This window comes from Phaethon aethereus (genome assembly GCF_964289735.1).
Source record: "Phaethon aethereus genome assembly, chromosome: 1".
NCBI classification, from domain to species: domain Eukaryota; kingdom Metazoa; phylum Chordata; class Aves; order Phaethontiformes; family Phaethontidae; genus Phaethon; species Phaethon aethereus.
Genome location: NC_138575.1, coordinates 136,028,068 through 136,100,156, shown reverse-complemented (window position 1 = coordinate 136,100,156; position 72,089 = coordinate 136,028,068). Strand labels below are relative to the sequence as shown.

Here is a 72,089-nt window from a genome sequence, read left to right as displayed (position 1 = left end):
CTACGGAGCAGCCCCTGATGTCCACAGAAAAACTTCCACTGAAATAACTGGCCTTCAGTCAGAACTTTAAACAAAGTACGACTATGTCCTGAGACTCCCCAGTAGGTGTTTTAGGTAGTCAGGGCTTGTTCTGTACCCAAAATGTAAGTCATGAATTAAGCACTGAGCAAGGATGGAGCTACCTTATGAACGAATAATCGTTGCACACATGAAACAGCACCGCGGGGTCGCAATAGGTTTCATCATGAGGGATGGGTTCAACAACGCCAACTATTTCTCTCCTGGGGATGAAGGAAAAACACAAGATTTCTGTTAATAGATAATAATAAAAAAAAAGTAATCTGACCCTGCTCTTCCTCTGTACTGTGTGATATATATGGGCACCTCTCACTTCCAGCCACAAGAAGTACATACAGCTCCCAGTAACCCCAAATGAATACTGCTCCACAGATGGAGACTACAGAGAAGCAGCTGCTTTGAAACTGATGGTGCAGGGAGGGATTTGTATGATAGCAGGGTGTGCAGGGAGTAATTAGTGGTGTGAAAAAATCTACATGACATGAGCTTCACACACATCTCTTGCCCTGGCCCATCCCTGGGTAAGGGCGTGCAGAGATTGGGTGACCCAAAGGGTGTATGGCCTGCTGTGCCACTGGGCTGGAGATGAGCTTTCTCTTTATTTTCCTCTCCTGAGAGCATGTTTCCTGAGCAGCAATATGGAAACAAACCCATGCCTAATTTCTGAAAAAGGTAATAAGCTTACATGGAAAAATTTTCAGTAAACCTGTATTTCAAGGTCTTGTTCCAACCGAGAGCTTTGTAGTGCCGCTACAACAGAAGTGATAAGCTTCCCTGAACAATTTGTCATTCTCCATTTCTCTGACATCTCTGCTACTTTTGAATAAATCGAAGCTGACTGATTTTTACTGTGGGTCAGGAGGTTTGCTTATATCAAGTTTTATTACAGATTTTGTTTGCTGATGGAGGCTAACTTTGTGTTTGTGTTAGAGTGCAGACTCCATTTTCAGTGTGGGGCTTGTTTGGTTTCTTTGTATTTTTCTGCCCCCATGTTAACCACCCCAGGAAATGACAGACTCCAGTCTGAATCAAACCACTTTCAACTGTGAGCTCCAGGGAGCTGAAAACAGATTGGCTGGTGGGGATAATCTAAAAAGGCACATCTGTATGTTACTTGCCAAGGGAACTGTATTTTCTTGACCAAGAAAGGTCAATGCCTGAGAGAGGAAATAATACTTAATTATTCCTCTCCTTCCTCTCCTACCTAATACCTTCCTTCTTCTCCTAATACCTAAGAGAGGAAAGACTCAGTCTGGAGTCTTGAAGAAAATTCGCCTCCAAAATCATTCTAGAATGAGGAGGAAACACAAAGCAGAGAAGTGTGCACAGATATTTGGCAGATCGAGATCTGTATGCTTCTCAGGCTGGCAAGTATGATGAACTTTACTTTCCACCTGTCCTTAAGGAGGTGAGGAGCAAACCAGAGCATATGCCCGATGAGACTTAGAGAAGGTCTGTACTTAAGCTACGAAGATGTCTTGGGGCATGCGTTGTGGGGATGGCAATGTTGATCCTGGGATATGGAACATCTCGTGCAAAAGGCCATGGGCTGTCTTTATCCGAGAAGCTGGCATTAGAAATGAGAAGAAAGTCTGCTGAGAGGTAGGGTAAACTACGCAGGGCTGAACAGAGGTCTAATGGGGATACATGGCTTGTAAGCCCTTGTCTGCACCACACTGGGTGTTTCTACCTGGCACTCTACTGGGCTTTGTAGAGAGACAGATTTTGCACTATGGGGGGCACAGGCACCTCAGTTTGTTAAGTAGGAAGGGATGGTTTTGCAGGATCATTTGCAAAAAATCCTCCTTGTTTCTGAAACTTACTTCATCTCCCACCACCGCTTTGTCCATTCCCGCTTTGTAATCTCACCCCCAAACACCATCCACCTCCACTTCTCCAGCATGTAAGTGAAAGGCATTGTTCCAACAATCGTTAGTGCTTGTTTGAGCAGAAAGTTGATTTCGGTTTCTGAAGAGAGAAGTAGTTAAGGTAATGGTAATGGTAGCAATTAGTATCTGATTAGGCAGCTAAAGTTGCTTCCTTTTGCAGCTAATGCTTACATCTGCCTTGAATTACAGATTTTCACTGAGGAAAAAGCAGAAGAATACTACTGAAAAAAACATGAGAAAAGATCACTTAAGTATTGTATATATTTTGTCTCTCTTTTCCCTTGACTGCTTAAATAACGTAATCCTTTGGCATTTACATGTCATTATCCTCCACTGAAAAGCTTTCCAGGCTCTGGAGAAATTTGAGCTGAGGACTTTGGTACATCTCCATCCTTGTAAAGTAATATTCAGAGAAGCCAGACAAACTGCGTTATAATGAGGGCCTACCTACGCTGTCCACTCAATAATCACTTAAGTAGGAGATGTAAATCTCAAGGCTTCAGTTTCATTTGAACTGCTAAATACATACCTTGGTAGAGATATGTACATATTCATGCAACAGAAATTGAAAAGACTATTAGAGGCTCATCTAAATGAACTATGAAGATTTTGGGATGAGTTGTTCAGTACAGACAGTAATGAAGTGCTAGCTATTTGTTTCTAAATTATGTGGCAGCATTATAAATTAGTGCTCCTTGCTTCATGATGTGATTTGAGGAAAAAATAGTATTTCTGTTAAGTCGGTGGGGTAGGACTTTCAGAAGCCTCTCAGTTGCTCACTCAGCTTGGAGACACTCTCTTCTGCTGCAAAGTAAGGCCTGCAAGTGTTTTCACATAAATATATAATATTTATGCATTTGTTTACCTTCATCCTCTTGGAAAGTTGGCTCTAGGAGGTCAAGAGATTTCAAGTGCTGAGGAGTGGCTGCAGAAAGTGACATAATTTCACCTACTGCTTCGTGGAAGCCCTCGTTAGCGCCGTCTCTTAGCAGGTAGGGCTGCACAGAGTACGCCATGTCGTACTCAATGTGGCCCATCTCGTGGTGCGCAGTCAGGAAGTCATCCATGGTCACTTTGGTGCACATCCTGATCCTGCACACCAGAGCACAGTGTTTGTGGTTAGAGAGACCGTGGCCCAGCCAGCTGCTGCCCAGCCCTGGCCACCACAACTGCGGGCCGAAGCGGCCTCCAGAGCCTGCAAACGCCCCTCGGCCCTCGCCGAACCCGAGCAGCTGCATCCTAGCACGGGGTGCAGTTCCCTCTCGCACGAGCGAGGCGAACTTGGCAAAGGACTTTCAGCCACCTTGAAATTCTACTGGGAATAAGAGAAAGCTGCTGTTTTGCGAGAAAACTTGGCAATAAACTCACTCTGTGTGTGTTGGAGTGAGTACCCACCCTCAAACTTAAGCAGACTGTAGTATAAAAAACCCCTGTGTGTCAGTGACTCCTGCTACTTCATCTTCGTGTAGGTACTGTTAAAGGCCTTTCTCCCACGCAGGGTTTCCTTTCACCTTCCCCAGACCGCTGAGGGGCGAGGTGTGGGGCTGGCAGCTTTCACGAAGGCTCTGCTGGGGACCAGCCTCTTTCCCCAGGTAACTGCAGGGACTGCAAGAGGGGACAGAGTTTGCCCCAGGAGACTTCATTGCACGGGAACCTGACGTCCAGCTCCTCTCCCAAACAGGGAAGAGATCGATGGATTTTTGTGAAGCTCTGGAAGTCTGCCTACCACTTCCGACAGGTCTGCTCAAGGAGCCGGTGAGGTTTTCACCTGCTACTCCGGGACCCTGTGCCATTGCTGCAGAATATCCCTCTGATACCCACAAGCACCCACATTTGTCATAGTCATGAAATGTCATAGTCAGAAATAATAGTCATTATTTCCCTAATTCGTAAATAATAGTCACTTTCTGGCTTAAATTTGAGAGTTGTCCTTAGGTTTTCACAGAAGAAGTTACACAGAAAGGTTTACAGCCCCACAGGATCCCTGCTCTCTTGTCTTCCTTTTCCCCTTTATCAACCAGAAAAAAAATAATAAATAACAGAAATTTTTAACTTAAAAAAACATGATGCACCTTTAGTGAAAATAGGAATGTTCTAAGAGGTGGTATAAAAAGAGGTCATAGTAATTGCAGTACCTGTAGTCATTTTTCCCCAGATCCCACGCTGTAGGATGGCAGACAACCTTCCTGTTGTCGGTTGGCTCTGTGAGCATGGAGTTATTCCAGAAGCCCTCAGTCATTTTGTCGAGACCGATGGAGGTGAAGAAGGCCTCAGCGGTTTTGAATATTTTCACTGCATCCCATTTCTGAAAGAGAAAATGCCACCGTTAACCGCTGCTTCTACATGGAGCCTTATCCCAACGGCCAGCTTAATGCAGGGCACCTGACTTTGTATTTATGTCCCAGCAACTTCAGATCAGCACTGACTTACTGAGAGCAAGATGGTAGTGTCTGCCTTCAGCACATCTGTAATTTCTGCTGGGAACTGGAATTAAGTGTTTTCCCCACAAAGAAAATATGTTTCTGCACTCAGAGGTTCAGCAGATAGCACCTGACCCAGACCAGAGAAGCCCTCAGTAAAAGATAAGGTGGACAAGATAAAAAAGGTATTCCTGTCAGTAGCATGTCTGATCTGGGATAACCGACCCTTCAGTCACTTCGGTTGGGGACAACTTGTTTGAGGGAGTGGAGCTGCACTCCGAGCAGATGAGCATGAGAGGAGATCTTTGCCAGAACCATAAAACCTGGCAAATGTATCTAGAGGAGCTGCTTACCAAATTGTAACTGCACGTTACTGTCCAGAATATTTTCAAATGTCATTCAGCATTTTTATGATTCTATATAGCAGGAACTCTGAATTTACTCGACTGAATTTTCAAAGAGGTTTAGCTGGAAGATATCGCAGTTGGATGGGAATCCTAAATTGAGCGCATCTACCAACAAGGCTGAGTCCAGCCTCTTCCTCAAGGCTCTGTAAGTAATGCTTCCTTCCTCGCGGTGGTACTTCAGCATATACTAATTTAAGACTACAAGGGGATCGGTACTGTAAAATAGGAGTGAGGTTAATACAGACTTGTGGAAACTGCTTATGAATTAAATTTAGCTATTCCTTCTTTTGCCAGCACACATCCGCATGGAGCACTCCCTGTGAGAGGAGGGTAAATTTCAGGGAATAATCACATTTCAAAAACAAAATTCCACTGATCACTTTTTATTTTATAAAAGGAGTGAAGTTTAGGCAAGCATACAGAGGGTTATCTTCACCCATGTTCTCAGTCTCTGTCACAGCTCTTAGCACTACAGATCTCAAACACAGACCTTATGGTGCTATGCAGTTATCAAAAGATAACAGGCAGCATTGCAGTTTCCTAGCTGTTGCCAAATAAACGAGTCTGGCAAAAAACCCCTGCGATATACAAACTATTTGATTATGGTAATGGCTGGCAAAGGTCGTATTTGATACCAGCCAACTCCACGACTCCTGAAACATTTGTATATACAAAACATATCTCTGAATGGATAGATGTCTCTGAGGAAAATAGACTTGAACCAAGATTAAGCCAGTCAAAGAGGGTGGAGAAGAAAGAGAGGAAAACAGGTAAGGGAAAAGGTTCAATGAAAAATCCATGAACACATTAAGGTGAAGAGCAAAAAAGGATGCGGAAAGCAATGCTTTGCTGCTGGTGTCTGCCTTAGGGCAGCTACGGTTTTCTATGGAGTGGCTGACATTTGGTGTGTAATTTTTGTACCATCTAGATTAGTTACCTAACGCATATTGGATAAAGGCATGTCTTACCTTTTCAACCATTGCAGAAGTTACATCAATGTTTGGTTTGGATGGATAGGGAATGGTCAAAGCATACAGATTTGTCCAAAATCTGCCCCACATATCACCTTCAAAAATGAGAAACATAGAAATACTTTATATTAACTATGTATTGTTCAAAATTGCCAGACAATTCTATAAATTGTTCAGTTTCATAAACAGGGACTCCTATACGGCCAGACAGATCTGGTCCAGATGTCGAGGTGAGCAGTTCTGGGAAGTCACGCATAGGTTAAACTCAGATCAAAGATCGTCTTATTCCCTAAGATCAGCTATTCTTTACAATACAGTTTCGGGACTGGTCACATTCCTAAAGGTCTATTTAAAACTGAACGCTCATACTGTTAGTCATGTGATTGCCGCTGCTGTGTTCATGTACATTACAGTTACGGCAGCTTGATGTTGCATGCTTTGAAAGTAAAGTCATGAAATGTGGGAGCTTAGGACAAGATTTAAAAGGAAAAAAAAAAAAGTCTCTCTGGAACTCTTATTTCTAAGGAATAGAAATATGCCCTGTGCAGCAGGGAGGGGAATGTTCCAGCCCAGTGCTGGAGTTCTGAGCTGGGTGCCACCAGCTCCGGCGAGGACAGGGACACCTGCCTTCTCTACCTACCTCTGCTGCTAAGCACCTGGGTCATCTCTGCCAGGGACGACTTCTGCATTTCTCCTCTCCTTTTCTCTTATCTATATAACCTGTTTGTTAATATCCTGATTAAACAGGGAGATTACTCTGTTCCCATGTGCCTTGAAGGCAACTGTCCTGTGTACAAAGTCAAGCTTGTGCGACGCGGCCGTGTTGACATACCCAGCAAATGAGCAGGGAGGCATCCCGTGGAGCTGATGAGCTCAGAGCCGTAGACCTGCTCCAGCCGGTGCCTCACGTAGGCATGCAGCTGCTGGTACAGAGGTTTTATCTGGAAGCAGAGGAGGAGAAGGAAACAAATTATTCTCTTTGCTCTATGCCACTCACCCCTCCTAAACAGAGAGCCTGGAAGGTCTGTCTGACAAAATTCTCCCGGTGGGTAAGTACACCCCAAACCTGCAGCTGAGCTTTGACTCCTGCCTCAGAGCTCAAGAGCCAAGTCCAGATCTTAGCCCCAGAAGTCCTGCTCAGGTACGAGGGAGGGAGCATTGTTAACTTCAGACACGGAATATCAAGGATGCCACCTACCCCACGGGAAACACAGCTCCTCCAGTGGGCCCTACCTGGAGGAGAGACATGGACCTATAGACCTCCCTCTTTCCCAGCCTTTAACACAGTGCAGCCTAAGGGGACCAAGTTGGTCCTTGGATGGCTGCAGAGGTAAAAATGTCACATATGTCCCCTAATGTCTTGTTAACCACATGTAGACTGAGATTAGCCAGTTTAGAACAAGTCTCATCTTCCTTCACAACATTGACACATGAGCATCACAAAATACATCCCTGTGGCCCAAGTAAGAGCTGTCTCCTGCCTCTACCTGCTCAAATGTCTTCTCCACATCTTTGACCAGCTGGTCACGGCTGTATTTGTATTCTTCTGGATAGTCTGCTTCGTAATTTGCTCTCCAGTAATCTCCGTAGTCAGAATAACCTGCAAGCACGGACACATCACATCAGGACGTAGCACATGGCACTGCTCTATTCTACAGGAGCAGTGCAGCTCCCTGTTGACCCCGTTCAGACCCACAGCCTTCCACTCAGTGCAAAAGTGTGACATGCTCTGGGTCTGGGGAGGAGGAGAGTGCTCCCCCGAGGCTCTGTCCCATGGACGTGCAGGTACGGGAGATTTCCAAGAAATGTGGAAATTGCTGTCACGTTTATCTGCTAATTAGGGTCATTACAGCCAGAGATGGAGGTCAAAGCTCCTGACTGGAGTTCCTGCAGTCGTAAGGAAGGGCAACCTCCACTCAGGCTGGATGCTAAGGGGTTCTCACAGAAGGTATGTGCTGGTGGACAATGTATATGGGGCCCTCCTCCAGTAACAAAAACACCAGGGCAGGTGTAGACACCAGGACTGAAATTCAGCTCCCAGTTCTACTAAGTCTTCCAGTCCACTGAGCTGCATCAAGCCTGGAGTAGAAATGGCTCATAGCTGAGGTCTCTTCCTTACTGGTATGGAGGAAGGTCATAATGACCATTTCTTAATGTGGCGGTTTTTTTGTGTCTAATGATTTTTACTATAGCTTGACAACTAGCTCCAGCTTGACAATTTTCACAAAACAAGGAGGATAGGAAAGTAGGTGATAGAGCTGCAGTCTGGTCAAGAGACAGATGATGTAGCTACTGCAGAGCTATGTTAGAAGACCCCTGAAGAAAATTAGCAGCTACCTGCCTTTTTCCCTTGAAAAGACAATTCCCTATGATTTCTGCGGAGATGTCTGACTGGAAGCACACTTCCCTCAGTGCAAAATCCTTTTTAAGCACCTGGCTGTATCTGCTGTCCCAGGCTTACCAAATCTGATCATTCCAGTTAGGGCATAATGCTTATACATGTACCACAGCTTGTGGCTGCTGCAAGAAGGTCAAGGCCAACAGAAAAGAGGAGACATTGCCAAGACTCGGCAGCATTCAGAAGCTGTTGAAATTGAGTGTGTTTGCCCGTAAGTTGCAAGCAGTGCAGTTCTGGGTAAGACAGTCTGTAATGAAGGGCACTGATGTATTATGACATTTGGGAAAGGTGCTAACGAAGACATCCCCCTTTTGTTCCAGGCTGGTGACATACCTCTGATCTGGTTATCGGCACCTGCAAATGATGTGCAAAGCACTGCTCATCAATGTGTGAAAAAGTATGGGTTGGAATTCCTGTGCAAATTGTGCAGGACTGTGATGTGTTTGTTAATTTCTGGAATCCAGGAAAAAAAAAAAAAATTGTAACTTACTATTAAGCTTTGCAACCTCATTTTTAAGTTCAACATACTCTTCGTATAATGGTCGCATCATCCTGCCAACATCAGCTCTCCAGCCTTCCCAGGCCCACAGTCTCTCATGATAATCAGTGCTGTTAGCCATAATAGCATCCAGACCTGTCAGAACAAAAAGTAAGTGCTAGGCCTTGAAAAAGCAGAATCCATTTTTCTTTCACAGCAGACAAGTGAGACAAAGTGAAAGAAATTTCATAAACTAAGAAGAAAACACTTTGTGTTTGATATACTGAAATATCCCATTGTTTTATTGCATCCTTTTCTGATTTAATGTTTTCCTCTTCTTTTCTTTTAAGACACATGGAGCAGATCATAAGCCCCTTAATGGATCTCTTTGCATTAGCTTCCCTTAAATTGGTAGCGTTCTTGGGACTGGCCTCAATGCAACATTGAGTCTAACAAGGCTTTGATGACAGCGGAAAAAAATAGAATTTCTGTGACATAGGCAAACCCCAGGTGACGGGCAGGCTGTCATACAGGCTGAGCAGCCCTCTCCAAATTTTGTCTACTACAAATAGGAGATTATGTCTTACGGGCAGCAGGCCCGCTGGAGGTCCCTGAACTGCAAGGTGCAATTAAGCTATGACTGAGCTTTAGGTAGCAGGATACACCTACTGAAACTACAGCCTGCTCCCTTGCAGTCAGGAGCCACCCTTGGGCTTTTCCTTTTTGAACCCCCAGTGCAAGGGACACGGTAGGGGCAGTGGTTAGTACCGTACCTGGCTCCAGCACCAAACACTCAGACGGTTCGGTGATTTTACAGACGGTCCCGGTGCCGTAGATGGTACTCATCGTATTCAGCACAGTGCTCAGCTGCAAGATAGATGCCAGAGAACCTGTTAGAAACCCACTCTGTGCCAAATAACAGCCAGTTATGCTAATTCCTTAGGAGCTCGATTCAACGCTTCACCCATCAGCTTAACATTTAAGCATATGTTTAAGCTCAGTAGAGATTAATGAAAGAATTTGCCTGAATGCATTACTGAACCGGGACCTAGCTGGAAAAGATAGATAATCTCCCAAGTATATGACGTAATCTACAGGTCCTTAATATCCAGTCAGACAGAGCTCTGTATTTAATGATCACAGACTGTCACGAGAGAGCTATCGATATACAGCAGCAATAAAACGATCAAGTTTAGCAACAGGCTTTCATAAGCGTGGACCCACCTAAACTTTCCAGGTAGGTCATGGTTTTGAATGGCAGCAGAAAGGGCCCCTTCTGCAGCCAGGCTGACTGTTCCTTGTGGTTTTTAACATCACATCACACTGATTGCATAGATCTGCTTAATACTCCATTACACAGAAGTTACGACTCATGTCTTGGGTCAGCTGAAGGCCAAAAGCATCTGAAATCATTCAGCTCTATCTGAGAAGCTATGCTACATAGCTCTGTTTTTATTTTTTAAAATGTTTTCAGGTTTTCATTTTCTTTTCTCAAGAAAAACATGCATCACTTTTAGCTTTTCCTTTAGGACTATGTCATTTCTCATTTAAAGCTTTAAATCAGAACTATGTAGAGCTGTCAGTGGGAGGGGCAGTTAATGACTAGCTCTAACTTTATCTCTGTCAGCATTAAAATAAGTGAGCACCTAGGGAAATTTTAGTATCAGTGAAGAATATTTAAATATTCCTATAGAATCCCATCAGACTGTACAAAAAGTCAATTTTCAAGCAAGCATCAACAATTTCGGCTGCAAAGGCCATTTATCTAGGAAACTGCAAGTGTCTAAACGGGAAGGATAGTGGAGCAAATACCTCCTCAACAGAGACAGAATTACCATCAGTGCACTGCTGTGCTCCAAAATAAATATATGTTGGTATGAACTGTCAGCATTCCCACCAAGGTAATCTGTCTTTCCAGAAACACATCTCATTTGGACCAGACAGGAGGTCCAGCCAGTCCACTACTTTTCTTGCACAGTGGTTAACACCGCTGATCTTAGCAGAAAAATCTCAGGATCCTTCTATAATCAGGACGGTAGAATCCCCTAACTCAGTGCTATGTTTCAATTTGATCTCCAGCAACAAGAAACTAATTTAACCCTCAAGTGTTTGGTTATAAACCTCTTTTGAGTCTGCATAGCTGCTTGCTCCAATTCCACATATACTCATTACCCATATACGTGCCTTTTACATGGACTGGTCGGTAGAAATGTCAAATCTCGTTATGAATACTGCTAAATCTTTCTGGCCTTCAGCAGCTTTCTGTGGAAGGAGGTCACCAGCTCTCCCCGATTTCAGGCATCCTAGGGCACCTGCTGCATAGAAACACCCCCTCTTTTTCATAGTCTGATAATGCACCATGTGCAGAGCAGGAAAGGCTTCCTCCAACTCCACCTTTCTGAATCATTGAATGTCCTTTCACCCGTCTCTTTCTGCTTGTTGCCCTAGGTCTGGACGTAGCCAAGCACTTAGCCCAGGTCCTCTTTTCCTCTTGTGACTAATCCGGCCATTGGTACAAGGACAACTCTGAGGCGTGTGCGCGTTCAAGATTCATTGCATGGATTACATGGCAAAACTGCTGACTTGAACAGGAACCAGCTTCCTAAGCCAGACACCCCCTCCAGTCCCAAACTGCTGTGACCACCTGGTACAGGTACACTCTCCATACCGATGTTGGGATGCAGCACCATCCCAAGACAAGCACCGTGCCCTCCCTCAGGGGTGTCGTGGGAGGCAGCTCAACACACCCGGCAAAAAAACGAGCTACATTCAGCAACTTACTCTGTTATATTTTTCCGGTAACAGCACGGTTGATCCTCTGTCCTGGAGAGCATGGATCTGGAGCCTGGTGAGAGCATCCTGGATGCTGGCTAACGGGAAGCTGCTCGCATTCCTGGAGGCCTCGCCGTAAAACGCGGACCACTTGGCATTCGCCTCGTTCTGAAAGGGGTTCACACAAAGGCTGAATTACTCCACCAGAAGACTGCAGCAACCTGATGTACTCAATGGGCAAAACCCACTATTTCTGGGGAGAAATAAATTTGTGGGGAGCACCTGTGGATTGTGGGTTGAGCACCTGCACTGTGCAGCAAGACAGCTGGAGAACTCTTCGGCTTCAGTTTATTCACACATCTAGATAAACATTTTTCTTTGGAGATAAAAGGCAGGACTGTCTACTCGCACTACGCTTGTTACCAGCTGATCCAGCATCACCTAGCTGTGTTCCCTGCTGCTCCACATCACCGTGTATTCTTCCCTTAGTGCTTTTCTTGACCCACCTGTGCCTAACAAAACCCAGATACCAGCCAGGGCACAAGAGAGCTGTTACCCAGATGTCATTCCCCATTTCTGCTTCAGTAGCAGTGGCCGACAGCAGCCAAGATAGTGATCTTGAGTCTTTTCATTATACAAATATCACCTTCTGCTGAAGTTTTGGTAAATAAAAGACTATACTTGGGCATAGGAGGCTCTAAACAGGTGCCTAAATTGGGCATGCAAAACCTGAATGTTTTGCATGAGATACTGCTTTTGTCACGGCTGCAGATACATACCGTAACACATGAAACTCCCAAATTTCAGTGCAAAAGTGGCACCATAAGAACATTATTGGGATTTGGGACTGTCTTATTCACCTTTTTTTTCATGTGTTTGTACAGAGTTTAGCACATCAGCACCTGTCCAAAATGGCAACAAGGGCAGTACTAATTGACCTGTGTCCTTGAGATAGCTTAATTAATTGTGCTCATGCCATAGCTTCCTGGGTTGTGGAGAGGGTGCCTGTAACACCCGTCCCTCCCTGCTGAGGTATCAGGAAACACAAATGTCACATTGTGCCTGAAGAGCTCTGTCAGGCACGCTTCACCCCTGCGCAAACACACGGCGAGGCCAACGCTGCGCCCGGCTTGCCCAGCCCCGTGCAGGACGGACCCACCGTACCTGCTTCATGGTGGGTGGCAGACGTAAGCCCTTGGCAGCCCCATCCCCGTGTCTCCCCTCGCCCATGCAGCCCCTCTGCGGGAGGGCAGCCATCCCCCAGAGGCTTTCCAACATCTCCCCCTTCACGGGGGAGAGCTCGATGAGCATCGCTGCGTAAATCCCTTCCTGAACTCCTTGTCCCCAGCAGGGACGGAGAGGTGCCTTAGGAGCGGCGGCGCAGAAGAGGGGGCTCTTTGGCAACAAAAGCCAGGGGAAAGAAGTTGGCTTGCTGTCTGATATTTTCCCCAATTAGAGGAACTCGTTGATAAGTCAGAGGAATAGTTTCGGGGCTTGTGGCCCAATTTACAAGGAAAATGGATGGGATGGAGTCAGAAGGGACAGTATTCATTAACTCTGCTCCTCCGGCAGAAAGGGAGGGGGGGCAGCAGTGGGTTTATTACCAGCGCTACTGAAGAGATCAAGCGAAAGAAAACGTCCTCTCTGAGCAGTGGACTGATCGGTTCTTATTGCTGGTATCTCCTCACGTATTTTATTATCACCTCATTAATGCTGAAAGTGCTATATGGAGCTTTCATTTTACGTGTTTGGAAACGTTACAGTTTAAGTACCTGGTGCCTCAGAAAACATTCCAGATTGACAATGATTAGACATTAGGATTTCTTCCAGCAACCACTCTCCTTGCTTTAATTAAGAAACACAATAATTAAACCATGATTTAATTAAGCTATAAGAGCACGAAGTGGAAGACTTAAACCATTAGACAAAAGTAGTTGTAGGATACTCAGCTTCATTTTTATGCTCCAGATTGTTTTTCTCTAAAGCTTGAGTTAACTTTAAAATACACGTAGCTACAAAACTTTTGTGGTTTTGTTCATTTTGAAAGGCACCGAGTATAGGAGATGCTAGGCTGAGGCATGGCAGTATCGGTAACCAGCCAGATCACGGCTGACTGCTCTTGATAAACATGATACTTGCCTAGAGACCTCGTAGGCTGGGACAGCTAGAGGTTGGTGTTGAGGAGCAGGGAGTACTGTGTTGCGCGACAACATAAGGGCAAATGTTGTGGTCCTTCCTGCAGATAGAAATGGACTTCAAACCAAAGTACTAGACCACTGTACCACAAATTCGACTGCTGGCTTTTGGAAACCTGTGATCTCACTTCATTTTTCCCAGTTTAATACCTCCAGGAAGCCTACCAACAACCCTGACTATGAGAAGAGTTATGGGAGACAGGGTAGAAGATACCCCGCTGGATAAAGGGTGTGGACCACTATATAAAATAGCCAGCAAACATTTAATAAAATGCCTACATTCAGAAAATGTTTGCGTATTCAGTGAGAAGTAAAACAATTTCAGCAACAGAGAAGAAAGAGCATTTTCCATGTCAGTAAAAAGCGCAGTGTTAGTTCAGGCTTATGAAAAGTGGGAGACCTGAGCTCATGTGGGTGCAAGATTCGAATCCCGTTCCCTTACACTGCACGGCAGTACCTAGCCTGGGCCCTGGGAGAAGACCATCCCATCCGGGCTGTGCCCTCTCCAAGAGGAAAGGGACCGCGCACAGAAACGTTATGCCAGGAAGCACTGGTGGTCATGGACCCCAAGCGGAGGAAGGCGTCTCTCTCCATCCAGATCAGATTTTGGGGCTGAACATGCAGCGGTCCCTTGCCTTTTCCCTCCACTCACTGGGGTGACCCGAGGTGATGGCTGGGGACAGGTCCAGCCTCCGGCTGTCCCTGTGCAATGCAAGGGCAGCCCAGGCACCAGCCTCAGGCTGTAGAGGCTGGTAGTGGCCCAGGCACCTCCAGTGAGGCATTGCTACCTTAAAGCAAGCCCCGCTACCCTCCTGAAACTAAACCACAGTTACCAAAGAAATAGCATCCAAATTACAGCCAACCTTGGTGGAACCAAAATAAACTAGAAAGCAGCTGTCAGATTCCTAAAACAGCAGGAAAACCTGCAGGATGGAGGACTTACCATTTTCCTGGCAGTCTCCTCGGTGATGTTGGTGTTGTAGTTCCAAGAGGCAAGGGAGGTCTCATAGCTGATATCTTCTGCCCTCCTGTTAAACTCTTCTAGAAACATTTGGGCTTGTTGTGTGATGTCCTGAGGGGTCACGACAGTGCTCAAACCACAAAGAAGGCAGAGGAGGACCAACATATTCACGTCTGGGCTGAGAACCTCCCAACGAAGTAGGTTTCCTCAGGTAAGCTTCTCTGTTGGGCTCTGTCTCATCAGCCTTCAAGCATGGCTAGTGTGAAGAAAAAAGTCTGAATCCAATTTGCCAGGCCTTTTATAGGTTTTATCCATTGCAGGAGAGAAAGGAAAAAGTTTTTATAAAAAGCCAAATAAACAACAGTCAATGATTAACTTTGAAAAAACATAATTACTCCTGCCATTTTATGGACTTCTTATAAAAGGCTTTTACTTTTGGTTAATGTTTCCCAAATGTGCTGTCAATGATACAGCTGTTGACTTTATCTATAGCCTGTCTGTGTCTTTGGTAGCTCAGAATCTGTGAATCCTTTAACAGGTTGGTGATAAGCTGTAAAAATATTTAGAAACTTCAATGAAACACCAAGCCATGAACCTTAACTCCCAGGCAGGAAGAAACTCCAGTTAGCCTGACACAGGGTACCTGGCTGGGTGTTTAGGCCCGTATTTTAAAAGGCTTTGCAAAGCTTTCCAAAGTTTGGAGAGTATACCTCATTTTCAAAGCAACTGAGGGCATATAAAAACAGATTTTTAAACATGTTCACTGAACTACCAAAAAGTAGCAAGAGACTCCATGGGATCACAGTATCTTGCATAAAAAAAAACTAACCTAAACTATAAATCAACTGGATTTAAGTACTAAGGTGACTAAGACTACTAAGATGTCTCCAGTTTAATATCTAAATACCTTTGCTAATCTAGCTAGGATCCTAGTACTTACTCCAAATCAATGGGAAAATCAATGCATGAATTAGTTCTGGAAAAGCAGCTTGGGTTGAGTGGTATTGATCAGACAATAGCTCAGTACTTTTATCTGCTCAGGATCACGTGGTTGGTTTTGTTTTGGGTTGGTTTGTTTGTTTTTTGGGGGGGGCTTTTTGAGACACAAGTCTACAGCTGCATCCATGGGGTTGGTTTCCAGTTCCCAGCAGAGCTTCTCTAAAACCACTATGAGTCTGTCTACATGGGAGCAGCAGCAATCAGCCCCTTCATTGCCAAACTCCAAGAATGGAGCTCCAGCCCTCCCATCTGCAACAGGCTGAACACAGCACATACTCTGCAGGGCCACCAGCAACAGGCATCCCCAGCAAGCAGACCCAGAAACCAGGGACCTTGAGGAAGTACCTTGCTTCAATAGCTTCTGATAGCCATGTTCTGTGGACCAGAGACAATTGATCTCTGTCATCCATGTGCAATCCTCTAACAATCTGTTTTTTTCAAGGGAAAGCCTTCACCCAAACCTTCCCCAGAGGTCACATTCCCTAAATTGCATGTTACTCTTCTTGGTGCCATCCAGACTCTCCACATTTTGTGCTTCCTCAGTGATGGTGTCCACATCTGATCATAACTGAAACCTTATCAATGATCAGTAGCACAATCACCGTCTGCAATCTTACGTGTTGTACCTTGCTGATACACACCTTCTTTCTGGAGACGTTAGCCAACATTGACTCATATTCCAGCTGTGACCTTTCTGGTAGCACTGCTACCTGCTCAGCCATTCCCCTTTTTGCCTCTGTACATCTGGTTCTAGGGAGGCACTAATTAGTACATTTCAAATTTGTCTGGGCTGAATTCCAGCACACTGATTTCAGACCATTTTTTCAATTTTTTATGATCATATGGAATTGTAATCCTTCAAAGGACTCGCAGCTTGGCAATGCCCACAAACCTGTTAATAGGTAGGTTTTCTCTTCCCACATCCAGATCATACGGGATACAGCAAGACCCAGTCGAGCTATCACTTAAGGTGGCCCCTCTTCTGACTGAGAAACATGGAGCCTGTTTTTTAAGTAATTATGTGCCTTTTGTGATTCTTGTCTAGCTCTTGATTCCTTAATTTGCCAGTGAGATTGTCATGTGGTAAAACGTTGAAAGGTTTTTGTATTGTTGTTTCATCTGTTGTCTGTCAGAGCAGAGAATTATGTCTATTACTACCTTGATACGATCTCTTCTCTTTCAGCAGAGAACAGGGACTATGTTGACCATTTGCTGTAACTCTATTATTTTCTCTTCTATGCTGATAAGTTAACTGCACAATCACTGGACCCAGTACTTTTTAGGGTACTAGAACAGGGTTGGCTGATCCAAAATTCCCTTTTTACATGCAGGTGTGATTTTTTTCTCCTTTTGCAGTGCTCCAGTACCTCAGGGCAGCCCTGATGGCTCTCGTCTCCCTGCCAGGGTGCAGGAGTCACCTGTGCTCCCCGCTCCTGCCTGCGGCTGCCACCTGCCCGGGGGCAGCCCCGAAACCCCGCGGGGTGCCTGCACGACCCAGGGGCCCCCAAGCAGTGGGATACTTGGCGGGTACCTGGAGGGGAGAGAAGGCTGTTGCTTCATTTTGTATAGGGAGTGCATCTGCACCTGCATTTAAGTGTGTGTGCAAGCGTCATGGTGAGCTGAAATTGTAGCCGGGAGAGTCACACTGAATTATGCTGCAAATTTTCAGCCTTATTTCTAAGTTCTTTTCTATTGCATACCTAAATGCAGCACTTGATACCATATCTGAGAAATAATACAAGAATTACACTGCATCTTTCTTGCCATTGCCTGAACACAAGAGAAAAAACTTTAAGCTGTGAGATGAATTAACACAAACTTATGTTTCAAAAAACAGCATTACAACAGTGGGGAGCCACTGGGCTCCACAGATGTCATACTTTCATGGATGGATTTGCTCCCGTGGAGCGGACACGTGGGAGACAACCGGATACAGACTTGTTTGTGTCAGCCTTACCACCACGGCAGGCTTTCTGCAGGATGGCCAGGCTCCAAGCCGGGAGTGATTTGTGTAGCCTGACACGGTGACATCAGGTCTATGGGGAGAGGATGCGCCTGTTCTCGGATGAGCAGGGAGCACTTCTCAGGGTGGACCTTCAGGCTGGTCTGGAAAGCTGGCGAGAGCAGGGAGTCAGTTTGCCCCACGGCAAAAAAAGAAACGGCAAACAACTGAGAAAGGGAAGCACCTCGAGCCTTTTCAGCAAATCCAAACCTCCAGCAAGGGCAGCGAGGCAGCAGCCGTTGGGTTTGGGTGATAGAAGAAGAGCAACTGAGAGTTAAAATCTGGCCTCGATCAGATATGTTGTTGTATGCGATGGCGGCCAGCCTGCCTGGCTCAGAGCAAAGACGACTATGTCAGTTTGCCACCCTTACAGCGCAAAGGCTGTGGGTACCCTGACGTGACTGCACAGGCTCGTCCTCCTCCAGTGTGCCAGTCCTCCCCTGCACCAGCGTGACCTGCAGCTCCCAGCTCCTACCTGATAGTCCCGGTCCGGTAGCCCCCAGGGTCCGTGTTGCCTGGCATCTGCTTGAACAGCTGCCCACCGATGTTCAGCTGTTACCCTGGCTCTGCTAGAGCAGTTTTCTGCCTCATCACTCATGTTGCTGGCTGAGCTGTGCTATGAAACTAGCACTGCAATAACAGAGAATTGCATGTAGGGCATGCCTCAATAAAAAAAAACACTGTGTCACGTACTGGGCACCACACACACTTAAAATTGCTTAAAATACCATTATCAGGCCATTTTTCCAGGCAGGAGCACTGCTTACTCTGCATTCTTATAGCAGAGACACTTACAGTCTCTGCTATACTTTGTCATTCTGCCTCGCGCATAAAAGACGGACGTAAGCATGGCTCGGTGACCGATTTGCAGAGAGGGGCTCTGAAGGGCTGTGGCCGCACGGCGCCGGGGCTGCCTGGCCTGGAGCACCCCCCGGGGAAGACGAGCTGCCCCGGGACGGCTGCCCCTCCGCCTCCGCCGTTTGCCGAAGGGCGGCTCACGTCAGTTAAATACCTGGCAAAGCCTTGCTCTGAGGACTCCCGGTAAAGCGGCTTTGTGGAGGCAGCAGACGGCCCCGGGGCGGCTTCAGCCCCTCTGCACATCACCCTGATAGGGCTGTGGTGCTTGGAGAGGGGCCGTGCTGCCGCAGCCCCACTTGGGCATTGCTGGGGGGCAATCCCAGGTCCTCTCCCTCTTCCTCGTGCTGCAAACCGGGGGGCTGGGCAAATAGTCCTTTTAATCCCCTGAGCAGCCTTTTTCCCACATGACTAACTCTTCTGCATGCATGACATCCGCCTTTTCTTGGACGAAAGCCCTCCTGCCAGTGCTGGGACCGGGGCGCTGGCTCCCCGGCTCACCAGCTGCCCTCAGCCCGTGCAACAGGGGCTTTCCCCACACTGGGAGCCCTCCTGCAAGAAGGGGCTTTCGTGAGATCCTCGTGTTTGCTCTCCAGGTGGGGAGTACAGCTGCATGGCGGCGAGGAGGATGGACACCTCTGCTCCTCTGCAAGCAGGCACAGCCCACCCTGCCTGACCTCTGAGCCACCCGGGGCCGGCTCCCACGCGAAAGGCACATACCAGCAGCCAGCCTCAGCTCGAGCATCAGCAGTTTGGGCTTAGCTGGTTCTTCCTCTGCAGAAGCGTCCAGTGCCTTGGGTGACTAATCCGTATCCTTCCATAACCTCCTGTCCTAAGACAGGCTGCTTCGCTCCCTGGATTTCAGACCTAAAGAGAAGCTGTCGCCTCTGCACCGCTCCTTTGCGCTCCAAGGGAGATGCAGGCTGGTGGCTCTTCCCCAGGTCAAAGCGTGCTCAGCATCACCAAGGAGGCAAGTGCCCCGTGGGTGGGGGCAAGGCCCAGATCTGATGACAACATCAGGAGCTGTGTAAAGATGCTGTCAGTGGCCCAAAGCATCAAGAAACCACAGTATTTTTGCAAGTTTTAGGAGAAAGCTTTGCAGCTGAATGATTTTCAGGAAGGCAGATGAGTCTACAAACTGGCAGGTTAAATTAGGATATCAAAAAGTGTTGTTGCTGAAGGCCACAGTCAAAATCAAGACCATACGTTAAGAAGGCAGAGGAGAGGGAACCACTGAGGGGCACAATATTTTGTATTCTTTACACCTTGTCCATTACAAAAAAACACCTTGCCCTGCCTGCAAAGGGAACCTGTGAAATACAGCTTTTCATCTAGGCAATCTGCGTTTTTCATTTCAGTTTTACCAGGGCAGGAGTGAGTGGTCCCAGTTCGTTTTACAGTGACCATGTGTCTGCACATCAGCATCTACAATGTTGTTTAGATACAATATCATAGAGAACAATAGTCCAAAGTCTAAAATTCTTGTTGGCCTGCAACTGATAAAAACTACACACTGTAATTCGTAGCAATTAGAATCTAAATGATAGGAGAGAGGCAGAAGCTGATAGAGAATGCCAGAATACTCTCACCATTTCTCCAAAATTAAATGCTTTCTATTTAGCCATTGCTGTAGCTAATAAGATTCTTTGATAGCTTCAGACTGCCACCCCGAAGGGAAGGGGAAACACAGCAGGAAGGTCAGACTAGCAAAATCAAACTTTCCTTTTTGATCTTAAGTCAAATTCACTTCCTACTGAATGTGCTGACGTTACTGAGAACAAAATTAAATCCATCCTATAAAGGTGGAATTCCTCTGGACTGATGCAAACATCAATCCAGACAGAGAATACCCAGTTAAAACACAAATGCATTATGCTAAGTGCATCCACTGTGCTTAATGTATTCACAAAACTGAATATACCGACACATTTGTGCTGGCTCTCTGTGTCACTCATCACTGTCAACGTACTTTAGCTTTATGTGATTTGAAAACTAGCAAGTTCAGCCCATCAAATTAGGCGTCTCAGTGCAAATTTTTCATTAGCAATTGTCCAGCAGCGTAGGAAGCTGCAGTGTCACTCTGTTGCACACATCCCTTCTTGCACGCCACATTAGAAGGGAACAAAAACCATGAGAGGCCAAAAGGAACTGCTCACAGAAAACCAAGCACAGATTGCTCATTGCTAATGGATTGTGGACAGTTGGTCAATGCATTTTCTATAAAAACTTGGCTCATTTAAAACAGCTCATTTCATGAGTCACAGGTTACTGCACTGATAAACTGAACAAATTTCTGAGGGCATCTGAGCCATGTTTTTAAGAGTGTCTAGAAATGTAGACACCCACTTTTCACTGGGAGCTATTTTAAGTCTTTGTTGCACTTCTGCCCTAAGCTTTACAGTAATTTCTTTTGTTTTCCAACATGTGGGAGATTACATTCGAAAAACTCTTTCAGTCAAGTTGTGGTAATGCTCCTTGCTTGGCCAAAACTGATGCCCAGTTCTTGGAACCAAATTATCAAACCAGAAGCTCTTGTGCTAATGCCATGATTTGTATTAATTTGGGAATGATTTCATTCTCACAGTGATGAAGGAACAAGACCTGAATCCTGCCCGGAAGGTCCTTGTGCTCACTTCACCCTTCTCTTTTGTGAACAACGGCAGAAACAGTGAACCGGCTTCAGTTATGTCTTCCCTCAAAATGCAGAACAAAGGTGTCCCTTTACAAAGGCATAGCCAGAAAGGGTTCTCCATGAAGGTCAGCATGACAGAAGCAAATGTCATACCTGGGCAGACAAATAGGAGCTACAGTCTGCAAGAGGCCCATGAGGCCATCCCCTTGGGCTCTTCAGCACCGGCAGAGCCCTGGAGGAATACTGGGTCCAGTTGTGAGTATCAGACTTCAAGGTGGGCTAATAGGGAGGTGTTTAGGGGTGAGTACCACAGACGGACTCTCTCAAGACATTGTACACTGTCCTGGAAGAGAAGAGGCAAATGCTGATGTGATAGAACAAGCTTCAGTCCAGTTTTCTCCAACACAGAGCAAGGATCAGCTTGCAGGACAGAGTGGTTAGCTTTCCTTAAAGCAAGTGGCAGAATGGCTCGAGTAAGGACTTCAGGATCTGCCCACAGTTTGCAATCTTCCCTAAATAAATATTGATAAACAAGGACTACTAATTTCATTTACAAAACCAGCCTGTGGTCGATACAATGCTGAAGGTTGTGCACAGAAAACAGTTGTGTCACGGCGAATGCAGTTTGTAATTTAAGGAGGGCACTGCAGAGTTCCCAAATGTGCAGCTAATGACTGACAGCGTAAACAACTTACTTATGCATGATTTGTGCTCATTCTAGCCTACACGTCAATACTCTCTCTCAAGTAAGCTGAACAGAACTGTAACGTCCTTCCTGAAATGTCGACTCGCTGGGGATGTGGAGCTAGTGATAGACATTGCAGATTTTCTTCTAACAGAACTTCTCTGGTTTTATTGCTTCATTTAATTGAATTTTCTTTTCTTCTGTCTTTTCTCAAATGCAGCTCTTGAAAATGAAACAGTTCAGTCTCGGGCACACCATGTTCCTTTGTCGAAATTCATTGGCACGGCACAAATGTAACTGAAAGCAGAACCGACTCACTGTTGTAGGAAGTAGTTTACAGTATAGTCTATATTGTTCACCACTCACTTTCCTGTTTATTACCAGGTCTTTCGATGGCAAGGGGTTTAGAGGAAAAAAACAGTGAAAGTTACATAAAACATCTGGGCCACATCCTCAAGGGATATAAACTGTCATCGTACCATTTGCAGGCTCTGGAGGACAGGCTTTACGAAATCAAAGTGCTCTTTGTTTTCTAATATGATCCTGCTGCACAAAGAGACTAGAAAACAGATTTATTCCTTCCGTAGCACAGTGACCTTGATTAACCTAGTTTGTGGTACCTGTTTCAGTGAAAGAGCTAATACCAACACTGACTTCAAAGCGTTGCTAAGCGTGACGCCTGCCTCTTCATGTACCATTTGCTTCTCTCAAGCCATTTTCTGTCAGCGGAGAGGCAAGCCAGATGTATGCTCTGGGTGAATCCCATATTATCATTAGCAGAAAATTAGGTCAAACTGCTGTAAAGTAATTATGGGGCTGAAAGTTGAGCTGAGAGGAAATCAGTGGTCAAATACTTGCCACAAGAGTCAGCCCACATCACACAATGTTTTGTTCAGAGGCTTTCAATATATTTTCAGATTGCTGGCCAGTGCCGTGGGCTGAATTGAATCTTCACTCAGGCCTCGAGAAGTATACTCAGATATGCTTGGCCCTTTCTCATATCAAGTGAATTTTATTTTGGTATCATATAGCACAACACAGGATAACGGTAATTCTTAACTGATAGCTCGAGGTTGCTCTTGCACTGCCAAGGTATTCTCATCGAAATCTTTCATGGGCTCCTGCAGAGGTGCTGCCGTTACAGCAATCCATTGTGGTCACACTGCAGCGTAGCTATCCGTCATACAAAGAATGTGAAAAGTGTGAAAGTTTAGAAATGATAGGATCTGAATTACCTCAATAAAACTCTGCCACAGTGAAAGACCATGGAGCAAGGACTGAGGAAGCAATAATAACACTGTACTCCATATCTTCCCTCCAAATGATCTTAAACACTGTGAAGCTTAATCTTTGACACTCCTTTCTCTTTCTCCTGTGAGAAATACATCTCCATGTTGTGGATGGTAATTTCGAAGCACTGAGATAACATCACTAATTAAGTGACTTTAATAATCCTTTTCCAGAATGGAGCAGCACACACTCTGGGACACAGAGAAGATGCAGTCCTTGTCCAGAGGGGCCCACCATCAGGGCATCAAAGACAACCACAACAGACGAGACCACGTAAGGCAAATGATCAGTTCTGTAGTTTTATTTTGCATTTAGCCCTCCTCTCCCCGCCTCCCCTAGCCTCAGGCTTCCCCCACTCAGCGTCCTCCCTTCGCCCTGCTGCTTTCCCTTCTCCTCCCCATCCCTTCTGCTCACCCTGTTCCCAAGAGCCAGCGCCAAGTCAAATGGACAGCCAAAGGTGCTTGTACAGCCAGAATGCTGAAGGATTTGTACCGTGGGAGACAAGAAACCTTTGTACCTTTCAGGACACTGGGCGGCCCTTTAAAAGCAGCTTTTACCCTGTTTTACCCTGTTCCTGTTGTTGAGGTGTCTGATGGAATAACCCTAACAAGTAAATGGGTTTTCTAATATTGCCTCCAAACATGACGCTAGAAACAGCATGGCTAATGGTCAAATCCTGCGTCCAGTGATGTGGGCAGCTGTTTGGTGACAGCAGATATCATCTTTTGCTTCAACACACTTCCATTCTCCAAGTACAGTTAACCACACATACAACTCCCCTTTACCGGGGCCCAGTTCTTTTGAAATCAGTCAGAATTTGATCACTGATTCAAATGGGAAGGAGATTATGGCACAGATAGCACAATCTGTATGTATGACTGACTTCAAAGTAATCCAACAATGCAGTTTAGGGTCTGGCACCATTTGATGCCCTCAGCTCCCAGCCACACAAATAGGAAATACAGGTCTGAATGGTCTTTGCCGACTTACCGCCAGCTACACATTCTCATCTGGGTCAGGGGCACCAAGCCCAGCAGCTGGTGTTTCAAGCACTGAATCTTTTCAGAAGCTATCCAGCTGTCACATGAAGGTTTATCTGACCCTGGGTTGGTTATGTCTTGGAAATCTACTCTAGTTTTATTATCAAAAAAATGTAGGGAAGATTTTTTTCAAAGACCTGCAAAATGCCCTCATAGATTTAATGAGTGCTGGGCCACTAACCACAGACTGCACCTTTGGAAAATCTGCCCTTTGCTACAACTTTCAATTTCAACAAATTTCAAACTTTTTGCAACTTTTAATTTCCAGGTCATATAACCTGTGACTTTGACTGTTAAGTGAAAAACACTTTAGTACCAGATCCTTGCTAGCTCTAAAGCTATAGGTGACCCAGCCGCTTTTTAACCTGCTCTTACAGAAGCTGTGAAAGCTTGCTTTTTTTCTCCATAAATAAAAACTTTCATGCACTGATCACTATTCCATCCGAAGGCATACTGCATATCAGCAAACAGAAGTCATTTTACAGAGGAACTTTTGCGTATGGCTTGAAAGAAAGCCCAGCAAGAATTGACAGTGATAGATGATCTCCCCAGTGACATTCAGGAATAATGCAGTTTCACATTTATATCAGGGAAAAACAAGCAACAGACATATTTAAATAATCATTAAAAATTAAATGCCTGACACAAGGCAGGCTTTAACCCTGTTCTGCCACACATCTTCCGGAAATCTTTAATGGATATCATTTGAGGTCTTCTCATTTGCTTTGCTCATGAACAAAAGCTTTGCAATGGAGGTTCGAGTATATGTCTTATCAGCAAAAGGTTCTTCTCAAGGGAAATTAAGTGAAAGGACATTTTTCTTGTCTTCAGGTTTGATATTCAGGAGCAGTGACGAGATAAGGTAGGCACAGGAGTCTTTCAAAAAACCACCAGAGAGCAATGGCAGCATTTCATAAGGACGTGAACCGTTCATCATCTGCTGCAAAGACTCCATTAATGTGGCCTGTTTTTAAATCCAGCGCTTCGCAAGGAATCCCATTTTCTACTGTTACTGTCACTTCGCCTTTCTCTTCTAAATTTTCTCTCTCTGTTGACTCTTTATTCTTTCTAAAAACAAGAAAGATAAAATCATCTTATTCTGGCGACCTGCAGCACTCCACCATGATTCCACAAACAGAAAACTGCACATTTAGTCAGAAGTTTATTGTAGGTTATGTTCTGAAAAGCATAATCTGGTGCACCTCTTTGCTGTTGTAAATATACCACAGAAGGTGGGAGGCCCACAGATTGGAAGCCCTGGTTTAATGGTCTGAGGTCAGGATTGGGAATCAGAAAACCTAGAGTAAAGATGTTGTAAGTATGTTATAAATATTACTTCACCTTCTTATTCTGTAAAATGACTGAAAGGTGCAGAAGGAAAAGCTGGTGCAAAACAAAAATGGAAAAAATCTCTAAATATGATTTTGCTTTACATCAGGAAGAACTGCACTAAACATCTAGTTTGACCCTGTTATGTATGTCATAGATTTCACCCCATGATGTGGACAATTACAATACACTTTTTAGAAACAGATCAGCTTTAGACTATAGCATCCAAATGTGGAGACTTCAGTGCCCTCACACTCCTTGATGACCTTCTCCAGAAGTTAGGTACTCCTAATGCTGCAAACCTGTATTTCTTTTCTTCATTAACAGCCACCTTCCTACCCAGTATTTTATGCTTTTGTTTTCTAGATCAAACAATTGCATGGCTTTCAGTTTTCCAGGCTCCAGTTCTCACCAAAAGCATATTAAAATAGTTGCTGAATAAAATTATCTAAAAATACAACCACAAGAAGATGTAATACAGAAATATCAGTCAACATGTCACGGTGTTCCTTTAACTCCAGATTTATTCTGACCTTGAGATCTACTCGTTCATAGTCGAAAAACCTGCTGTACTTTATAGACTGCAGCATCAGCGATTTCAGAGGATAAGAAACTCAAAGGTCAGCTCCACTGCTTCTTCCTATCCCGCAACATGTACTGTAACAATCTGACTCAGGACAATCATAACAACCTGACTTAATGCAATTGCTAATAACAGCGATATTAACAATAATAAAATTTTATTTGCCTTTGGGAGATCCTTGGCATTATAGACTTGCTAAAAAATAAACATGGTGGGTAGTAGTGGAACCCTCTGACCTCTGGCTGCTGAATCTGCTCTTACAGTGGTAAAAGGAGTGCTCTTTAATACAAAACCTGTGGGGGCAGAACATAAAAGAAGATACTAAGAAGCAGGTTCAAAAGAAATGAGAGGAGTAGGAGATGTGTGGAACTCACTGCCATAGGAATTCAGAGAAGCTAAAAATTTCTATGGGTCCAAGGGGAGACTCAACAAGTTAAGGGAAGAGAAAACATTGTGGGTTACCCAATACACGAAGACCAAATCCAGCTCAGGAAGGCCCCCAGCTAGAGGTTAGATGCTGTCGGAGTAATGGAGGGAAACAACTGTGTGTGCTTACTCTGCTTTCACTCTTCCCAAAGCAAACATTTATGGCCTCTGCTGCAGATGGGATTTTGGGGGGTAGGGGTAGACTTCAGTCTAGTTCAGCACAGCCAGCAGAGTATGGTCCTGCCCTGGGTATGTGCCAAATCTATTATCAGAGAGGGAGGTGTCCTATTGCTGCAATGACAGGAGAACAAACATAAGGCTGGGAGACACTGTGTCTGATCCAGCTCACTGTAGAGTCAAGGGCTACAATCACCTGGAGCTCTTCAGGCTTCAGGCAGCTGCGGCTTGGAATTTTATATGTTGGCAGTGAAGCACAGTGAAGACCTAATTAGGAAAAACTTTCAGTTCAAGAAATGACACGAGTCTAACCCATTACTTAAACTCCATTATAGGCTGATCATGAGCTTCCCTGCCACCCTGAGTACAAACAGGCTAAAGCACGTGCTTTGGGGCTTATCTGAACCAAGGTACTTAACTGGTACTTTAAAGGCCTATAAAGACAAAATGCCAGATTTATGAGCCGTCAACACCCTCCTTGGGGCCAGATTTCCACCACAGCTTACTAGGCAATAAAGCTGCCATTATGTCAGCTCTGGACAGGTTTCCAAGAAGACTCATTACTGGGCATGCTGAAGTCTTTGACAACCTGGTCACATACTTTGGTGCCTGAAAAAGAGATGAGCACTTCCGAAATTCTCTTCTCTGATGTTTGGCTCTTCTTTCAAGAAGCCAAATAGCCCAGACCATCCCTTTTACCTCTCCAGTCTTTGCAACAGTAGATGGAAGAAATATACGCTTGGTTCACCCTCTCTCACTCCCTTGCCCCCGCCTGCAGATGCCATTGATGTGAAAGGAGGATTAGAGTTCAATCACGGATGAATCTGCTCTGAGAGGAGATTATACGTAAAAGGCAGAGTAGAGGAACAGAAGTAAAAAGGAGCATAACAACTAAAAGGACAAGAAGAGCATGAGACAGAGAGGATACCAAGTGACCGTAGGGAGGCAGCAACAAGCCATATTACTGGTAGTATGACAATACGAGCATTTAGTTTACACCATATTGAGGGGAACTGCTCAAGCCCAGCTGAGTTATTTTGAAAAGAGAAGGGGGAAAATGCCATCTTTCAGCCTGATATGAAGCACAAATTATTATTTCAGCTAGAAAAATCATAGCTTTTTAGCATTATTTATATCACATGTATTTGAAATGTTCAAAGACCCCCTTTAGCTTAGGCACTATATAGACACACAGAGCCATGATACTACACAGAGGGCACATATGGGCTTCAGTTAGCAACATTATTCTCCACTTTTACAGAAGAGGTTGCCTAGGTTCAGGGGATGAAATAACTCAGCCCATACCACATGGAAGCTTGTGACAGGGCTTAAACTATCCACAGATCCTCAGTACTTGCCCAGGCTCTTTCCTCAACAGCATCTCTCATCTATTATTTGTTGAATTTTGTTCTTCTGAAAACAGAATAGGGTTTTGCAAATTCATTCAACTCTTCTGAATGCAAAATATAACTGAAGGGATTCTGATTACACTGCTAAGGCTTCTCTATGAGAAGCACTTATCCGTTACAATAGGTGTTGTTTTTCTGAGGTCTTTTAACGTTGTTCATCAAGGTGATAAGGAGGCAGAAAGGAAAAGCCTTTGCAACACACCATTTTTCATAGATGTATCTCTTGTTCTGATATATTTGGGGGTGCAGTCCACCATAGAGTCAATAATTTTAACATTATCTAGTTTGTCAGCAGAAATTTACCCTTTTTCAGTTCTGCTGCTGTTCCTGTATGACTCTGTTGATGAAGTCATAATTTTCTGTTAACCTAACCTCCATGGCAGCCTAAAGCATGGCAGAAGCTGAACTCCTATGGCAGAATCTCAGCTCAGCTGAGAAATTTCTATTTCTTATGCCCAACTCTGACCCAACAGAGATGGCAGGACCAAAACTCCACCTAATCTCTGTCTTGCTCCAACATGCTCACACTACGGAAGCATGAATAGCCTCCTCTTGTTCACCAGTGCCACCACAGGGCAGAAACTGAGAGAAAAAGAGGGAGTCTTTCCTACCTTACTGCCAAACAGCAAACACCTAGGCTCATGGGGAGATCTGGTCATGAACTTGTGAAGGGTTGGGTATTTTGGACTCATCAGGTCATGAATGGTAGGTGAGACCATGCACCGTTCCATTGAACAGGCCCTCTTCAGCCATACATTAATCATTATTGTGTCCTCTACTGAGGCTTCTCAAACTGCAGCAGCAAATTGTTTTTTTAGCCCTGACAGCTTTTGACACTACTGCCCTGGAAGGGGCACAGTCACTGCCAGTCTTCTCCCTGTTGGTAGCTATTTGGGCAGTCTGTGGGAGGTGGCTCACATGTGGCACACTAAATCTTGAGAAGAATGACAGCAAATGTCTTTGTAAAGCTTTCCTCTCTAGTTAGGTGGCCTCCAGGATCATGTTCTTATAGTCCCTATTCCCTCATTACACCTCAGCATTACTAAGGCATTTATACTTCACAGTTAAAAATTCTAACCCCTTTCCTCCGAAAAGGACACATGGGTTATCTTTACCAGGGATGGGGGGCACAGCTATAATTTCACTGAGGCTAATCTTTTCAGAGCAAAAGCAATCAGATCTGGGCAAAAACAGCCCAGATGACTTGCCAGTATTCAGTTAAAGCAGAAGACAAGCTAAGCTGCTTACTTCTTGCGTTGCTGAATCCCTGCAACAATGAGGAAAACAATTCCAGCCACAATGAGACAAAGAACAACGCCAAATACAATAAGCCAGACAGGTGTGGAGGGTTCAACAGGAGGTGATAAGGTTGAGGTTATCTTCAGGAACTGCAATGTTTTGTCACTCAGTAGGAAGGCACTGTTGATTCTGTTCCGGTTCATCCTTCATAAAAACACAAAGAACATCAGAACTCTTTATAAAGGTATATTTTATAAGTTAAAAAGATAGAAGAAAAACCAGGAATTTTTATGTATGTGCTGCAAGCCTGGCAGGGCTGGAGTTGATCCAGCATGATGTTGGTAAGATTACACAGATCTTCACTTTAACATAGACCTTGTCAGTAATCCATAGATACCCACACACTTACAGGGTTTTGAACACCAGGCTTTCATACGTATTTATCTGAAAAACTGGGAAATACAGATGAGACCTGAAGTACGGCATTATTATTTATTTCTGGTTTGGACCATGTGCTGAAGACATAGCAGGTTGTAATCTGTAAGGGTGGCTCTGTCATCCTGCTCATGCAGCATTCAAGATTATCATGGGAGTAGCAGATCTACCCTGCAATATTCAGAGGATTTACTTATCAGTGCCCCTTGGTTCCTCAAACTAAACCATCCTGCATGTTATGGGCTGGTACATCTGCTCTTGCTGCTGTATATTTTCTTAGGTCCATGAGGCACAGGATACAATTTGGTCCAGAAGAATCCACCCCTATTGCCAACATGCCCTTCTTCCCTAAAGGGATTTGTACTTTGCACATTCTTTCCATTATGAGAAACTGTTAAGTCTGAGAAATATGCTTTTTCATAAGAGTAGTACAACTGCTACCCTTTTACAGATATCTTCACCCGCATTCACTACTTCTAAGCATTTGCAGGTATTTGTGGATCTGAATCTAAGCAGCCGTAAGAGGATTTAGCAGTATCTTTCATTAGCTTTTCCACACTGTTAAAAATTTTTGAGAAAACATATTACATAGATTGGTCTTGAGAGATTCTTTTTGATTGCAGTTGTATGACTTACAGCAGCCCCTTCTTGTACAGAATTCAATTTATTAACCACAGAGCAAGTATTTCCTACAAACAGATATATGGGAAATACAGGTAAGATGTTGCAAATTTCTTTTCTTGGAAATCACAATGTTTGACTGTCCCTTAAAGAGGAAATTCTTAGCCTTAATGAAAAGCTAGCATTCCTGGAGAGGACTGAAAGCCATGGCATGTTATAAGCCTCATTATAGGGTAAGCCGTCTTTGATTTAGAGAAGATTTTCATCCTTATTGATATGAAAGAATCATTGTGAACAGCTGAAATAAGCACTGTTCACCCTCATCTAATGACTGGAGTTACAGAATTATGTGCTGAAACACATGCAGGCAACTACAGGTACATTTCCTATCGTATATGCATAAATAGCTTGTGTATATTCATGCAAAATCTTGGGTCTCATGCAGAGCTCTGAGAAGGTTTATCTTCTTCTTTATTCTTACTTCGTACAGAATCTCATACAATAAAATTCTGGTCCATGGGTAGTGTCCTTATGTGCTACTGTAGTCTGAAGAATTAGAATAATGGTTTAGTATGGAAGACTGCAATCAGAAGCAATTGAATAAAAAGTATTGTAGTTTTATAGACTGTTTTATTTCTTGTTTCTAAGTTAGGGAGGAATTAAAACTTTTCATAAATAGCATATTCTTTATCGGGTGACAGACAACAGTTAAGAAACAAACATACTATAATAGCATCCATTTTCTGTGGCAAATAGGGCACAGAAGAGACTTAAATAAATCAGCTTATGATACTGAATGTATCAAAGAATAACAGAAATGCAAAAACCCTGCATTCCAGCACTCTTACAGAGAGTTTCAGTGAATAAATAATCTGCTTCCTCCACTCATGCTATGAAGCTATTGTTTGGTGTCTCTGCAGGAAATAGTTTAATCTGCTCATAAGCTTAAAAGTTAATTTTTCCAAAAGAACGCATACTCATTCATCAGGAATTAGGCATTATACCTCCATAGCAATAACATGAATTTTCAAGACAAAGTACAGAATGCCTAAAAACAAAGTGGTCTGTTTTCCACTCCGTGCTTGAGAAACGTATGTGAGTTATGCTGCCTGTGGGAGCCATCCCTATAAACCCCTTATGTAGGTTTGGTAGACCACTGAAGTCAGATTACCCATTTTTAATTTTTCCCTCTTCAGTCTACAGTCTTGCTTTTATCGGCTACAGTATGTGATATTTAGTAGAAAGCAAACTGATTTATACCGCATAATACTTTGTACAAGCAACGCTCAGCTATGATATTGACTGGCATTCTAGAAAGAGCTGGTATGAAAAGAATGCGAGTCTAAGGCTGTTTAAGCCAAACTGGGACACAGCCAGCTCTGCTCATGCAGAGTTCACACGAGCTCTTCTCACGTGAAAACTGACTTCTAAATTAAGTCCAGTGAACTGTACTTGAGAAGCACCGAAAGGGAGCCTATGGTCATTAGTCCAGGTGCAGAAGCGCACATGGCATGCAACAAAAGTTAAATGATATAAATCCCACCCAGAAAGTGTGTCAATTCCGTCATCTGAGGGAGAAGGCTCTCCCGCTGGGAAACGCAGCAGCTCGATGAGAGCAGTGTATGTGCCACACACTGGACAGCAAATTACAAGTAGGGCTCTAAAAAGGGACTAAATTTCTTCTGAGGCTCCAGAATTAAGAACGACTCCTCCTAAAGTTATAATCCCAAGGCTCACATGCTTTGCATTCTGTGAGACTGTTAAAAATCCTTCTAATCTCACAGGCATGAAAGAGTACTGACCCCTTGGTTTTAATCCAGCTTTAATCCAAGTTTTAACTACTTGGATTAGTTCATCCTTAAAGAGGCAGAGTGCTCATTTACACAAGGCCCAGAGAGAAAAAGCACCTTCAGTCAGCAAGGAAAAAAAGGTTGCAGAAGCAGTGACTGTACCTGATGGCTGCCTCTACCTCACTTTCAGGAACAGTTGTCACATTTTTGGAAGAATCTGTGACCACAAACCAAAATGACACCCGATCCGTCACATTGCAGAGCAGCACATTGGAAATTCTGCAAATAGTTATAACAAAAATCATCATTAAAGAAGCACGGAAGGAATTATTGAAATAATTTTAGATTTTATTAAAATATTGCTTTCATCTAAAGGGGGAAAAATTCTTACTTTTAATAAAGTTAACAGTTAAAGCTCAAGGAAGAAATATCACTCACAACATATTCTATTTCCCAATCTGATAAAAAAAACTAAGCTTATTGAAACCAAACTTGAGTGTTCAAACTTCTGAATCTATTACAAACTTGCATCATCTTGGACATACATTTAGCATAATCAAATGGAAAAATACTTATTTGCATCTTAATCATCAGGACTGTGACAAAGGTCATAAAATGGGGCAAATACCTTGGTGAACTAAAAATTTTGGTTTTGATAGCTAATACCAAAGGAATCAGGCATGGGAGATTCCCCACATGATTTTTAAGTGAGTGCAGTCCTTCTACAGGATACATTTGTTGCAGGGAAGAGCCTTTAGCTTATACTGTGACAAATATTTAACTTCTCTCTTTTAAAAGAAAATTGCTCAGCTTCATGTGGAGTTAATAGTGGAAGGGCACAGGCACGCAGTTTCTCATGGCATACTATGTAAAAACTGTGCAAAATCTCTTCTAAACATCTTTTTTCAGATTCTTAGAAATTTGTTTTCTACCACTAATACTAGTAAATGGTGGAACTATCATTAGAAAAACCTCATGGAATGACATTATCGTGAGTATTTAAACAAAAGAAGTGAAGGCTAACACATTAGTATCATAATAGTGACTGAGGATAGATGGTGCCACTATATTCTTCTACCTGTTCCTTGTTTATTCACATAACTAAGAAACAAACCAGCCAAACTTGTGTAAAATTGTATTAGGTGGCATTTATTACAGCATGGCAAGGAATATAGCATGTACCATCAAAGGAGAGCCAAAGCCTTTAGGAATTCAATGACAGATAGCTAGAGAGATAAAAATGGAAAAAAAAAATTAGTTCTATATCATTAATAAATAACCCAAAGAATTTGGCTCAGGATCCAGATTTGTTGGCCATGTCCAAGCAGCAAACAGATATTCTGAAAGTCCAGTTCCACGAATTAGGATCATTTTATTTCCAGAGAGCAGCCTGGACTTGGATCACTTTTGCACGAAGTCTACTTGGCCACAGGCACAACACAGCTGCCCTGTCTTGACAGACACCACTTGGGATACTTCCGATACTAACTGCTCTTCTGGAGAAGGAAACCCTGCGGTGAGCCAGCGAAGAAAAACACAGCTCCTCTTTACAGTGATGTCTGTAATGCTCATTACTAACTGGTATAATTGGTTTTAAAAATTGGCCTGCCTGCCATCAAAAAGCAAGTTTCAACATTTCCTTTCTAACCTCTGCTCTTTCTGGGGACAAATCTCCAGCTGCCAGCAAGCTCCCCTACCACAGGGCTCTTGTTTTGCAGTGCCATCTGCTGGCTAATTACAAATTTAATTAAATGACCTCTGCAGTGGCCTGAAGAGTAGAAAGTATGAGGTAGGACAGAACACAAGGGAGCCAAAATTGCCGATGAATGCGTAGACTCCATCCCCACAAGAACGAGTTCGCTTTTAAGGCAGGACAGGCATTGCATTGATCACAGGAGTTCCTTATTTTGCAGGAACATTTTAGTTACTGCTGAAAGCTTTTTTGGGTGGTGTTTTGGGTGGCTTGGGTAGTGCAATCAATCTTTCAATTACAGAGAAGTTATATAGTCCATAGAGATACACAATAAAATGGAAAGCAGTGACTTTGCAGAGCTGAAATACCCACTTGTACCTCTCTGAAACAATGTCAATTTTGCAAATACAGAGAAAGTTTATGGATAAAAGAGGAAAGCCGTCCTTTGGAATTTGAAAAGATGTTCACATCAGTTTGCTGGCAACAGTCAGAAGATGAAAGCAGATTTATTCCTCCCAAAACAAAAGCAAAGCACAAAATTTACACGAGGAGGGGGAAAAAGAGTCTACTTTTGGCTGGTGGCTGACAAATTCTTGCTGACTTCACAGAACATCTAAAATTATATCTGCAGAGGAATTTTTCAATGAGGAGAATTTATAACAATAGGACCTAAATCTTCATGCTACTGCAGTTCTTAAAGCTGGAATTTCTGTGGTGCAACCAAAAACTGGTCCAGGTAGAAAATCTGGGTTCATGTTGCCCTACAGATATTTTCAAAATGGGGTTAGAGCAGAAAGTTCGATCCCCAAAGAGAAAGATTAATTTGGTGGACAAACACTGGCAGAACACCCCGACTTTCTCATTCTTGTTCAAAGACTCAGAGAGACTCTTCAACATGTGGTCTTCCCTACAGTGGCAAGGGCTTTCAGCTTGAGATAGGGCAGTCAGTCATCATTTTGGGCAGAATTTCTCTTTCTCTAGAACAAACAGTATTAAATGAGTTGGGCAGCAAGGCTCACACTAGGATATATAAATTTTGCCTCCTTTCTGCTCTCTGTTGTGTCTAAAATCCTTGCTCGATTATAAGCGTCCAAAATCTGGCTTCACTGCCACTTTTTCATCAGTGGAATCTGAATGCTGTAAATCCTTCCAGGCTCCAAAGAGAATAATACTGCTCACGAAGAGTTCAAGGGTGATTGAGTAAACACCAAAACAGGCTGGTTCAACAAGAACCAATGCAATTTCTTTGCAGCAGATACACCTTTTTGTCCTGTGCTACTTGTACGTAGGTTTGATTCACAGCATGCATAAGCATTAAAAAACTGTACCTTTACACTTGTTTAGATTTCAGAAACCCGATTTCTTCATGCACTATGCTAATTAAGTGCATTTGTAAAAAAATATGTGGACATCTTTTTCTTCCTGAGAAAGTGGGACTTTTGTTATGGGGATTAGAAGGCTGTTATTGTCAAAATGACAAGATCCTGGTCCTGGCCTTAGGACATCATGGCAAAAGTCAAAATTTACATTTCTTTTAATATATGCAAGTGAACACCAGTGAGTAGAGAGCAGGAAACCTTGATGGTTCCTTGGCCTGAAACAGCATCATTGTTCCTCATGGAGATTTAAAGGATTGTTTAGGGACACGAAAGAGCTGCCAGAGACTCAAAGGGAACTGGGGGACTACAGTGGCCATTAGCTCATGGGAGAACCACAGCCCCGAGTCCCAAGCGCCTCTTTCCACCTATCCCAAAAGCTTCAGGCCTCTTCCAACTCAGCGCTGCACAGCTGCTCCTGCAAATTAACATTATTTCCTTCCTTTTTGTGAACAGCAGCCATGGGATACGCCTTGATGTAACAGCTTTAACTCTAGAAGCTTATTTTGTTGTTCTAAATGGTCACAGTATATTTAGTATCAAAATACACTGTCTTAGGAAGATGGGTAATATTGATGAATTTTTTCTGGTCACTTCATGAGGAAAATGCAGCTTTTTTTATCTACAAATGGGGGGAAGATGTACCAAAAGTAGATTCTGTTATTTGAATGAAAGTAAATGTCATGACATTCTTTCTGCCCTAAAGATTAACTAATCTCAGGCGCAAAAGAGATGCATATTATTTCAAATGAGTCACAGATTAGAGAAACCAGGTTTACTAACACAGACCATGGTCAATCATTTTTTAACACTGAGAAATCAAAGGTTGGCTTACGTAGTTCATAAATGTATGTACTGAGGATGAATTGAAAGGCCATATATAGAGCAGGAAATAAAGGATTTTTATTTCTCCACTGAAAAAGAAGTATTTCTTTTATCTGTATTAATAATTACTGAGTAATTTCATGGATTGTGTCTGCCTTCTGTTTCACACAAACTTGAAAATTCGACAAGCCTTTCAAACATTAAACACAGCTCCATGATTTATTAAATTTTAGTTTAGAAATTAACTTTAGAGAACTTGAGATGTAATGTGCAATCCTGTCCATTCTGTGTTGGGTCACTCAGTGGTTACACAAGTGCAACAACAGCATCAACTGCTGTTTCCAGCAGCACGTTCAAATGCTTGTCATCACAGGCTGGCTTTTATCCAGCTTCAGAAGCCTAACAAAAGGTGACGCTGAATCTCAAAAATGATGGGACAGACTGCAACAATGGTTATGCTGATCCACAAGTCAAATTATTTGGGGCCTGATCCAGCTTGCTGAAGTTAATGGCATTTGGTCTCATGTGGGAGTTAGTTGTGGCTGTGAGTTACTGCAGAGCTGTTATGTGTCAGAAATTAACGGGATGTTAAAGGGGAGGTTTGTCACATCCTGGTTATGGCCCTGTGCAGAATTTATGGCAGAACCAATATTTGGTTATGTAAAATACTGGTGAATTTTTCATAAGTCTTTATTTTGCCAAAAATCTTGAATTAACCAGGTGCAAAATTTGGGCAAATGTAGATGCTACCAGAATGCAGTCACAAGCAATTTGTATGCTCTTTTATGACAGAATAATTGGTCACTGATCTTTTACAGCTCCCAGAGAAAATCTGTTGGCATTTATGCGTAAAAGCTCCTGTAGTGTAATGTAATTTATTTGCCACAAGCTCTTGCTTCTGCCTCCCTCTTCACCACACTGTGAGCCCCCGCCACTATCCTTACCAGCTATGCAAGAGTGCCGCTCCGGTGTGCATGGCATGCTGCTGTACCCTCTGGGATGCTGAGTGCTCCCACACCTCCATACCTGTTGCAGAGGAGATGGAGATGGACCACACCCAACTGAGTGGCTCTACCCAGTTGCTTCCAGCTGCCAGCCATGAGGGTGGGGAAAGGCGTGCATTATTTCCAGGACTTCTAACAGGATGGAGGCTTTCATAACTTTCCTGCACCCATGTAACAGGCAGGTTATTTAGGGTGTATTGGGGGGTTCATCTAGCTCTTCATCACAGAAGGGGGACTCTGAGGTCCCTTGAGATTTGGGAGAGATCTACAGATAAGAAACTCCTCAGCCTGTTGCCTACCAAGTTGTACCAGATCTCACTGCTGCAGAGCTGTACTTCGGCTGATTGCTGTCTACACATGACCCCAAAGGTATCTAGAATTCCTAGGATAATTATCAGTTACACCTCCAAGGTACACCTCAACACGTTATACCCCATGAGGAAGTCCTATACCACTTAAAAAAAGGTAAAGATGCCCACACCTAGCTGTTTCCAAATATTATACTGACTTCTCCTTTGACAAACATAGTAGCAGGAAATTATTCATGTGTGCAACCCCACCTCCAAACTGGAGTAACACTGACATTGTCATATTTTTCCATAGGAAAAACTGTCTTGATAGGAAACTTAATTAAGTGAGCATAAATTCTGTGATTTCCCAGAGTGGATAGAGATAACTTCCATTAAAACTTTAAATCCTTTCATACCAGCTTGATTTTTTCCCATTCCTGCACCAAGCTTTCTAATATTAGTTGAGTCTGCAGAGAGCTATGGCACTTGAAGAGGAAAAAAATCACTGGCTTCTGACACAGGTGTTTTGCCATGTGAAAGCACCATGACTTTGAAGGAAGAGAATAATTTAAAAGAAGGACCTGGGACTAAAATAGGTATACAAAAGCAAATCTTTATGGATCAGATACTGGATGAAAACTCTACTAATTTGAAAACCTGAGAAAAAGTCCTGCATAATCACCTTTAATTAGCTTGCATCTTGAACTCATTTTTTCTAAGAGTCATTTTAATTACGTGCAGTAGCATACTTGGCAGTTTCTGTTAGGCTTGGTGTAATGGCTCTCTTGCTCAAAGGAGGCAAATTCTGAGGAATAAAAATGAAACAAAAAGGAACTAAACACTCCTGTTACATGGGAGGGGAAAGTACCTTCTATTTAAGAGAAAGTGTGGCAGCCACAATAATCATCATGTGACTAAAGTTAACGAATATCTTTGCAAATGTGGAATATGCTTCATCTGATGCAATGACAGCCTGAAGCAGTTTTTTTTTTTAAAGTAAATTGAGAACATTCTACTTATTAGCCTACCAGAACCATAAATCTTTACTTTAACATTGAAAAACAATTAAAAAATAATAGGCCTCTAAAAATACACTTACAAGGTTTCTTGTTTAAGAAAGATAAGAACACACTGAAAATACAGTTGCTAAATGGTCTGTCTAATCTTGTATCTAATTTCTTAAGTAGCAAGGATCAGAAGCCTGAGAAGAATATTCAATACCTCAGGGGAGATTTAATCCCAAAACCAATTAAAGGCTGATTTATGGCTGAACGGCAACATCTGAAACTTCTTGATATTAGGTAACTAACTCAACCACTGCAATATTCAGGATAGATATCCCCCTCAGCAGAACACAGCACTAGCATAGCTATCCATCTTCCATATTGCTGAAGCTGTGCTCTAAGAAAACATGCCCCAAAGATGCTTTTTCAAGGATCTGTACTGCATTTTTTGACCTTGCCAATGTGTCCCTTCGCCTCCTCCCAGTATGGTCTCCAGAAGGTTTCATGCCTTACTGCCAGATTCTGCTCGAGTGAATCGGCACAATCCCACTGAGATCCACAGCTTTCACATCAACAGGGATACTGGTCCAAAGATTGAACATCACTTAAGACAGACTGAGTGTGATGTTTAACATTATCTGGGTGTCAAAGAAATATACCGGAACAGTCTGTTTTTAGAAGCTGTATATAATATTTTCTACAGTTCAGTAGAGCAGAGAATGGGCCACTACATGCAGCATTGTTAATATGTATAAGGCAAAGCAGAGTAGATGCTTACTGAGTTGTGCTCTTGCTGGAATATCTTCTCATTGCAAAAGCCACCATTGCTTTGAAGAGGTACTCTTCATTAGCATCCCAGGCATACTGTAAAGGAAGATGGAAAAGAATCAGTTTCAGCACCAGTGCTGGCACTACAGAGAGGAAAAAGAGTCACTGAACTTAAAATGCTACATCGATCAAGAAAATGAACAAAGTTTCTGGTTGTGCTATGAAAAAAATATTCCTGCACATTATTTTGTGGGCACAAAGGACTTTTTCTACTGGCTGTTATAAAGCACAACATAAAGTGCAAAGAATGTTTCCAACACCTGAATTAATTGAATGTTTCCAAAAGCTGACCAAACTGGAGATGTAAAGTTTCTTGTACCAAAGACTAGGCATATTACTAGAACTCTCCCCATACAGCTGCACCCATGGCCTTGTCTCTTTTGCTGGATAAACCCTGTTAAAGTAGAAGGTTTAAATCCACTCTCGAATACCATTTAGCTCTTCCCCAAAATAAAAAAAAAGCTAATGTTGAAGGTAGTCTCTGGGAGTTGGATGTCAGGACACCAGGATATAAAATGAGATTATGGTTTTATTGCTGCACACCATCCTTGCAACAAGGCAGACAGACTCAACTATAGTACAAATTACTACATCACACGTGAGACAAAAAAAGAAAATAGCATCCTTACTACTTCAGTAAGAATAAAATACAGGCTCCAAAAACTGTTCTCTGTTATCTTGATGAAAAATCATGCTTTCATAATTTCAGTTTTCTGAGATAGATAGTTTCAGTAGGTTCCCCTGGGCTTTCATTCACATATGCAATTCTAATGACCTGTAAAGAACTGCACCTATTACATTTTTATAACAAGAGCCGTGACTCAGGCATACTGACTGAATTTCCCCTTTCAGTAGATTACAAAGATTAATAGTTTCTTGGAATGATATTAATGGAGGTTAGAGGCAGCTTTCTTCAGTCAATCAGAACACAAACCTAATCTTTAACTTTCAGCATTGAAAAGATCTGCAGTGTAATCATCCAAACCAGAAACTCAGCGGTGTGGATGCATAACCCTGTTGACAAATTGGACCTACTTTTTCATGGGCCTTTATAACACAATCAAAAACCAGCAATGAACATCAAAAAGCTGTAAACAATATTGAAAATGCCAAATCTTAATTCTTGTTTCTAAATTCAGATTTTGGATGCATGGAGCTGCAACCTCTCCACAGAAAGAAGGAATCCAACTTCCAGGCACCAGCCCTCATTTTGCTCTGACATCTTATGGACTGGGAACCCAAGCAGGGAAGGAGGCAGTCATTTAAAGGGCAGAAAGTCATCTTCATCGTATTTATCATCCATAGACAAATGATGAGTTGTGAAATGGGCTCTCTGAGATGCAGTAGGACAGGGACAACAAAGCCGAGCAACAGACAACTTGAGTAGCATTAAAATCCACATGCATTGCTGAGAATCCGGGTTCTGACTCATCATTCTTGCCTTGTGAATGAAGGGCGGTGTAAGCATACTTGTGATAACACATGTCAGTCTGGGAACTTAAACTGGGGGGAAAAAAAAGAGAGAGACTCTTTGAAAAGAAATTATAAAAGCCTGTATTTTGATCCTACTGAACTGATGAAGACGTGACAGTAATGACTGACTAGTACTAAAAGAGATAATGTAGTATAGGAATTAATATAGATGAGAGCCATAAAACTATTTATTGTCATTTTAAAGACATCTGTATTTAAATCATGGAGCACAATTTGCAGCACTAAAAGGGAAGACCTTCCTTTCTCTATGTGTGGTGCTATTGGCTGAATCCCTACATGCCATCTGCAGTCTTTGTAAACAGGACCAAAAGGACAGAAAAAAATCATTTGTTATCCAGTGGATTAAACCAGCTGTAGAGATACCTAATGAATTTTCTTCAAAATGGATAATGATGAAGCACACTCCATTTCATGCTTACATGGACACAAATAAAATGCAGCACTACCAAGTACATGTATTTGATATGTTTATGTTTAGTGCAGTACATGTATGTATGCACAATTCATCACTACCAACTATTCAGTTTTCATAAATAATGCAGTAGCCTAGAGATTCAAGTCAGAATAACAAAAAGGGGATCTCAAAACAGGGAAAATAATTTAGTGAGGAACTCCAGCCGCAGCTGAGAGAGTAAGCACTTTAAAAAAAGAATAAACAGAAAGCTGCAAGAAATAGGGGAGAAGACGGGCAGCGAAAGCTCAGCAGAAATCAGTAAGGAGAAGATGCTGCAGACAACTTTCTGGGCATAAGGGCAAGAAGCCCCAAGAAATCAGTGATCAGAAGGGAGGTAGAGGAGATGGAGATGGCTGTGGGCTCCATATGAAGAAGAACCTCTGTACATGACTGCATGCAGGAATATTCAGGGGGGAGGCAACATAATGAGGAGGAAAAGTATGGCAAGAATATCTTTAAGCTAATAAAATGTATGAACTCAGGACAAGCGGGCACAAATTGCCAGAAGCCAGTTTCTAACCATGAGCTTCCTCCAGTCAGAGGGACAGATGCAAAGAAACCTGAATCATTCCACTCTGGGGCTTTTTCAGTTTCATCTTCATCCTCCAATTGCAAAGGCCTGGAGTGCAGCTGCTGACTGAGCATGTTGCTCCTGTTCTTATGTTCCTATGAAGAGCAGCTATTGATGCACATTTTGTGCTGCTGTAGAGGAAATGTATTAAATATCATTTGCAACCACACACTATGAACATAAGGTAACTGTTATCAATGAAATCTCACATGATGGTATCAGAACTGTCTTTGCTCTGAAAAGGAACAACACAAAGACCCTGGCTCAGTTGCACTTGCCATTCTTCATATGTTAAGGAGGAACAGAATTAGACACAGCTGACTGTGAAAGCCAGTCTTAAGTGCCTGTTGGTGAAAGAGGGGGTTGATAATAGGTAAAAGATGATGAGTGTAGGTTATTGATGGGGTGAAATGCTGTAGTAGCACTCTAAGGAAGACAAAATTTAAGCTAGTAGAACACAATTATAATACTACAAGATTGCCCTGAGTGACCTGATCTGATTTCACCTGGCTTTGAGCAGCCGGGGACTAGGGACCTTCCAAGGTCCCTTCCCTCCTGAGTGGTTCTGTCTTTTAACTAGACAGCCATTCAGACTGCAGTGTGGCTACCGGCACACAAACACACTTCTGGGTCCCATCTGGTGCCAACACCAGGTGCACATCAGCCTTTCTCCCCTTCATCCTCTACCCCGGAAACAGCTTGAATACATGAGCCAGAAGGGAAGTGCACCTTCTACTTCACCTGGCTCCAGCCTCTAAGGTGGTCTTTGACTTTTATAGTTAAAATGAGTGGTGACAGAGAGTCACATCGACTTCTCAGTGCACAACACTTCTCCTCCGTCCCTAGTTGTCTCTGGCCCTTTTGAATTAACTCTCTACCACTCTGCTAACTCCATGAGTAGGAAGCAACTAGTGACTAGCAGCTATTCCAGAAGCCACTCATAAAGTTAACACTATCCTCAGAGAGACTCATAAATCACCTTCCTTCCATTTAGGCCTACAGACACCATGTTTCCTCCCACCGGCTAGCAAACAATGTCTCTGTCAAGGACACCCATTATTTGCAAATAAAATGATAACAGCTAAATACTTACTGTACCTTAGCTGCTCTTTCCAGCTCCATTGTGATAAGAACGATATAAATACACTAAATGGCACTCCCTGCCTCAAAGTACAGCCTACCTTGTGAACAAATCAAAAAATGATGTCCTGTCTTTATCAGTCTCACATAAAGTGGATGGTATGCACCAAACCATGTGGAAAACTACACTAACCTATTTCCTATGCCCCTGAACGTGCATTGGAGTCATCCTGCCAGTCCTAGAGCAAAATGCCCACAGTATCAGGGTTTTCTGTTATCATCTAGCTTGAAGTAACTTGGAAATGAATGAAAGAGAATTCAGCAGCACAGCATCATACCAAGATATTCTAAGCTGGCTGTGTCCTACTGTGACAGTATTGGCTGTGTGATACAACGACAGTATTATGTTTTTCTTTGCTAAAATAAATAAATAAAATAAAAAAGTAAAGTGTCCCAAATTCTTCAACCAAAATGCATTTCAGTTTGATAATATTTTCAGTTTTCAATTTCAGTCATTTCCAGAGAAAATTGCAATGGCTATGAAAAGGAACTACCACCTGTGCACTTAATAAGTTGTTCATTATTTGTGGGTAATTTTGTATGGCATCATACCACTTTGATCATGTTGTTGTTCTAAAATACTGCTTTAGATTATCCCGTTCTTAGGGCTTTCACACACTTTGTTATACAAAAAAAACTGCTATCTATCTACAAAAACCAACAGACTCCTCAGTAATTGCTTTTTTCTTGTATTATAAAGTGCCTTTAAGATTAATGATTCTCATCATGCCCTTTCTGGATTAAAAATAAAAAAAATCACAAATGATCAAACAAAACCCCCTCATTCTACTATAGTTGGAGAAGTAAAAAGACTAAGACAGACCATCACTGGGAACTGCAATTTTCATTATTTGCTACTATTTTGAACCAAGATTAAATCAAAATATTAGCAGTTATCATCAAGAGAAGCTTCAATAATGATTTTGACATATTTTTAGCAATAGGATTACACTATTTTTAATAAATTTTTAAACAAACCAGGCTTGCACTACTGTTTAATTAAAGTCTCTCACCCAAGAGAATTGACTTCAATATGAATTTCCACAAGTACTTTAGCATCTATCTTGAATATTTCTTCCCCGTTTGTCTGGTATATATGAAATTACCAGTGGAATTAGGTCCCTGCTAATGTTAGTTTAAATTACCTGATATTTCAGGATAATTTTAGAACGGCTTCTATGGTCATAGGGGGATTCTCATACCTCCAATCTATTATAACACGTAACTTACTGCTTTTTGGTTCCCAGGGCTCCTAACATAATCAAACACCAGACTTCGAGTGGAGATGACCATCCAAGGCATTTTGTATCTAATTTTATGCTGAGCCCTGTAACACGCTGCAGATTTGCTCCAAGCATTCAAAACTGCAAACAGAGTACTGGGCTCTGCCATATTTCACAGCGCTTTAGATGGGGAAGGACCATTTGGTCATCTAACGTCCCAATCTCTTATGTATCACGGAACCTCATTGCTCACACCAGTACTTCCACATTAAACCCAAGGACTTGAATTGAGCCCTCCTTGAATTTCAGTTCTCATGAGACCAGCCTGTGTACCACAGGCAGAGAAGAAAGGCCACTATCCAGAGCCCTATATTAGTAGGACATTGCTAAGCTCAAATGATCTCTACAGATCATGCTTGTCTGCGAGCCTGACATAAAGTTCCATTTCATAAAGACCGGAAAATCTGCTCATGCTTCTCTTCCCAGACATGCTTGATTTTACAATTAGCACGCTCAGCAGAAGTGCTTTTCTCAAAATACAGAGTTATGCAGCACCTCTCAAGCATAAAGTGTAACATCTCTACTGTTGTTCTAGGGAAAAAAAAAAATCTTTGACTGAACATTATCTTTGTGAAAAAAAAAGCTTTACACTTCTCTTAAAGGAAGCCAGTTTAAGGAGTGGGCTAGTCAAATGTCAAGAAATTGATGCCTGGATCATGACTTGAGCAAGCTGTTACAATTATCACTTCAGAACAAATTGCTTGTGGTGCCTTCAGAAGTCTTCCAGTATATTGCTTCTGTTTTGGCAGATATTCAGTTAGGAAGAATATGTGAAGATACTTACTGCATTATCTCCCAAAGCTGTTTTGATACTAAGCCGTACTTTGAAAGCATTCTGTGCATCTGACACAAAGAGAAAAAAGAAAACATATTATCGATAGTCAGCCAAAATAGGATTTTAAATCATTTACTTCTCTCATTATTTCACAAATCAGAGCTTCTAAATGTCTCTTAACAGATCACCTGGTTAAGAGAACAGAAGTCACTAGCATGAAAAATTCCACAGACCTACAGAGTCTCAGTGAGGTTTACCATGACCTCTTTAAAATAAGTGAGATCAACTTCTGTACTTGATTTGCAAACTCATGAAAGAAGTAAATGCTCAGCGTTTCAATCTTCAAACTGGAGACAACCAGTTCAAATAAAAATCTGAGAAGCTGACAGCTTTGTAGGCATAAATTCATAACTACATGTACCTGGGGAAGGGTGGGAATCAGCTCTAAAACTTACCTGGCTTGCAGAGCTCAGCATGAACGATGGCAACTACAGAGAGAGTAAGCAGCAAAACCCGTAACATCCCGTCAGCGTGGAAAGGTTGAGGCAAAAATAAGTGAGTCTCCCCTGTAAAGCACTCTTAAACTTTCTGTGACCCAGGATTAAAGCATCAGCAGCATAAGTGAGCAACCAAGTAAAAGGTTTAATAATTAACCCCCGTTATTTTAGCTAAAACAGGCACTAGAAACAACTGTCTTCTGTTAGCTATTTACTACCTTTCTCTGTAGTAAAAAAAAGGCTATAACAAGTTTTTAATTTTCCTTCTTCCTTTTAGAACAATACAAAACTTCACACAGTGCTCCAGGCCAACCTTTTTTTTCCCCCGAGAAGCGATGTCTGAAAGGCACACAAGATGTCTGAAGGACGTCGCAGCAGAGAAGCCGGCGACTGCAGTGGCAGGACGCCGTGCTGTTACCCACAGCAGGTGCATTGGAAGCTCAGCTGCCACCAGATCCCAAAGGAAGCCGCCACCCGGCTTCCTTGGGAAGCTGGCTGGCCCCACAGAGGGCCCTTGTGGATAAAGAAAGACTTTATGAAAAGGGCACCCTTTTCATCCCTCCAGAAGAAAAGTGTGAGGAACACAGAAGCCCCGTCCCCTCAAAAAAGAGGTCCAGAATTGCCCCTCATTTGCCTTTGAACTCGCAGCACTTCTGAAGAGCTGAGGCGGTGGCCCCTGTGCCGTGTCCCCCCACGCTCACCCATGTCCTGGCTCCAGAACCTGCCTGAGCCTGGCAGAGCAAACACCTCATTCCACACCAAAAACATCACATCTGAGGCATTGCTTTGCACAAAAAAAAAAGTGTTACAAAGGTGGAGAACTACTTTCTTGCTGTTGAAGGATCATTACAGTAGCAACCACAGTAAGAAGAGGTGCAATAAAAGGACTTCATGGGAAGCATGTTGAATAAGGACGTATTTTGTTTTGTAGACATGACACGCTGTGTGTACATATACACACACGTGTATGTTAATATTTTAATGATGCACTCTACACTATTAGCCGGAAGTTTACCAAGACAAAGAAATAAATGCAGAGAAGGAAATCAGAAACTGAAATGTATCGCATGTACTTGAAGAGTTTTTGCAATCTGGGCAGCAAGACAGGATTATTTTATTCCACTCTGCTGCTGTACTCCTCCTGTAGCCACTCTGATTAATGATTACTTCCTAAATTGAAGATTGTTTCAAAATTGCTTTCAGTTGGTCCTTTAGCACTGAGAAGTGTGTTTTGAGACTGCAAACCCAAAGACCTTCACAAGAATGACTACCAGTGAGAAAATTTTACTTAACTGTGGGACTGAACTTATGGAAACAATAACCAGCATTTACTATGTAAGAATACTTGGAATATCAGGTAATGGAGAACTTAATGTTTCACTAATTTAACCTTATTTTCAGAAGCCACTGTCAAAGGACTTGATATCCCGTCTTTAAAAGTCATTAAATCAAGTTGATTCCTGGGCATCTGTTTACTCTCACTAGGCAACCAGCTCTGAGTACAAAACTATTGGATACATTATCTGCCTAGACATGCAATCTATGCCTACGAAAATAAAAAAGTGATGTATTCATTTCTAATGATGGCTTAAATTAACACACTGTATGTACATGCATCAAAAGGAGTGCACTAAAATATGTACGGATGTATGAAAGACTATCAATTTTCTGTAAAATTTGTAACTTTGGAACGTGAATGTTATCAGTTTCATGCTAAATTCATGTGCACTGCTTCAATAACAAGCATTTGAACTTTGTTGTACCTTTGGGGAAAATACTGGAGAACATAGGAACAGAGCGGAAAAGCCAAGCATTGCTTCCCTGCTGCCAGAAGGCAAATGAAACTGAGCATCAATACGCAGCATCGCCACCTCTCCCCACTGTAAACCACTGTAAATCAGCTCTTTCCCTCAGAATCACATGGAGCCGGTGTCAAAGTACATCAAAGGCACACGATGCCCCACAGGAACAACCTCAGAGGACATGACTGGATTCCCTGATCAGGGCTGCTGACTTCCAGCCAGGATGGATGATTTTCCCCGATTTGTCTTGCTGGCAAGCAAGCAAGACAAATGATTTTTTCCAGCAGAGAGGGGAGGAGGCCAGGAGAAGCAGCAGTGTGATAAACACCCCAGCTCAGAGCTCACAGGGAGAGCATCACGCCGTTGATATATACGTGCACAGCAACTTGGACGCATGCCAGGTGCATCCAGCTGACTGCCCATGCGGCTTATCCAGCTGCATATGCACAGAGCACTGCACGTAAGCAACCGATAGCTGCACATCTGCAAATCTTTTGCCAAAGCCGGCACGATTTTTAAATAAGCCAGGTGGACAAGCAAGCCTAGACCAGACGTTAGCAGAAAGCTAACTTTTCTTCAAATCAATTACATTTTTAAATACTGTCTTAAAAAGCACTGTAACTTTTCAGGTTACAAATGGAGTATATCAGCATAATCTAAAAAGGCAGACGTTTTGATCCTTCATATCTCTGTAATAAATCTACATGCATGGATAACTTTCTGTCCAGCCTCTTTTACCCCATTTTGGCAAGATACGTAGCACTGTTCAAGCATGTCTGCACTTGTTTGCCACCGATTAATCAGTCAGGCATCAGTTCACTTGAACAAATGACAATCTACATGCATATGTGCAAGACATATTCTTAACTCAGTACTTTGTGAGGTATTAGATTTTTAAATAGTTCCTCTTTTATAGTAACTTTGTTTTTCCTAACTACTGTTGAGTTACAGGTCATAGCCATGCAGAATCTCATACACAATCTGCATGCTAGAAATATCATTGAACTAGTGCAAAAAACTACTTCTCTTCTCGTACTAAATGGATTTGTCTGTATGGTTGAATATAGCAGTACCCCTATAATTTTTTTCATTGCTTGTGACCTCTAGAAGTTCATATATTATCTGTACATATATACTTAACAGTATACCATAATTTGGACTTCCAAACAAATCTGAAATTTCAAGAAAGCATATGACTTGGTAAAACAAACAAAACCCTTCCATGTTCTCGATGTGATTAGCAATGTACTTTTCTGCTTCTTTCAATGTCTTTGAAATGGAAAATCCCAGGAAAGTAAAAAATTGATAGCTATCATTTAAGTTAATTAACAGCTATGGCCAAACTTAACCTCAGTTTTCAAATTTGACAAATTAACAGTTTCAAACTCTGAGGAAGTTAATCTTTAGGCTTAAATAGTTGTGTTCAACTCTTATGAGGAAAGAGTCAATGTGCTACCGTCAGCATGAGTCACTCATGGAAATGTACCTGGAGAACTGCAGGTCTAATCGTACATAGTGCCTTGCAATACCCCGGGTGCTGTGGAAACCATGAACGCTGCACGTCTGCTGCAGACTTCAGAAGTTGTTGAGACTAGGATCTAGGTCAATGTCAGTATCATGCAATAGACTAGGCTAGCTGATACAGGTCCATCCTAAGTCTCATTAAATGGGAGTATTTCCCAGTAATATTGGGGAGAACAGGGTGTGAACATAACCGCTGTCATCAATGTAATGATGCAAAAGTGACTTACATTGTCACGGAGTGGTTTATCAGTCCTCACAGAAGTAGACAGTATGTGAGAAATTGTTTACCCCTTGAGAGAGCAGCACAGGCATCTGGCAGCAGGCAGAGGAAGGATGCGCTCGCTGGAGTTCACATATATTGCCTTGAAACGTGCACTTTGCAGTGGAAAGCACCGAGGATCGCTGCCCACAATGGGGCCATCACCGAAAACAAACAAACAGCAACTTCCAGCGCAGAGGGGAAGGATGGTGCTGGTGCCGCCACTTCACTATTAAGTTTATAGTACAATCTACAGCGTCGATGGAAACTGACGTCTTCTCATCACAAAGCAACACTTCCCAAATGTCTCCTAATCAGCATCTTTTGAGTATTTCCTGAGTTTTCTCAAATTTTCTGATTTACTGACATTTCCCATGCATTCTCTTATATTCATTTTCTTCAGGCAGGAAAAGAAAAGCTGTACAATTCCATGAGGAAAGGCACTGCTCTTCTACTGGAGCATATGGCAAAAATTTTGATGAGGACAACTGTTAAATCATCTGTATGCCTACAAAATGTATCTTTCTTTTTTAACCCATGGGGCTTGGGCATACCACAGAGTGAATGCTTCTTATCCGCTTATGGTCAGTCCATGCTGGTAGGAAATATGAGAGAAATGGAAACCAGAAGAACCACGTGGAAATGAAGTGCAAATGTGTGCTAAATGGAGCACCTGTACTCTTGCTTAGAGCTGGTCTTCTGCGCAAGCGTAGTTCTGTGGGTAGATCTTACAAGACTTGCAGAGATTTGTAACGGAATATGGTATGCAACTTCAGGTTGGATGAGAAAAGCTTCTCTGTTCTGTGCTATTCTGTGAAGCATAATCAGTGCACCTGGTATCGACCTCCCCATGGCGGGTTCACATAGTACCATACCGTGCAGGCATATTTTTCTTTAGGAAACATGGAAGAGCGAGTTCCACAAACTTCTTGAAGGTTTCCACAAAAACACACTACACTTGAAAAGGCCTGTGGTCTATAATCTCAGTGTAAGGGCTAATAATTACTGACCAGAATGCTACATTACTTTGGATATGTGAATGGCTCTTGCCAACCTGGAATGGCCATCTTTGTTTCCTTCTGAAACTGTATCAATTAAATTGTATAGAATTCTGCACCTGCACTTGAATATCAAGCTGCTGTTACATGTGTAAATGAATGAATATAAGCAAAATGGAGAAAAATGCAATTATTGTATTCCTATTTCAAAGAGGCAGGGCAGCTTTTTCCAGAATCATTATGAGCATCTGCGATAGCTAATACATTTTGTGTTTTCTCGTAAAGAGATCCTCCTTTTCACTACTCAAATATATAAGCTTAAGGGAGTTCTTTCCCCAAGTATATTGGGAAAATGCCATAATGAAATGTGGCAACTGATGAAAGAAATTATTGAATTTCTCCATTTTGACTTATAAATAGTTTAAAGGAAGGTGGTTGTTATAGCACTTACTCTGCTTGAAAGGAGCATGAAAAGTTATAATTGTAATTCCTTAATGAAGTAAGATTTATGAAACCCTTTTGGTTGTGTTTTTCCAAAACTGTCATGGGTGTCAATGGTTGTAAAATCAGTTGTAAAATGCACAATACTGCCATCTTCTGTATCTAGCAGCAGCAAATTACGTGTTATTTTACATGTATGTTCTGCACATGCAAACAGTAATAGTGATGTGAACCGTATTTTAAAAGACAATCTAGAATCTGAAACATGATTAAGTAATATCAGAGAGGTTGTGGTCTGAATATTCATTGGTCAAATAGCAAACGTGACTGCTGTCACATGCTTGCTTTGAGTAACTTCACTGAGCTCAGAATAAGTAAGAGGATACTCACGCTGCTAATGAACAGCGCACTCAGTCTGATTTTGACAAAGCCTGATCTGGTCTGCTTCACTGCCAGCACCTCAGACTATTTATGCAATATGCTATCTCTAGGACACATGAAGTAAGCTCCTATATTGTGGTTTAAGACAATAATTTAGATCTTAATCAACAATGTACATTATTAATGGTTATATATAACAAGCCCAGATAAAACCTACAAATTCATTGTCTCTGAAGGTTGCGATCTATAATGCATGCTACCGAGGAACTGGTTACTGACAACTTGCGTATTTCGACCCATCATATCCATGACGGTCTGTGCATTGCAACTCATTTCCTGCCATGAAATATGATTATAAACAAGACAGGTAGTATGCCTCAGAGATGATGATGAGGAGAATGTATCAGCAGTGTCAGTAGAATTCACCAATATACCTGCCTGGTGTGCCTCTGCTAGGGAGGCGCTGGAGCTGAGATTTCCCTCAACTCTTTGAGAGGCTGTAGGCTAGGGCAGCCATCCACCACCTGTGCTGACAGCAGGCAGGAGACAGGCTAGAAGCTCACTTCGTGGCGGGCATCGTACACCTCACATTTCCACACATATTTCACGAAGTGTCCAATGCAACTTACAGAGCACAAGCTGCCAGCAGGTGGTTACTACAGCTCGGGAGTGTCCGCACAGCACAGACACTGTAACCTGCAGAAAAAACCCAGGCTAGCTGTGACACTGCACACCACACGCACTGCTTTACTCAGCAGGGCCGGGGAAATCGTAGGTGTCACAATAAAAGATTCAGTGGACTGAACCTTTTCTGGTCTTTGAAGAAGGTTTAGTAAACTGAAATTTAAAATGCCACTTTTCAGTGCATTCACCGAGTCCTAAAAGCTTTTGACAGGAGGTAGAACACAAACTTCATCTCATCTTTTAACGTATGAACTGTTCTGGTCTTATGAGTGTTGCAACGGCAGCTCTAACAGCGGATAAGCAGGCTGAAGGCAGCGGTACCAGTCAGTGACACGCTGTCACCCAAAGCTGGTTTTCTTTCCCCCGATTCACACCCCAACCGGTTCGAGCTGTGCCTTCAGATGGTGCTACAACCGCCTGAAGAGCGGCTGGAACACCACGATCCCAGGCCACCAGCCCCCGGGCCTGCCACCACTCTGCTCAGCGGCCCGGCCCGGTCCCGGCCAGCGAGGAACGGCGAGCGCCCCTGTTCGCCCCGACGAACGACCCAGACCCGTAACCGCCCCACGCCGGTTACTGCGCTGCCCACACCCGTCTCCGCGGCCCGAGCCCAACCACAAACAACACCGCCCCTTCCGAAGGGGCCCGCTCCCCAGCGGCCGCCCAGCGCGCGTGCGCCCAGCACCGCCCCCACCCTGCCGCCGCCGCTCCCCGCCCGGCTGCCGGAAGGGATTTGGTGCCCTTCCGCCGCGGGGTCACGTGACACCCCCTCGGTAACGCAAGATGGCGGCGCCCATGTTGCTGCCCGAGTCCCCTCTGGGGAAGTTGAGGTGAGGCCGAGGCTGGTGCTGGTGCCGAGCCTCCCTGCCGCCCCTAGGGATAAGGGGAAGTGCCCGGGGATGCCCGAAGGGGGTCGCGGCCCAGCCCCGACCGAGGCCGCCCGGCCGCACGGCGGCCGAGGCTGAAGCCGCCTCGCGGCCGGGCCTGGGAGTGGCGCAACTACGTGCGGCAGCGGCCATGGCCGACCGGCCGCCGCCGCGCGCGGGGGCGGGGGGGCAGCCGGCGCCCGTGGGGGGCGGTGGTTGAGAGCACGGCCTGGCGCTGGGGGGCGGCGAGCAGGGCTGCGGGGGGCGCCCGGGGGGCGGGGCCGGAAGTGGCGGGGCCGCGGCGGGGAGCGGGGCGGCGGGGAGAGCAGCGGCGCAGGACTCTCGGTGCTGCCGGAGCCGCCGACCCGCCCCGGCCCGGCTGCGGGGGGAGCTGGCGCTGCTGCACCCTGGCTGAGCGTGCTCGGGCGGCCGTCGCTGGGCCTCCGCTGCGGACCTCCCCACGCCCCGGGGGAGGCGGCCGCGGGCGTGGGGCGGTGTGAGGCGCGGGGAGGCCGCCGTGGTGTGCGTGCCTGGGCTGAGCCCCGTCCGGCCCCATGGCAGATGACGGGATGCCTGGGCCAGGCCGCCAAGCCTTTGCAAGCGCCTACGCTCCGCGCTTGCTGGAGCGGCCTGGCTCGGCGGTGCCGTGTGGCTGGCGGGGGAGGCGAGCCCCGGCCCTGGAGCGGCTGGGCGCCGCTGCTCCTTGTGCTTCAGCTGTCTGCCCCCCTCCTCGTGTGCTACTGCGGCCTCGGAGCGAGGAGAGCTGCTCCCTGTTCCTTCCTTGGGCCTCCAGAGCACCTGAAAGTTCTAGCCTGCGAACTGGGGAGGAGGTATCCTTGCTTCCCAGCCCTAGGCACCTGCTGAGTGGATGAGATTCGTTTCAGGCAGGTGACATTACAAAAGGAGTTGCTAGCCTTGCTTGATGAAAGGTAGAAGGCTCAGATGTGGGCAGAGCATGCGGTCAGGCATGGGTCTTTAAGAGCAAGCACTCTGCTGCCAGGATAACCGCCACGGAGTTACTGATGGCAGGCACAGATGTGCAGGTGGTGAGGTTGTGAGTAACCCTGAACGGAAGGGTTAGAGATGTGGGTGCGGTTTTGGTTGAGTTATACCTATGGAATCTTTTAAAATTACGTACTCCAAAATGGGAAGATTTTGATCTCCCATCAATAGTTGGTGTGGCAGAATGACAAGAGTTGAAGTTCATCTCTCCCTCTTATTTTTCCATTATGAACTGGCAAGAAAGAAGAGAGCTAGAATAAAAATAACAGAAAAGGAGTGGGTGTGAAAAGGCTTTCTGATACTTAGAGGGTTTTTAATCATAATAAAAGCATAGTGTTGTTTCTAGGCAGCCTTGCAAAGTTGTCAGACAAATAAGGGTGAGTCTGGCCAAGCTTCAGTAAGCAGAAGAGTATACCTGAGCACTATCTGTGGTGGTTGTTAAGTGTGCTTTTGTTATCTATATATTAAGATTGCTGCCTGTAGAGAATATCAATGGAGAAGGGAAGGGACTTAAAATTTCATACCCTGTTAAAGAGAGGAAGACTAGAATGTGCTGAAAAGTGTGCCAAAATTAGATGGTAGGAAATCTCCAAATTTTCCTCCCTAATCTTATCTAGTGACCAAGTTTCAGGAACTACGGGAGATTTTATGGAGTTGGTGGTAATGTCAAGTACTGCAGAGCTCTGGAAGGATGAGACCCCTCTGTGTTGTGTCCGAGTGTGATCGTTGCCACTATCTACATGCAGCTCTAACAGCATAGCTACAGATTTCGTTGTCATGTCAGATGTTCCTGTAGAGTTACCGTTTCATACAAATAGCTGTTAATTTTGCAGTTTGTGGGGTTTTGTACTGCTGATGTAAATTGGGTGCATGTATGACAGTAAAAATCCTTTGTTTGGCTGGTTGTTTTAACGTAAATAATATTATCTCATCTTCAGCCATCAAAAATACAGAGCTATTCTGAAGAAAGAAAAGCGGAAAAAAAAGCGTCAGGCACTTGCCAAACTAAGAGACACAGGTAATGGTGAAGTGTTTTGTATTGTCAGTGGATCTAGTAGTGATTTTTTTTTTCTTTTCCTTTTTGTTTTTTAAAAGGGTATAATTTTGTGTATCTTTGCTGACTATAACATCCAGCTATTCAGATGCATTGTTTTGTGATTTTTTTCTCAGAAACTACAGAAAAAGATGAATCGGTGTCTGAGGAGGAAGAGGAGGAAGTGGAAGAGGAGGAGGAAGAAGAAGAGGAAGAAAAAAAACTTGAGGCAGAAAGGTGAAAAATCTAGGAAAATGGCATATATGGTATAGATACACTTGCAGTCAATTCCATTTTGATACTTTGAAAGTTTCAGTATATTCTGAAAAATAGGATCCTTTTTGTATATATTAGGCTACACAGCTTTTCTCTAAAGCCTGAATGATTCCTATGGAATTTCCTCTTTTAAGGAAGATTAGAGAAGCTATAATTATTGTTGAACTAATAAATTTGAATTGTATGCACAATTGCATAAGTTGTCGTTAGTCATTAAATTTTTTCTAAGTGGTATCTGGTTTCCTTGATAGACAAAAACTACATGAGCAGTGGTTGCTGAGAGAGGAAAAGGCTCAAGAAGAGTTCAAGATTAAGAAAGAAAAAGAAGAGGCTGCAAGAAAACGTCAAGAAGAAGAGGAGGTGATGTATAAACTGAGCGTTACTGTTGTATCTGGCAGTAAGGTAGACTTAAATGTAATATCTTAACTGTTCTGTAGTGCACCCAGTTTTGCTGGGTGCACTACAGAATTCTAGAAGAGCAAAATTAAAAAGGCAAAAGAAAAAGACTGTTGAAAAGGGTTTTTGTCCAGAGATCTAGTTGCTTGTGACTGGATGAAAACTTAATGGTCAAGGAGTTGTAATACAACATGATAGTTTTGAATTTGACTATGAATTTCACTATGAAAATTATTATAAAGCATTTGTTTCCTTAAATAATTGTTTAAAATTTTTTTTTATCATAAAGAGGAAGATCAAAGAAGAATGGGAAGAGCAGCAAAGAAAAGAGAGAGAAGTGGCACAGCAGAAGCAACAGGAGAAGAGAGAAAGAGAGGTGATTCCTGGCAGTGGGAGGATAAACATGTTACATATCCTCTTACATTATCAGATGCAACAGTCTATGCGTGTTGAAGAGGGTTTTTATTCTAATTAGCAAACATATGAATTTGTTAGTTACTTCATTCTGTTTAAATTGCTGAAACTATTATTAACTGTCACCTCACATACCAAGAGGATCTAGTGAATCCATATACCTAGAAGGTAACTAGTTTTAACGCATCTGGTTATTCATAGTACGTAATTTTTTACATCAGTTAAATACAAAGGCACACTGTGAATGCAGGTTCTGATATGTGCACTTTTTGCATCATGCATTAAAGATAATCCTTACTTAATGTCCCAGTTGAAGAAGATGCCCAATGACGGTATGAAATATGGAATTACATTGCTGCTGTTCCTTAACACAGTTCTTAATCGAAAGATATATTACAGCTCTTTACCTGACTCATCCAACAGGATGTATCTTTTTTCCCAGAGCTCCTTGGGTAGAGAAAAAAAACTATAGTGATGATATCAGTAATTGATAACATTTCTGTTTACCAATACATTCTTCTTAAGTTTTAGAAGTTGAATGACCTGGATGTAAGATATCCTGTACAGAAATCCGATGTGAGAACTGGCCTATTGCCAGTAAGGGGTGATTCCAGCTTTCTAGGATCCAGTCATTTTAGCTTCTCCACATTCGCAAAAGTTTCCAGTCATTTCACTTGGAGGTGTCTTGCCGCTGTGTCTGGTAGCCACAGCAGGAGAAGAGACATAAGCAACCAGTGTTGTCTCCTGTATTTCATAGTTGGTTGTGTCACTGATTGTGTAACACTTGCATGAGGAATGCAAAAGAACAGCAGTTGTTGTATTGCCTGTCTTGCTTCCTCTTCTGTTAAGTGTCTGTTTCTCTCTGCAGAGTAAAGAGAGAAAATGATAGTTGCATGCTTTATTTAAGGTTGAGAGAGAGTTCCAAGAGCATTGAACCATGGCAACAGTGGGATATTTTGTTCCTTCCCTTTCCTTGCGTCTGCATTTGCTCAAGCCCTCAGTGGGCTGATTTGATTCCCTGAACTAGATGGAAGCCACTTTCTTTTTGGTTTGGTTGTTGGTTTGTTTTGGTTTTTTTGCTGGGTTATGATTTTACTGGCTTAGTGAGTTAAATTGTCTCAGTGAGGGCATTGACAGGCACCTAGAGGGAAACTGAGTACCCAGCTAGGAGTGGGGCCACCCATTTCAGCAGCGGAAATTTGTTCAATTGATTTGGCACATCTCTTGAAACAGCAGCTTATTCAAATTCTGACTTACTGATTTATTAAAAAAAAAAAAAAAACAAACCATCCCTAAGATGAGAAAATAGATTTTCTGGTTTGGTGGGTTTTTGTTTGTTTGTTTGGCTGGTTTTATTTTTATTTAATAGGGTGGATAGTATCTGACATACTTGATGATTAGTACCAGATGCTCTCTGGGTCCTCATCATGGGTTGCATATTTTTATTTTCTCTTCCTCTTTTTAAATTAATTCTTTTCCAAATTAGAGCTGTGTCTGCATATTTTCTTGTATTGGTTATGTTTAAATGTCTCTTCTTGGAACTTCCTAGTATAATTTGTTAGAACTAATTTCCAGCCAGTTTTGGAGAGTGACTATTGTTTTGCTCAGCCCACTTAGAAGAAGGAAGGGAAAGAATGTAATTGTTTTCCTGTATTTGGAAGGCTACATAAAGTGAACTTAAGATAATAAAGTTCTTAACAGTTATATGTTTTGCTTTAACAGAGGCTCACTAAGCAATGTGTTTTTCTGTGTGTTACATAGAATGTTCCAAGTTAAAAAGTTTAGTGCAACTAAATGATTATGAATTTAACTGTAACCAGACTGAGTACTACAGCAGGAGATAAATTTAAGTACTCAATAGTTCAATGATAGTTTTTAAAAGGAAGAAAATGAAACTTTTTAAGTTGTCTAGCATTTAGATTAGAAAATCATGTGCATGAGGGTCTTGTCTGATGTATCCTTTTAACAGCTTTGTAGTACATGAATTGCTACAGAGCAAAAGTAAAACTTCCATTTTTAAAACAAACCCTATCAAACTTCTATTGTTCATAATCATTGAGTATTGTAAATTAGGTTCTTAACTAAAGAAACCAGATGTTTTGCGTGTCCTCAGGGTTTTCACTAGTCCTGTGTTTGCACCATTTATAGGCAGCTGTGCAGAGGATGCTGGATCAAGCTGAAAGCCAGGTATGCTCAGAGACTTTGAAAAAGAACTGAAAAGTACTTTAATTGCCATCCGGTGTTTGCCTTGTAGCATGTTGTCCATCTGCTTTCAAGAACCTAATGGCCTGAATAAATTTAATATGTAGTGACTTGCATAAGATGTAAACAATTATTTACTGGGTGGAACATAATTAAGCATATTTCTGGCTGCTTGGTGGCAGTGCAGTTGTGCATGCTCATTCCTGTTCAGGTGATCTGAGTTAAAATTAATCTGGAAATATGGCTGTGTGCTGTTAAAAAAACACTATGCATGATGATTTATTTGTGAATTAGAATTCTAAATAAATCTGCTAGTCCTGGGTGGCAAGACAAACTTGTCTTTTTAAGCAGATGGCAGGCTCTAAATAAAAGGATTCAGCAGTAGAGGAGAGCACAGATCCTTAAGGCGGGGGGGGGGGCGTTGCGGAAGGGAAGGTGGCAGAGGGAGAAGCTTACTGCTCCAGTGCCTGGAAGAGCATGGATCTCAAGCTGGCAGTGTGTAGTAAAGAAAACTGCAGTCTTCATTTGAATCTTAGAGATGATGAATTCAGTCTTTCCTGTTGCCTTTAAGAATAACTTGGCTTTTTATCCCTGTCATATGGTTAAACTTGCGAAGATTCTTCCTCTACTTAAACCACTGCATGAATCTGAAAATTTTTAATCTAGTTAACCCATTGTATATTGATTGTCATAGATACATTGGAGTTGCATTCAGTTCCGAATTATGTTTCAACAGTTCTTTAGGTAGGGAATCTAACTCTTTTTTTCATAATATGGGTAGAAAAATGCTCTGAACTACTACCTGCCCAGAGCTCAAGATGTATTAGCAGCCATTTCTGTAAGGGAATAGGCAGAAATGTGGTCTGTTAGAGACTTCATTATAGTATCAGCTCAGAGTTCACTTACTTACTGTTGACACTGTTGCAGTGACAGTGCTGTTGAGTTGAAAGAAAATTATGTCAGAGAGTCACGAACAGAACTGGCAGCAAGGTCAAATGCTGCTTGTAAATAAAGTGTTCAATTTATTTAAAATGAGAACCCAGGCTAGTCAGCTTTATATATCTATTTGCTAACAAAATTAAAATTCCCTCTTTAAAATGTGTGCTTTGTTTGCAGTCAGTCAAGGCTTGCAACTTGATAATCCCGTTTCGAATTACAGAGATCTTAATGGCCTGAGATGATCAGTATGGAGGCTTTTACTTCCAGTGCTAACGATGAATTTGATTTTTTTAAATTCTGGTCTTTGGCAGATGACTTTCATTTTAGCCTTTTCTAGCTGCATAAAAAGTGATAATGATAACCTTACTGAGCTTTGAGCTGTTGCAGAGGCAAATAAGTAAATAGTCCTAGCTTTCCGTCTGCCAGGTGTATAAAGTGCTGCTTAGTGGGTCCTGGAGTGAAGTAGGTAACAGGCTTAGCTGAATGGAAAGAACCTGTCCCAATATTTGTAATTCTTGTGGATGACAAATGAAAATGCTGTTTTAGGAGCAAATATATTGCAACCCTTTTGGTTATAAAATCTTAAGCTTTTCTTTTAGCAAAAGAAAGCGTCCAGTTTGGTGATTTTTTTGTTTGTTTGTTTGTTAAAAAGAAATCATGAATATAGACTTGTTCTTAAAACTGAACAATTATCAAGAAAAGAGGTTTCCATCACCAGACACTCAAGGCACTGGGCAGCTTTGTAAAATAATGCTTAAAATAGGCTCAGCTTGCCTTATAGTAACACAGTGCTCATAACTGCATGTGGATTTAATTGGTAGTTTTATTTTGACATTACGTTTCTTTATTCTTTTATAACTTCTGGGTATTGTGATGTTTTTTTCCACAGCTGGAGAATGGTGTGACTTGGCACAACCCAGAGCCCCCAGAGAATATAGGAACAGAGAAGGATAGAGCAAATTGCCCATTCTATATTAAAACAGGTTCCTGCCGATTTGGAGACAGGTAATCAATTGAATATTTACCAGCGTAGAAGTGTTTTGGAGAGATGAAAGGGAGGCAACTTCATTAGATCATATGCAAACTGAACAAAAGTTGCGATATAAATTACTTTCATGTATTTGCACATGGCTCTGTTATTCATGATGGAACTAGACATTGAGAGCAAAAGCACTGCCTGGCTGCAATTGAACTATTTGTTGTTGTGGCATATTATCGACGGTGCATTCTAGTTACGTTGGTCAAACTGACTTTTCCTTAGCTCTGACACTTGCACAGATCTATTCAGACAGATTATATTTGATTTCTGTTATTAGTATAGGCCTGATATGTCAGATGCTGCTTTTTTTATCTTGTCTAATTTGCATATGCTGCATCATTTAAAAAATTAAATCAAATCTCAAATGGACTAAAGCAAGTTAAGGTACATCTGTGTAGTTGGGGGAGCTGTTGTGTAGCTTCCAGAATTCTCCTGTTTGTACACTGTTCTGTGTGATACATTCATTCTTGATTCTTCTATACTGTTATGGGTGCCCTATCTTGGAAAAGAAGTATGCTAAAAGGCAAGAACAGAGAAGGACAAGATATCGGAGATGAGGAACAGCTTCTCTAGGAGGAGTGGCTAACTAGACTAGACTCTTTACTTTCAAAGAGATGATGGAAGAGGGCTGTTGTAGATGAACATTGAACTCCTGAGTGGGAGGGGAAGGATTATTTGCTTTTATTATGAAACAGTTTGTGCCCTGGAGTGTTTACCAGCTTTAAAAAAAAAAAAAAAAAAAAGGTACTTTCTCATATGAAACAAATTATGAAACTTGTTGCCAGAGGATCTAGAGGAAGCTAAAAGTATAAATGGGTTCATGGAGTACAGGTTCATCAGTGACCATTAAAGATGATGACCCAAATGCAGCATCTGGATAGAAATCCCTGAATTTTTGTGTGTGTTGAGGAGGAACAACAGCTCAGCAGAGAAAGACTCTTGATACTTACTACATGAATCTTCAGCATAAACTAATAAGGCTATTTTACGAACTTGTAGCACTGAAACATGTGTGGTCCAGGTATTCAGTTTTCTTTATCCTAGAAGTAATTTGTTTTAGTGTGATGCTGACCTTCAAATGTCCCTTCCAACCCAAAGATTCTATGATTCTATGATGTATATTGTGGATAATTATGTGATAATTCAACTCTATGGAAGCTTCAAGTCCACATCTTTTTTTCTATGCTGAAATATGTGTTGAATTTCTAAGTAAAACTTTGGCCAGCTATTTCACTGCAGGCAGCATTTTTGCTTTTCAAATGTTTAGTTCTTTGTTATCTTTGCAGTATTTTTGTTTTGGTGGTATTTAATGGAGGTAACCTTCTTGGATTAATTATGGATTGGATAAAAATCAGTTTTGCTTTGAACTATGAATAGGCTTGGTAAATACTGAGAAACATCATATTCTGCCCCTCTTCTCTCACCTATAGTTGTTGATCTCAGCTACCTCTCCTTCATCTTCCTTCCTCCTCATCACATAACTTGCTTCCTTCATATTCTGGTCATTTTAACCTCTAGTGTTGACCGTAAGTGGAAGCACTGAGATACAGCTAGGATAAGGACTGGAAGAATGGGTTGGAAGCCGAAATGGACCATAGTGGTGAAAAATTGGGAAGCCCATGTTATCAGTAAAATAATTGTTGAATCTTGTCAAAGCTCATTATGTCTTGAAGAAGCTAAAATTGGCTCAGTTCACCATTACTGATTTCCCCAGTAATTCAAACCCTAATATTTTGTAGTAATGCTGGATTTTGGGTCACTCATTTTCCTTGGGGTTCCGTTTGTTCTGTCATGTGCCATATTCATTTTGTGTACAGACAATATTGGGTGGGTATAGTATTTTGAGTTCTATCATTCAAATAGAACAATGAAAGAAGGCAGCTTCTAAAATGCAACAAAAAAATAAGTAACTTCAGTCAAATTGTTTCCAGTTTTAGTTTTGGATTTGGACTTTCTTTTGCTGTTGTTTGTTTTTTGAAGTCTAAGGTGTCAACCAGAAAGTAAGAGTCTATTTCTGACTGGCTGGATGCGGAAGGAAACTTCCTATCTGAAGTCTAGGTTGTAATTGCCCATTCTGAGACCTGACCTCCCTCCAATTTGTCTGTGCTTTGACAGTGCTAGATGAAGAGAGTAGATCAGTCTGACTATTTTTCTGATCATGTCACAAAAAAGAGAAATGTGTTGGAGACTGCATGACCCAGTTGCCTGGGGAAGTGTTTGAAATGGAGATCGTAAAGCACAGTGAAATAAATATGGAGGCTAACATCTGTGTTCTCACTGAATCGAAAGGTTTGTGGGGGAGAACTCTATTTCAGTATGTAAAGGAAGTAGCCTGAATATGGTGGATAGTGAGGGAGATCTAATGCTTTTATGGCTGCCAAGAAGATGCAGATTAAGATAAGACTGACTTAGAGTAATTTTTTAGAAGTGGAAAAATACCAATCTCCTACTCGTCCAACTTCAGGTCTAAATGTGCTTTCTTTCCCTCGCTCCCTCTCTCCACCCTCCCACATGATGAGAACAATGTAAAGGTTGTTCAGTTTGCAGAAGAAGTTTTCTTCTGTGATAGCTGTTACTCAAAATGGCAAGTGTTTGACGTTTCAACAAAATGCACCTTCTAATGAAAGTGCTGATCTTTTCACTTTTCTTTCTTCTCTACCAATGTCCAGGTGTTCTCGCAAGCATAATTATCCAACATCTAGTAAGACACTACTCGTCCGAGGGATGTTCATTACTTTTGGCATGGAGCAGTGCCGGAGAGATGACTATGACACGGATGCGAGTCTCGAGTACAGTGATGAGGAGACCTACCAGCAGTTCTTGGAGTTCTATGAGGACGTGCTCCCCGAGTTTCAGAATGTGGGGAAGGTTGTTCAATTCAAGGTACGCATCTGAGTGTAACAGCTTGTTAAATATGTAACTGTTGTGGTTTAGCCCCAAACGGCAACTGAGCACCATGCAGCTGCTCACTTACCTCCCTCCCCAGGTGGGATAAGGGGAAGAATTGGAAAAAAACCACCTCATGGGCTGAGATAAAAACAGTTTAATAGGACAGCAAAAAAAGATGAAGTAATAATAATGGAATATACAAGAACAAGTGATGCACAATGCAACAATTGCTCATCACCCAGTGATGGATAGCCCGTCCCCGAGCAGTTGTTCTCACCCCGCAGCTAACTCTAGTTTATGCACTGGGCATGAGGTTACATGGTGGGGAATGTCCCTTTGGCCAGCCTGGGCCAGCTGTCCTGGCCATGCCCCCTCCCAGCTCCTTCTGCACCTCCCCGCTGGCAGAGCCTGAAAAGTCCTTGAGCAGCAGCTTAAAACTTCAGTGTGTTATCAGCATCATTCTCTCCAAAACACAGCACTGCACCAGCTATCAGGAAGAAAATTATCTCAGCCAAAACCAGGACAATAACATATAACACATAACTCGTGTTTTACTAGCCTTAACAGGAATTCCATCCAGCATGCCCGAGCTAAATCCCATGTACATTAGAGAACTATAGTGTCCTTACAGCAAACTGTGCATCTCTCATGTCACCTGTAAACTTGTCACTGCTGTTACAAAGAACTGTGTTATTCTGGGTGAATCTTCTCTCTATTCCCCTGAACTGTTATAAAAGCTTGTGCTTTTATATTGCAAGTTATTCATACTGCTCAACGCTCCATTTACCTCACAGTCCCTTCTTTACTTAGGCCATAATAAACCCCAGAGGGTCTGCTAAGACTGATAGACAATATAAATATATCTGGGCTATTGTATTTGTGCCTAAGGAATGAAAATAGTGGGGGTATAAAATGTATTCGGAGTATACACCCAAATAACATCATTTTAGGACTAGTTGGATAAAATAAAATAAAATGACAATGAACTGAAAAAATAGTAGATATTTTAGTAGGAGGAATTACAAAAAGGTAGGTGATGTAAATGGTGTCGAGATTTGTCATCCATCCTTAGTTTCTGCGTTCAGTTTGCTGAATGGTCTTTCCAGAATTTTTCCCATTATTACTTCTTATGGGGGAAGAAGAGGGACCTATAAATGGAGACCTCGGAGATGAATGATGTGTGTTAACAGTCCCATGTTGCCCTAAAATACGCATCTTGGATGGTGAAATTGCCTTGTAGCAGAACCTACTGCAGCATCCCTTTCTGCTTGCCATTCCCAAGTGTTTTCCTGCAGTCACCAGGAGGCACACAGTGCCTTTTCTCCTACTGACAGCTGCCTCAGAACTGAGATTGTATTAGCATTTCAAGGAAGAGGAAAGTAGAAAAAGTCAATTTTCAGTAGTTGTATAATGAGCTTTATAGGTAAGAAACCTTCACTTGTTTGGAGGAGTACTCCCTCCATATTTTGACTCATGGGATATTAGCAAGCTGTGCTCCATCCTAGAAGACAGGATATAGATTCCCAATGGAGCATGGGTTGAAATGCTGTCTTACCATCAAACTCAGATCCTCGACTTTGTATCATTGTCATATGCAGCTGTGCCAAGTGGCACATACTTGGCTCCCTATAATGGGGTAAGAGCTTCTAGTGTGGCATTTCTTAGCTTCTGAAGTAATTGTGCAACTGTAATATTCTCATGCGCATTTTCATAATATTAGAGGTGCTTAGAAATTGCGTGTCAGCTGCAGGGATCTTAGCTGTGATTGAGTGGAGTCTCTGTTACCATTTAGAATCAGATTATTACATACCCCTTTTCCAGCTGACTTCCCTCTACAATGTAGCCCAAGGTTTTATTCTTGCTCTTCTGTCTGAGAAGCTATTGCAGAAGCTGGCAGATCCTTACAAAACACACTTCTTTCTTTTCCTACCCAAAAATGTCCATGGCAAAATCATTCTTGCTTGATCTTGTGTTGATGTTGTTTATCTCAAATAGGTTGACTGCTTATGCCGTAGTATTTAATTATACAGCTGCTGCTTCTTGTGTCTGAAGCCCCTGCCTAACCCATTGCACAGAGAGGTATTCTCTGAGGGTCAGTCAGGGTTCAGTGATGAAAGGAGCCACTTGCCTCATTTGGTGCAGCTATCGATTCTTCGATATTTTGCCTGGGGGCAAAAGAGGTTGCGCTCACAGTTCTCCCCTGGAGAGACCTGGGGCCTGCCTGTTTCAGGATCTTTTGTAACTAGCAATGAGCTTTTTGGAAGTTAAATTGTGTATTTCTGAGAGCTTTAGGTATACTTTGAATGCTAAATTATTGGGGAAAAAAGGTGTTTCAGAACTGTACAGTGAAAGCTAGTGACTTCAGCTTTTCTGACTCATCTCACAGGGATGCTGTGAAGCAAAATTGCTCTAAAGAGTCTCTTATGATAATGAATCCGTGAATGAATGAATCCCATATTTCCACGTGAGGATACTACTGATTGTTTTCAGAGCAGGATTTGGCGGTTGCACAGTAGGGTTGGCCCAGACAAGTGCGAGACAATTGCGTACAAGCTGTCTTGACTCAGTGAAGTAGAGGTCGCAGTGTTAATAGAAGCATAATTTTGGAAACAGTCAAAGTAAGCCAGAAGGGCTTTTATTTTTCTTTTTTTTTTTTCTTCAAAACCTTCTCTTTGGCTAAAACTAAGTGTTCAGAAGAAAATCACATGTAAGTTCATATTGATGAGCTGTCATAAATGGGAATGGCTGCCATCTCAACATGTGTGAGCTGCTGTATAGCATGAACGTTCCGTTGCACTAACTTAATCTTTCCATCCCCTTAGGTCAGTTGCAACTATGAGCCTCACCTGCGAGGAAATGTGTATGTCCAGTATCAGTCGTAAGTACTCGCAATCTTACTAAGTTTCAGAACTGTGAACACTGTATAATCCAAGTGATTCATTCTCATACTGTAAAGGGAGATAAAATTGGTAAGTAACATTTTAAACAATTGTATGATGATAATGCTATGTGTGATTTTTACTTTTTAAAGGGAGAAGGACTGTCAGGCAGCTCTTGCTCTATTCAGTGGACGATGGTATGCAGGCCGACAGCTTCATTGTGAGTTTTGTCCTGTGACAAGGTGGAAAACTGCTATATGTGGTGAGTCACATAAGCACTTGGAAAAGAGAGTGTGTTTTACTGAAAGAGTACTTATGGAAGTGAAAAAGAGAGAATTAGCGTGTAGCTTTCAGATCTGCTTAATGTTGCAGTTCATTTCCGTTTGGAAGACAAATATGCTAATTTGCTTGTGTAGATTTAGGAAAGAAAGGGAATATTCATACCATGTCACATTAAGCATCTGAATTGTTCTAGTGGATTTACCTTGGACTGGAAAAGAAAATTTGGATCCTGGCTTTGGAAATTGTAATCTTAAGGTGAAACTACAGGAGGTACTAGTTTATCTCTTTAAAAAGCAACAGCAGTTTCTGAACCATCAACAGTTCTTAGCAGTAGCTATCACATTTGACTTCTCTATATTTACATGCTTAGATTAAGGTAGTACAATTATTTATGAAAATTGTTTTAAGCTAAAACCTTCATAGCTGCTAAAAAGTTAATTCCCATAAAAGTACATATTGAAAAATAATCTTGGGTGAATTAAATTGATAGGTGGTCAGATGCATGTTTTTCTGTTTGAAGAAGCCATATTCAGTTTAATAAGTTTCTTTCCAGTAGGTACATAATGAAGAAAGAGATTTAACAGGTCTGGTTCATGAAAAAAGCAAACCCTACTCTGTTGCAGGTTTATTTGAAAGGCAGAAGTGTCCAAGAGGGAAACACTGCAACTTTCTTCATGTATTCAAAAATCCAAACAATGAGTTTTGGGAGGCCAATAGAGACATACGTATTTCTCCTGAACGGACTAATCAGTTGTCTAAAAACTCTGAAAGGAGAAACAGATCAAGCCATCGTGATGACTATTACAGCCGGTCAAGGAGAAGGGGCAGCCCAAGCCCAGATCATTCTTACCGGAGAAATGGAGAGTCTGAGAGAAAAAAGAATCGCCGCAAAAACAAGAGAAGGCGCCGGTCTGGCAGGTCAAGAAGTCGAGAAAGGAGGAGGTCTCGCAGCAGGGGGAGAAAGAGGAGAGGCCGCAGTCGCAGCAGAAGTCATAGTCGAACACGCAGTAGGAGCAGAAGTCGGAGTTCCTCTCGATCCAGGAGCAGGGGTAAAAAGAGATCAAGCAGCAGAGGCAAAAATAGTGAAACTCCCAAAACAAAGTGAGAATTACTTTTAGAAATCGCTAATTGATCAAACCTAGAGCTGACAAAGAAATCTTTCCAATAGGGCACCATATTTGAGTTTCAAATAAAGTGTTCTTGCACATTAAAATGTTTCTTCCTAATAAAGGAACCTAGTTTATTGTGTGCTAAGCTTCAGAAAATTAAAAGTTTAAGTCCTATATAAGGTGTGAATGTCAAGTACTCTAGCTACTCTGTCCCTCTGAACTGCTGCAACATCTGGATGCATACCAAGTACAAACAGAAAGACAAGTAAAGCTTATTTGGTATATGCTTATTTCTGTGTTATGTGTGTGTTAAGTGTTTGCTGTCCCTGTAAGGAGTTAGTACAGAACAGCCAGTGTGCTGTAAATTCACACCACAGCACACTGCAAATGGAAGTCTGTGTAGAAGACTGCCGTTTATATTTTCTGTCTGTTTATGGGAAATATCTTTCTAGACAAAGTAAATATAATCATGTTGTGAGTTGGAGAAAAGGGATCTAAAAGACATCACTGTTTGATTGTACAATGCTTGCCCGGTAGGAGCTCTGTGGTCATAAGTGTCGGATTTTTCTCTCTCCCCTGACTGAGCTGCTGAGCTAATTGCCTTCTAGGGATTGCCAAGTAGGCAATAGGCAATAAAGCCAAGTAGGAAGTAGACAGAAGAACAATCAATTTATTCAGTACCTTAATCCTCAAGTAAGAGTGGAGACCATGCACTTGTAATCCTCGACTGAGGATAGAAAATACTTTGCATACCTCTTGGTTGCATACCATTTGTAGTTGAAAAACAACCTGCCTAACCTGTGATGCAGTGGTGGAAAAGCATGAACCTGGTAACTGAAGAAGCATATATGTACTTGTGAAGGCTCAAGATGGTTGCAGGATGGCTAAAGAAGCTGAAGGTTTTATACCTGAAACAATACTTTAGGGTTTTTGGAGAGGAGGAGGTGACTTAAAACCTTTTTAGGCTTATTTTACAGTTTAAGGCACCCTACTGCCTAGCTTCCCCATGGTCAAGGTGGAGAGTAGGGTACATAAAAATGAACTTAGCAGGACAAAACCTTTTTGAAATTACAGCTGTATTAGCAAAGTACCTGCAATTAGGTAAACGCTTACAAATATTTCTTCACTTTTAAATGAAGGATTTGTGCTGTTAGCTGGACTGTACTTCACACTGCTTCACTTTAGGTATTTAGCTTGGGCACCCAGGTGTCCTTAGACACTTGGAGAGAGCAGTCTGTGGCACTGAAGTGCAGGTGCCCTGAATGGTCTGCAGAGAGCCCTCCTTCCCTTTAGCCTCTCCAGGGAACATGGACTCCTGCCTTTAGAGTACAGTTCACACCAACAAAGTTGGAAACCTAAAGTAGACAGGAAGTGCTCCCAAACAAGTACTTGTTATGACTCCAACAGTATAACATAAAAGTCCCATAGAAAATCTGGATAACCAAACTTTACGATAGCATTCCTCACGGCAAGAATGTTTTTCCCCCCAGGATAGTTAAGAGTGAATGAACATTGCTTCTGGATATAATATATATATTTTTGCTTTTATAAATGCATACTGCGCCTAGCATGCTGATTATCCATTTTCCTTCTTTCATGTGTAACTGTTGTCCAATATGGCGTAATACAGCAAAAGTGCTATATATTGATGTTCAGTTCAAACCCGACTTTCACTATATATTGTCATAACTGTAGGCAGAATTGTAGCTTAGTTAATTTGATTAAATGTTTTAGTTATTAACAGATGTAGGAATTGTAATTTAATAGCATAACTTTTGAAATAATAACTTTGTTTGAAAGGTGTATTTCCGAGGATAGACAGCACAAAGTTTTAAATTATATTTGAGAAATTTGTGACCACCAGTTTCTCATAATCTATCTTTTCTCTGACTAGACCTTACAGATTTTCCCCAAGGTTTCTATTTTTTCATAGATGCTCACTTGTCTAGTTGGGTCACTTGTGCAGAATGTGTCAAACTCTGGTTTAGTTCCCTGGAGCAGAACGGCAGGGGCATTTCCTAGTTGCTGGGACGCTGGACCACTAGCAGGGCAACCAGCCTGCCTTTCGCTGGTGCTGCCTTGCGTCCCATGACTTGTGCTGCTGAACTAGCCTGCTGCGTATGGCTCTCGTGTGGAAGAGTTGGCTTATAACATCCGCAGTACGTTGTACATCCTGTATGTCATGCAGCGAGCTATGGTTGAGCGTTACCCAAGTGAAATTAATTACCGAGCTCAGACAGAAGCGGTGGAATGGGTGGTGCGAACCAGTGACCAGTCGAGTGAAATAAGCAAAGCGGGCCTCTGTAGGATTAGAAACCAAGTGCCAACTAAGACCCACGTGAGAATTCCACAGGTAATTAGGCTCCTTGTCCCCACAGTTTTGTAATGGGATCTGGGAAGCTGAGCTGCTGTATTTTTAAAATAAAAAAAAGTTTTTATAATTAAAAAAAAAGACTTGCTCAGAGATGCATGTAAAAATTTAAATATACTTTATTTCTGCTACTATAATGGCTGAAGCTTCAGCTTTTTTTCCTGAGGTCTGGACCCAAACTTACTGGCTGTACATGTGCAGTGTAGGACTGGTAGCTGCAATTATCATTCACTTTCACATGCAGTCTACTTATTACACAGAAACTGAGTGCTGTAGATCTGACATGTAGTTTGCATTTGTTAGCATGAAACCTGGAATTCAACCAGTTTTCAAACTTCAGAGTTCATATATTTCAGTATTGTTTCTCTACTTCATAATCTTAAGTAGTGTTATATGCATGGTTTTGTGTTTCCTTATTAGCTGAGCTATTTATTCTGAAGAGACAAAAAGACTAGAAGTTCTTAAATGTTAAGCTTAGGTAGTATTTTTTTTTCCAAAGGGGAGAAGCCCCAGGAGAACACAGAAAGGATTGAAATTTGCAAGGAATAGCTTGTTCTCACTGTGTGTTATTCTGCATATTCCACATAAAAGGACCTTATAAAGTGAATTAATACTGGCCAAGTTTTGTTTTGTTTTATTTTTAATGACTGCTTAAAAGCAGTGGCTTTCAAAATTCCTTTTTTTTTTTCAGTTGTGAATTCTGCAAGGATGGGTGAGGTGCTTTAGGGCGATTAATGAAAGCAGGCATTTCCAGAGACCTGCAAGCAGCCGGCTGGGGCAGCAGTGGGGCCCCCCGGCCAGGGCCTGCCAGGCACCTCATTTCGCAGGCAGGAATGGAGCGTGGGCGCTGCTCCTACCCTTCTCCTGGGGAAGGGGATCGTGGCAGTTAGAGCAAGTGTTTCCAGTGGCAGAAGGGGAATAATGGCAGCGTGGTGGGAACTCCTGCGGGCGCAGGCAGTATGACTGCCCAGCAGCATCTAGGCCTGGGGGAACTGGGCTTGCCCGCTGGCAGCAGCAAGCACTCCAGTTCAGGCGGGCAGCTGCTTCCTGGCCATTTCCCTTTCCGCCTGTCCGGATAGCTCCCCGCCATGGCCGCAGGGCGAGAGGGGTAGCAGGCGCCCACATGCTGAACGCAAGGCTTTCGTCTTGTTACGGAGGGGAACAAGCCCGCCTCGAGAGGCCTTCCTGCTCTGGCCCTTCCCTCGCTTATAGGGCAGAGGGTCCAAAACACATCCCAAGTTACGCTGCAGCTCTAGTCCTTTGATGACAGCATGTCCTTCTCAGATTCAGTTTTGTGTTACTGCAGTCATTGTATCAGAAATAGTCCTGAGGTTGATCGGCAACATTCCTGTGCGCTAAATAACAGGGTTTTTTTCAAAAGAAATTACAAGAGCCTACTTAAAGACGCTATTGCTTCCTGTCCTGGATCAGCACTTCTTACAAAACATGACAGTCAATGCTAGTTAACAACTTAAAAGCTTAATTTACTTTCTTACATCATCTAAAGAGTGCAGCTGATTTCGCTTTCACTGTAAGTTTGTTGCAATTAAAATAACCCCATTACTCCACATATCCTTCTATTCAGCACTGACGTTATCAGCTGAATTCAGTATCTATCTGATTTAAAAAAAACCCACAGGATAACTGACAAGTTATGCTTCAGTGAATGAGACTGATTACAAAGTAAGGCATACAAGCATCACCCATGACACTCGGTATCTTCACAAAGGCAGCCACAGGGCAACCATCATCAACTCAAAAGCCACAGCAGATGTTTAGGAAGGCTTCTTCAAGTTAAAGACTAGAATTCAGTGATGAAGACAGACACTCAAGCCAACAATCACCTGCCTAAACCATCCAGAAGTTCTAATTGGTTCTTTAGCCCCACCTCCTTTCCCCATAAGACAGAAAATTTAAGAATCAGCATTTTATTTCATATTAAAGAAATGCCCTAAGATAATAAGCAAGTTCCTTCCCATGCTTTCGCTGATAACATCAACCACTTCAGTTCTTTTAGAAAGCTGAAGAACAGATTAATCTGAAAAATTTTTGGTTGACTAGGATTGTGAATGTTGCCTTGACTTGCTCGTAATTCCATTTAAGGAACTGAATATTGAGTTTGTATTATCCAGAACCCTCTCTCAATCGACATGTGGTTTGTTTTAATTTTCAAATGAAGCGGCACTACCGCATCAATTTAACATCCACTTTAATAAATTTCACATTTAAAGTGGTAAGCCTTCCAAAAACTTGCTAATTTATTGCTTTCTGTACAATTTAAATGGATGTAAATAACTAATCTTGGACACAGTATACTCACATTTTTTAATAAAGTGCTCAAGAACAGGTTAAGCACTGTAATAAAATTTCCCTTTTTTTTAAGCTAGCACTGAGTAGCCTCTTCTTTCCTATGCATAAACCAGAACTAATTACATATAAACACAAGGCAATGGTGTAAAAATGGACATTTATTACAACTAAACCAATGTGACAGACAGAGATCAAACAGTTTATTTGTCACAACCACAACAAAGCTTAATCCAGCCAAGCACATACAAGTGACAGTGTAAACTTTAAAAACATGTTTAATACCTAGAAAATTGCTTCTAGTTTGACTTTAGAAATTTTACCACTGCAATCTCATACGCGGGGTCATTCTGCTACCGCTTTAAGCTCGTCTGTCCCTGCATGCTGTGCTCCAGGGAAACGCATGCCTCTGCTTTTGCATGCCCAAGGTTAAAAACAGTCTCTAACAATTGGGTAGGGTTAAATCCCTGGAAGGGCGTAAGTAGACAAATTCTGAGTGAGTTCAGAGGCTCCACCCTGGCACTGCCACGCCAAGTGTGCAGACCCACCCTTCTCCAGCTGGCCCTTCTGCTGCCAGAAGCATTTGTACTGGGATCTGGATCAGGGGACTTGCAAGCACCAGCACTGAGCCCTTCCCAGGGGGTTAAATTTAACCTAGAACACACCAAGCCCCCTGCCCAG

At 42.6% G+C, this 72,089-nt stretch overlaps 3 protein-coding genes across 3 annotated transcripts in view; 1 reads left to right on the top strand and 2 right to left on the bottom strand.

Annotated features, from left to right (window-relative positions):
* ACE2 (angiotensin converting enzyme 2) overlaps positions 1–14,734 on the bottom strand; it is a gene marked incomplete at both ends in the record, with an annotated part of 24,425 nt that extends 9,691 nt beyond the window's left edge. The window contains 11 exons of the mRNA XM_081997527.1: positions 183–281; positions 1,902–2,046; positions 2,833–3,059; positions 4,103–4,272; positions 5,763–5,860; positions 6,598–6,706; positions 7,253–7,365; positions 8,654–8,797; positions 9,415–9,508; positions 11,423–11,581; positions 14,552–14,734. Of these exons, the coding sequence (XP_081853653.1) occupies positions 183–281; positions 1,902–2,046; positions 2,833–3,059; positions 4,103–4,272; positions 5,763–5,860; positions 6,598–6,706; positions 7,253–7,365; positions 8,654–8,797; positions 9,415–9,508; positions 11,423–11,581; positions 14,552–14,734 (1,541 nt within the window). The remainder of the gene's footprint in view (positions 1–182; positions 282–1,901; positions 2,047–2,832; positions 3,060–4,102; positions 4,273–5,762; positions 5,861–6,597; positions 6,707–7,252; positions 7,366–8,653; positions 8,798–9,414; positions 9,509–11,422; positions 11,582–14,551) is intronic.
* Positions 14,735–24,983: 10,249 nt separating this feature from the next.
* Positions 24,984–45,340, bottom strand: CLTRN (collectrin, amino acid transport regulator; the record flags this gene model as incomplete). The annotated part of the gene is made up of 6 exons (XM_082013066.1): positions 24,984–25,140; positions 29,245–29,439; positions 32,244–32,360; positions 39,052–39,137; positions 44,828–44,886; positions 45,274–45,340. The coding sequence occupies 6 exons, from the start codon at positions 45,338–45,340 to the stop codon at positions 24,984–24,986; spliced, it is 681 nt and encodes a 226-aa protein (XP_081869192.1).
* Positions 45,341–52,187: 6,847 nt separating this feature from the next.
* On the top strand, positions 52,188–66,726 carry ZRSR2 (zinc finger CCCH-type, RNA binding motif and serine/arginine rich 2; the record flags this gene model as incomplete). The annotated part of the gene is made up of 11 exons (XM_082007852.1): positions 52,188–52,234; positions 54,211–54,290; positions 54,443–54,542; positions 54,833–54,941; positions 55,267–55,353; positions 57,540–57,578; positions 59,422–59,537; positions 62,241–62,454; positions 65,283–65,338; positions 65,492–65,601; positions 66,245–66,726. 11 exons carry the CDS (start codon positions 52,188–52,190, stop codon positions 66,724–66,726), a joined length of 1,440 nt encoding a protein of 479 aa, XP_081863978.1.
* Between the last annotated feature and the right edge of the window lie 5,363 nt (positions 66,727–72,089).